This window comes from Osmerus mordax, chromosome 14, assembly GCF_038355195.1.
Source record: "Osmerus mordax isolate fOsmMor3 chromosome 14, fOsmMor3.pri, whole genome shotgun sequence".
In the NCBI taxonomy this organism is placed as follows: domain Eukaryota; kingdom Metazoa; phylum Chordata; class Actinopteri; order Osmeriformes; family Osmeridae; genus Osmerus; species Osmerus mordax.
The window spans coordinates 293,277-354,224 of NC_090063.1; the positions used below are offsets into that span (position 1 = coordinate 293,277).

The 60,948-nt window shown below is 43.0% G+C and overlaps 1 protein-coding gene and 2 long non-coding RNA genes across 6 annotated transcripts; 2 read left to right on the plus strand and 1 right to left on the minus strand.

Moving 5' to 3' along the window:
* The first annotated feature begins 5,993 nt into the window (after positions 1-5,993).
* LOC136956041 (uncharacterized) lies at positions 5,994-33,786 on the plus strand. Its single transcript, XR_010878207.1, has 2 exons — positions 5,994-6,122; positions 33,515-33,786. It is a non-coding gene; the product is annotated as an uncharacterized lncRNA (long non-coding RNA).
* LOC136955908 (uncharacterized) lies at positions 9,121-15,227 on the minus strand. The gene is made up of 3 exons (XR_010878198.1): positions 14,715-15,227; positions 14,487-14,592; positions 9,121-9,564 (listed from the first exon to the last, which is right to left on the minus strand). It is a non-coding gene; the product is annotated as an uncharacterized lncRNA (long non-coding RNA).
* A 1,776-nt stretch (positions 33,787-35,562) lies between the features above and the next one.
* On the plus strand, positions 35,563-52,362 carry naa25 (N-alpha-acetyltransferase 25, NatB auxiliary subunit). 4 transcript variants are annotated; one of them, XR_010878204.1, is made up of 25 exons: positions 35,563-35,629; positions 36,998-37,083; positions 37,248-37,386; positions 37,458-37,576; positions 37,765-37,839; positions 37,935-38,042; positions 38,309-38,387; positions 38,479-38,590; positions 38,712-38,801; positions 38,889-39,061; positions 39,186-39,298; positions 39,387-39,594; positions 39,726-39,815; positions 41,198-41,378; positions 41,526-41,625; positions 41,731-41,882; positions 41,960-42,085; positions 48,887-49,127; positions 49,209-49,332; positions 49,571-49,636; positions 49,744-49,841; positions 49,956-50,066; positions 50,247-50,375; positions 50,461-50,661; positions 51,999-52,362. XR_010878204.1 is itself a non-coding variant. In XM_067249823.1 (24 exons), exons 1-24 carry the CDS (start codon positions 35,572-35,574, stop codon positions 50,581-50,583), a joined length of 2,901 nt encoding a protein of 966 aa, XP_067105924.1. In that variant the 5' UTR covers positions 35,563-35,571; the 3' UTR covers positions 50,584-52,358. The 4 variants fall into 4 exon arrangements, 3 of the variants coding, with proteins under 3 accessions (XP_067105924.1, XP_067105926.1, XP_067105925.1); XM_067249823.1 differs by having other exon boundaries at positions 50,461-52,358; XM_067249825.1 differs by lacking the exons at positions 39,186-39,298; positions 39,387-39,594; positions 39,726-39,815 and having other exon boundaries at positions 50,461-52,357.
* The last annotated feature ends 8,586 nt before the right edge of the window (positions 52,363-60,948 follow it).

Consider the following 60,948-nt stretch of genomic DNA (forward strand, 5'->3'; position numbering starts at 1 on the left):
TGTAATGATGGTATTCAATGACACAAATCTGTGTTCTAGAAAGAGTGCTCTGGAGTTGCAGAGGTCCGATAATATCAGCTTTAATGCAGCAGTTGGAAATCAACAAGTACAGAGCTCTGGAGTTGTCTAAGTTTCCCTACCCGCAACAGAGTTTGGGCTGGTTCACGAAGTCCAACTGGCTATCTTTCCCTCCCCAGCATATAATATACAGTGCAATTAAAACAGAAAGATGAAAAGAGGGTTGAGCTTGTTCTCTCGTGCATCAGGGAGTTGTTCTTGCCTCCGCGTCCCACCTGCTCGGGTGCCATCTCCACCCAGATTCAAGGTTGTTTCTGAAAATGAAAAGATAGAGACACAAAGAACAGCCTGCTTCCCACACTCAGTGTGAGACCCAATGTTTAAGCCTGAGCACACTTCTAAGTTCATAACTTTAATAAGCACAATGCACAACTTTAATAAGCACAATACATAACTTTAAGACATGCCTCCTTCATAAATCCTGTTGTTATATTCACTCGTGCACAGTGCCCGTGATGCATTCAGTGATTAAAATGCCACACATATTAATAACTGGGATCATAGTTAGTGCCGTGCCTGATATGCAGCTGGTGATTACAGTTCTAGAATATGTGTTGTAATGTATTATACATTCTTTACAAGTTTCACAGAAATCTGCAAAAATCGAGGCTCAAGACTGTCATAACTGACCGTCACGAACAGCCAAACCGGGGCTGGGGTAAGTGTTTGCTGCAGCTGGCGTTAATCCTACGAACAAACACTTCGTAACTGGAAAGTTTTTACTTTTAATTGACGATATTGAACACAGATGTTAAGTAACTTGTCTTTACTCAAATAAATTCTCCGTTTTCAATTTGAAGCAGTATCTAGCTTACTATAGGAAATCTCCCAATGCATCCTCTCTCTAGCTTTGCTTCGGCTAAAGTCAGATGGACTACGATGAAGATGCATGCATTGTTCACGCCTACGGTGTTAATACTCCTGGTTTTCCATTGTTATTCTTCTCCCGGTGCTCCCGATGGCCAGTCCGCTACTGCGGGGCTGGGCTGTGCCGCGGTGGTGAATTTTCAAGTCATATCATTGGAAATTCTCGTGCTGTCAGGGGGTGCTACAGCACTCCTAGTTCCCACGGCCATGATAGTGACGTTTTACATTAGCTAACACTATTGACAAGGGCAACGGTCTCATTAAACACATCGGTTTTGTGCGCCCCACCGGCAGCACAAATGCATACTTGTCTGAAATTAGGTATTTTTGGATTTGGATTTTCGCCGGGTTTAGAGCACGCCATGTTTTTCGCTAAGGAAGAAACAGGTTAGCAAATCGATTAGCCTGCGTTGTTGCAAATGACACACACAACCTGACCCACAGAGGTTGCAACCAACTTTCAGTGAGTGAGTTGTCATGGTGATTACAGTTATTAAAGCTCCTGATTGGACCTTTGTATTGGACAAGTAAGATAGAAACCACATTTAGTTGGAACAAAAAGATGTGCCGGTTAAAATGGAAACGTTCGTCAAAATGAATAAATTTCATAATAATATATCCAGGGCTCGAAATTAACTTTTTGGCTTACCAGCCAAAATGGCTGGTAGATGAAAAAAATTACCAGCCAATAATATTTTTTACCGGACAAAATTAAACGTACTCTGAAATTGTTTGACATAAACAACCTTTACCTATGATTTTAATATAATTGTAAATCACTCTCAGAATGGGTTAAACAAAATCAACCAATTTTACTTTTTGAAATAATTTATTATTTCAGGAGGTTCCAGGGGCTTACTACTCCTCTTGCTCAATGTGAGATGGGTTGTCCTTGTCCATGAGGTTTGTTCTTCGCATCGGACTAGCTGGCTAAAAGCAGAATTCCCATATCTGTTGAAATGCCCTGCATGACTTTTTTGGTGTAAAACTTTTGTTGAAGAATTGACCGAACTGTAAAATTATGAACTTTGTGACATAACGCGACCAAGAAAGAGACATGGCTGCCGCCTCGTAAGACTATGCGGTCTATCTGGCGACGCACTCACTCAAATTTCAAGACTTTCGTGACCCAAATCAAAATTCTGATGTGACAGATCAATGGGGAATTGCTTTCTCTCTTAAATGCTACCATCCTCAACCTTTTTTGTCTTTTTAAATCTAACTATTTGTATTATCCATGTCATTCTCTAGCTTTTATAAAGGTTATCTTCACGGTTTTCTGCCACCTAGATGCGCGCACAACTTTTCGTGTTGGCGTTGCAAGCTTTTTTACCATGACGGGCGCGGTAGTCGGGAGCTGTATTCCGCAATTTCACTCGCAAAATGGTAGAGCATCGGACACAATTTAGTCGCCAGCCCAAAAATCTACACGCCATTGGCGCTTGGCGGGTGCCAATTTCGAGCCCTGGTGACAAAGGTACAGACCAGAGCCAAATAGGGTGGAGCCACGAGTTGACATAAACTCGTGTATTTTTTTTAACGTTTGACCATTTTTTTACAGCAGCATTTTCAAATTGTGAGATTTGCATAGGAAAGAGGTGTCAATGTATTTTGAGGTTCACTGTACGTCCATTTTACCAACTGATCTGCCGTTACTCAACTATGACAAGGTAAACTCGGTTTTGCAGTCAATGACCCCTTTAAGGGAATTGCCCTGCATTGGCTAATCGCGCGCGGACATGGATTTCTGCGGGCATAGTTTGTCCATCCATCCATCATCTGCCGCTTTTCCGGGGGTCGGGTCGCGGGGCCAGCAACCTAAGCAGGGAGGCCCAGACTTCCCTCTCCCCGGCCACTTCCACCAGCTCTTCCTGGGGGACCCCAAGGCGTTCCCAGGCCAGCCGAGAGACATAGTCCCTCCAGCGTGTCCTGGGTCTTCCCCGTGGCCTCTTCCCAGTGGGACGTGCCCAGAACACCTCACCAGGGAGGCATCCTTATCATATGCCCGAGCCACCTCAACTGGCCCCTCTCGACGCGGAGGAGCAGTGATTCTACTCTGAGCCCCTCCCGGATGACCGAGATTCTCACCCTATCTCTAAGGGAGAGCCCGGACACCCTGTGGAGAAAATTCATTTCGGACGCTTGTATTCGCAATCTCGTTCTTTCGGTCACTACCCACAGTTCGTGACCATAGGTGAGGGTAGGAACGTAGATCGACTGGTAAATAGAGAGCTTCGGCTTTCAACTCTCCACCACGACGAACCGATGCAGAGCCCGCATCACTGCAGACGCCGCACCTATCCGCCTGTCAATCTCGCGCTCCATCCTTCCCTCACTCGTGAACAAGACCCCGAGATACTTGAACTCCTCCGCTTGGGACAAGATCTTCTCCCCGTGGAGATAGCACTCCATCCTTTTCTGGTCGATAACCACGCATAGTTTGTGTTTTCAGTTAAACTGTGTTGATCTATGGAACCCCGTGTTAGTCACAATTAAAGAAATAAATCGGAAAATAAATAGATAAATACATAAATAAATATGGCTATGAAATAAACCCTGAAATTAAAAAAGATGGCAATAAATATATAAATATAGCATCATATATATATATATATAGCTGAATCCATTTACCTACCTCTATGTACCTCAATGTATTTATTTAAAAATTATGTTTTTGTAAAGACAACATCTATTTATTTCATGGGACTTTTATTTCCTAATGCCACATTTATTTATTTTGGAAACTTTTATTTAACTTTTATTTAACGGCACATATATTTCCGAGCACCACTTTTATTTCTGCGCTGTATTTATTTCCAGTCTCACATGCAACGAGAGGGGCGTGGTTATCTTCAGACCAACGCAGCTGCACAAGATCGAAGGCAGATAGGGACACCTAGATTCGAGAGATGAAGGGAAGACATTAGTCGTGTCAGTATTGGCAGACTGGCCTTAGTAGATCAAATTGATCAGCATGGCTTGTCAGGGGATATCATTTTGGCACACATTCATGGCCGGATTAACCATATGGGCCCAGTTGCCCATATGTGCCTGTGGTGCCTCCTGCGTTGTGTCTGTGCAAGCAGGACACCCAAGTATCCCCCCTCCCCCCACCTGTCCTAATGCTTGCCCCATACCCCCTAGAACAGGGGTCACTAATTGGCGGACCGCGGTCCGGGTCCGGACCCAGACTGTGCCGTAATGCTACGTGATAACGTTTTATACGCCCATTGGCTACGCGCAGTTGAAGTGAAACCGGGCGCGAGAAACCATGGAAACGTCCACCAGAAAACACAAGGAAGAAGTAAAACGAAGCATAGCGGATCATAGGAGGTAATAAGAGCTAGAGTAGTAAAGTAAAGTAAAAAGTTAACTTAATGCGGCAGTGGTTAGGACAAACTTCTGGGGGCGAGAAGAGGAACGAGGCAGGGGATGAGGAATTGATAGCACTAGAGAAACGAAGAAAAGAAAATGTAATGCCAAATGGCCAACGGGTCGGGAATGGCTTGTGTTTGACAATGAAAATGTTGTCGTGTTTTGTAAGGATTGCCGCATGTAGTCTACGCATAAGAAAAATTATGTTGCTTACTGACACAGTCTAGTGTAATGTAAATACTGTTCTTAATAAAGAGTATATTAGGTCAGTTTAATTAATGCCTGCTTAGGACAAAACGTTTCTGTAAATGCATGGGCAGGAGTCAATCTCATGACGCGAATGGATGTTTTAGCCATTTACAATAAATCGTGTCCTTACGTGTTGGTGATTTCACATACCCTTGCATCATACTTCTGTGCTTCATTTTACTTCATTTTCTGTGTTTTTCATGCCAACAATGTTAATAAAATGATCAAATGCATTCAGGGAAACTCATAATTGTTCTTATTTTCACCGGAAAGAATTTGGCTAGTGGAAATTCTGATTGGCTGGTGATCAAAAAAGTTAATTTAGAACCCTGAATATAACAATTCAGAACTGACCAACTACTTTCACAACTAAACCTTGTTTTAATAAAGAGCGAACATCGAACTTGTACGTGCATTGTGATATTCATGCTAGCATCGTAGTACAACGAGTGAAGCTTAAAGATCCTGTAAAGTAAATTCCATGTTTTGCTTCTAAGTACATTATATAGGTGTGAAATGAGTTCCTGAAAGCATGTGCAAAGTGCTAAAACTTTGTCACACTGAAATGTGGAGTTAGACCGAAGAACAGTTTCTCTTCCGTTTTCAGATCTGGTTTTAATGGGCGGAGCCAAAAAATGCCCTATCTACATCATTTCGCCCCATCTACGTCAGATCACTGAATGGCTCCTCCTGCTGTACTGTTATTTTAGCTTACATCAGCTAGCTAGCTAGCTTCACCACCCGCAACTGCATCTTCCCTGGATGCAAGAACTCCAGCTGCGCTGCAACGCCATTTAAGTTGATAATGAAAGGAAAAATAGGTTGATAGATTTTGTGAATAGCCACGCTCATGGAAAGCTTTGGATAAACTCCAACAGCCGCCTCTGCGCCACTGACCATTTCACAGCGGACAGTTTTAACATGGACCAGAGACAAACGGGGTTCACCAACACACGGCTTCTCTTGCAGCGCGGAGCCGTACCAAGCATCGCCCCGCCCCGGCCGTTCATCCTCCGGTCGCACCTGGACCATCCACCGCCGCCAGCAGTTCATCTCTCAGTTCTGTATGCTTGTTATAATTATACTAGATAACTTTTCCAGAGGTATCTCTGCTATAATTAGTGCAAACCGCTAACTTGATATTAGGCTACTCGGTGTAGAATGATGGTATTTTGGTGAAATGGTAGCTAATGTGCTAAAAGTAGTTGGAGAGCTCACTGTCTGCTGTAAATGTTTCCTCCTGTGTTACAGTAAAGAATGTATAATACATTACAACACATATTCTAGAACTGTAATCACCAGCTGCATATCAGGCACGGCACTAACTATGATCCCAGTTATTAATATGTGTGGCATTTTAATCACTGAATGCATCACGGGCACTGTGCACGAGTGAATATAACAACAGGATTTATGAAGGAGGCATGTCTTAAAGTTATGTATTGTGCTTATTAAAGTTATGCATTGTGCTTATTAAAGTTATGAACTTAGAAGTGTGCCCAGGCTTAAACATTGGGTCTCACACTGAGTGTGGGAAGCAGGCTGTTCTTTGTGTCTCTATCTTTTCAGTTTCAGAAACAACCTTGGATCTGGGTGGAGATGGCACCCGAGCAGGTGGGACGCGGAGGCAAGAACAACTCCCTGATGCACGAGAGAACAAGCTCAACCCTCTTTTCATCTTTCTGTTTTAATTGCACTGTATATTATATGCTGGGGCAGGGAAAGATAGCCAGTTGGACTTCGTGAACCAGCCCAAACTCTGTTGCGGGTAGGGAAACGTAGACAACCCCAGAGCTCTGTACTTGTTGATTTCCAACTGCTGCATTAAAGCTGATATTATCGGACCTCTGCGACTCCAGACCACTCTTTCTAGAACACAGATTTGTGTCATAGAATACCATCATTACATATTGGAATAGACACACAAAGATTTAGAATCCTTCAACAGCTCAGGGGAATATTTAATTTATATGCATCTGTATGTTTCACTAATTGAACAAATACATTCTAATTCTATACTGTTTTGTTCGGCTTGACGTAGCGTCCATTATCTGGGTCGTAGGTAGCTTACTTGAGAGAGGCGGCGCCTTCCAGCGAGGGGGCCGAGCTTCAGCTCCTTCAGGCGACATGCCCCCCCAGTCTCGAACAGAGAAGACTGCTGATTTTCTTACGATTTCAAAGCCTAATTGAACATACTTATCGGGGGGTTTTTTCATTCAAATTTGGATGGGTAGTTAATAACACATTATTCTGTGGTGTGGTGAACTTGAAACTCGTTTTTAATTCCACTTTACAGGATCTTTAACAAGACGGTCAAAAGTGTGTGCAACTGGCGTTTCCCAATAACGATGGTTCCAGGCTCTAAAAGATCAGTCTCTAATAATAATATTTTTGTTATTATTACTTAGTTTTAGCACTTTGATTTTCTTTATAATAGTTTTCTCTTTTTCCTTTCACAACATTCAACATACATCAAGCTCTTCGAAGGAAATCTCTGGTTTCACTCCTAGGGTTTTTCCCTGTCATTTAATTGGCCCAAACCCCCGAACCATCTCAATCTGATAGGTTTACTCCACAGTCAGTTTAGACTAACATGGGGTGGCTGAGCGGTTGGAGAATCGGGCTAGTAATCAGAAGGTCGCTGGTTCGAGTCCCGGCCGTGTCAAATGACGTTGTGTGTTGTGTGAAATGCGTGTTGGACGATATACAAATGTAAAACGTGTTCCGCAAATGCCTTGGGCAAGGCATTTCACCCTACTTGCCTCGGGGGAATGTCCCTGTACTTACTGTAAGTCGCTCTGGATAAGAGCGTCTGCTAAATGACTAAATGTAAATGTAACATCCGTTTAAAATCAACCCATTAGTTACCCTGTGTTACATCACACATTAGTTTAGCTGCATGCTTATGGGCTCAAAACAAGGCCAAAAGTATTGCAAATGCGCGTTGGACGATATACAAATGTAAAACGTGTTCCGCAAATGCAAAACGTGTTTGGCAAATGTAAACCGTGTTTCGCAAATGTAAAACTGGTTCCGCAAATGTACATTGCTTTCCACAAATGTAAATCAAGATCCATAAATGTGATTAACTGTCCACAAATAATCACATTTTGATTTGCCTTTGAGTTTTTTTCTAACTACATATTTTCAAGACATTTTCAAGGGGATTCTGTAAAATTGGTGCCATAAAGCTTTGCAAATAGGGCCATAAAAAGCTGAACTTATATCATGTGACTTTTGGCACCGGTTTGACGCACGTGATTTTTGGCACAGATTTGACGCTAGACTCAAAACGGGGGCAAAAGTATTGCCAATGCGTACGATGATCCACAAATGTAAAACGTGATCCACAAATGTAAAAGCAATTCCACAAATGTAGTAAATCGCAGTGTACACCCGTGATGTAGCAATGTAGGTTCTATGTGTTGTACCCAGGACTGTTAAAGAGGTGACACCGGGAGTTGTAGGAGCGTCTTTAGCCAGAAGCGCACCACTGAGTCGGAGTATTTAAATTATTCACTTGCTTCATTAATGTAAAGCATATTTAACACAATTTAAGACAAATTTTAAACACATTTAAGATGTGGTAGCACCACTAAATTTGAAGGATAAGGGTCCGTGTAACTGGTCCAGATGAATGATTCGTTGTCTCGTTTTTCGTAGTACAATGAGGCATATGCTGTTTCAGGTCTATTCCAAAAATGTCTAACGACGAAACATGCAAGTGATTGTAATCCATGCGCTGCAATGTTACACGAACGTTAAGTCTTTCTGGGGTCTCTAGGAAGACAGGAGGTGTGGGTTATGGAATCAGACCAACACAGCTACCAACACTCATCTGCCTCAGCTCTGGCCGTTGCAGAGGCCCCACAAGGTAGGCCAAGGTACGCCCAGTAGACCGCATAGTCGTAGGCGGCAGCCATGTCTTGGTCGTGTCATGTCACAAAGTTCATAATTTTATAGTCTGGTCAATTCTACACCAAAAAGGTGGAGGGCAGCTTTCAATAGAAATTTTTATGTGATTTGTGTAAAACGGGCAATTTGAGTGAGTGTGTCCCCCAGTAGGGTTAGACTCAGATTTTTCCAAGCGAGCCTGTTTCATTCGTCATTTGCATGAGAAAGCAACCTAAGTTACCCTGGGTAGTTTTGCCCGTTTCCCTTGGTCAGGCACCTTTTAAGGAGTGAGTTATTTTTCCAAAACGGAAGCTAGCTAGTTTTAGTTAGCTTCCGTTATGCTACTGCTACTACCTGCTAGTGTTACTTGTTAGCCTCCTAATTGTAAATTTTGAAGCCATACTATAGCGTTTGTCATATAGTTTTTGTCTATCGGAAAATAGTCGGTTGGAATGTTCAGAATCACATATGTGTGACGCTACTCCTTAACGGGTTAAAGGTCTCTGACAGTCAGAATCACTGTTTACAGGCAAAGGTCGAGATCTGTGCATAAAACTGTCGCCAAAAAATAACAAAATGTTGGGCCTTAGCTTGGCATGCCCAACCAAATTTGGCCCTTTTGGAAATCTAATTGGGGAACACTGTGTAACCCAGATATATTTTCAGTCAGCTAATGCTTTTCTGTATTATCACTGTTTTTGGTGTGTGTCTCTTTAAGGGTTACGACCACTTTATGTTGCGGCAGCTTTACGACTGCTGTTTTACGGTGTGTGTTATTGTTACCTTGGAGACTAAGTTTTTCGCGGGTAGATCTCTTCTTCAATGCCTGCAAGCAATGTGTGGTCCAGCTGTGATTCTCCTGCTGTTTAATTTTGGAGTTTAACTTGTTAAAGTATTTTTAAGTGAAATATTTACCGTACAAAGTACTCGGTTTTCTTTGGATAATATCCGAAAGTCCGTCGGTAACGTTTATCCACAAGAAGACCGTTTGCAAGGAACTCCGCCGATTGAATGAACATTAACGAGACGCTGCCGCTGTTTCCTGAGTGCTTTCCTGTGGCTCGTGAGCTCGTGAAGAGCCGTCGTCATCTTCTGAATATCCTGAGGATTGCAGGCAAAACTACTGAACCACCACACACATATAGAGCTCTATAATATTATTGCTGGCCAGCACGTTACTTAATTTTTTGTTGTTGCTAAAGACAATATAAGGACACTTCAAGATTTGTTCTATGTTCTATAAGAAGACCGTTCGGTATTCATTTTGTTTTAATGGACTGAGAAAGAGACATTTAATTAAAGAAGACGAGTAACATTCCTTCAGGTATTTTTGTTCTGAATAACAGGGTGTTGTTCAGACATTTAAGTATTTGGTTAACTGCCTAAAAAAAAAAAAAAGGGAAATATATATATATATATTTTTTTTTCTAATTGCTATAATCACATTTCCATGTGATTTAAGGTTTACTGTTTTATGATGTTCCTGCCCTACATTGTAATCAAGTAAGACGCATTTCAGTTCAGCAAATGTTAAATAAAACTGGATCGATAGTAAACTGCTATCACAACCCGAGGAAATTCTGTTTATTGGTTACAGACGAAAATTGGCGCCCGAACAGGGACTGAAGTGTGTCTACTTGATCTTAAATATAAAAACTCTTTAAAGTATAATCATCTGAAAATTGTAAGGTTGGGTTAATTGAGAAAACAAAATGGAGTTTTGTGACATGTATGGTTTTGACCCAGAGCGCACAGTTATGCTTAAGGGTGTCCCAGATGAGGTTAAACTGGAAGATGTAAAAAGGGTTTTTGCATTACTAGATGATGTTGTTGGAGTGCATCACATTGACAGCCTTCCCAATACCATTCTGTGTCAGTTTAGCGAGTCTTTAACTCCAATGCTTCTAGACCGCGAGCATCCAGCTGATGACTCATATTGGGAGGTTATGCAGATAGATGAATACTGTCCACCTAAGTCAGTCAGTGAGCCACCCACAGATGATGTAGTGCCTCTTGCTCGTGCTATTAATGACATGACAGTCAATTTCAGAGAGCAGGTAAATGATTTAGCTCTAACATATAACATGAGCCCCATTACTTTGAATCAAGTAGCAGTGAATCATATTTCTGGAAAAGGGGATAGTGACAAGGGCCCAGTAACTTCTACCCCAGCATCTGCTCTTGAAGCCCCGGCATTTAAAGCACAGTCTACCCCTAATCCAAGACCGGTTGTCTTCAGTGCTGATAGCTATTCATCCAGTCCAAGACAGGCCCCTAATGACACTCTGCTTGTTGACCCCCTCCCTGCAGATGTTCAGAGAGTAATCGTGGAACATATTGTAAAACACGATTCCCTGGTGTTCATTCCACCTGCAAGAGAACTGCGTCCATTCTCTGGAAATTCTCCTAAACCTTCCACAGAGGTGGATTACAAAGTGTGGCGGCTTAGAGCTAAGCAAGTAATAAACGACTCCAGCCTGTCAGAGGCACAGCAGCGACGTATGCTTCTTGATAGCCTTCATACCCCTGCTTTAAATGTGGCTTTCTCTATTGGAGCCCAAGCCCCACCAAGTGACTATCTCCATGAACTAGACAAGGCTTATGGTAACGTTACAGGAGGTGAGGAGCTGTATATTCAGTTCTTAGAGACCCATCAGGACAGTGGGGAGAAAGCATCCGACTACCTGCGTCGACTCCAAACTCTGTTACAGGAAGTAGTTGAAAATAAAGGTGTGGCTAAACAAAATGGTGATTCTCAACTTTTAAAGCAGTTCCTAAGAGGCTGCTGGGAAGACAGTATGATAACCACATTGCACCTAAAAGAACAACTCAATGACCCCTCCCAGAGCACGCCCACTTTCTCGGAGTTGCTGTTCAAAATAAGAAATTATGAGAAAGAAAGTCAGCTAAAGGAAATGAGGAAAAAGCGACATACTGCTGGGAGCACAACCAAAGTTCATACTAAGACACACCTAACTACTGATGAGTCTGAGCCCCCTAGCAACAAAGTTCTAGCGGTGTGCGATGCTAACACTAGGGAGCAGCTTGAGGAGAGAATCAGACTGTTAGAGGCTGAGCTAAAGCAAAGTGTCACTACTCTAAATGCCAATCCCCCCAGATATGATAGAGCAGGACGAAAGTTCTCACCGAAAGCAAAAGGCAGCAACACAGCTCCACCACTCCAAGCCGTGCCCACAGAGAATCTCATTAAAGCAGGCAGGTTTTGTTACAATTGTGGAGAGGAGTCACATATGATGCCGCAATGCACAAACCAAACTAATGCTGTGCTGGTGCAGAAGAAACTTTGTGAGAGACACCAAACTAGACAAACCCAACGTCCACTAAGCTACCAACAGACAAGCCCCCAGCCAAATCTGTCTTTAAACAGTTAAGGGCTCCTGCTGTGGGACAAGCAGGAGCTCAGTGTCAAACTAGTTCCCCTGTTTTGAGCCGGTGCATGCAGGAACCCCCAAATGCATCAGCAACTATTCAGATTCCAGCAGGACTTGTTGGAGAGCCTTGTGATAGTGAAGCATGGTTAGATGGAGTCCAATGCAATTGCATAATTGACACAGGGTCTCAAGTAACAATCATATCCCAGTCATTTTATTCCCGTTACCTTCCCCACCGACAGTTATTCTCTATCAAAGATGCCCTAAACATTGAAGGTGCAGCGGGACAAAAGGTTCCATATTTGGGCTATGTTGAAGTGGATGTGCAGTTCCCTAAAGATAAATGTGGCACAAACCAATGTTTTCACATCTTAGCTTTAGTAAGCCCAGATCAGTCATACAATGACAAGCATTCTTTGCTTGTAGGTACTAATGTCCTGCGTCCAATGATCCAAGACTGCATTAAGCAAGGCGGAACTAAGTTCCCAGAAACCCTTTCTATCCAGGCCAGCTGGCTAATGGCTTATGCAGAGTGTGACAACCGGACTGACTCCCAAACAAAAGATGCCAAAGTTCTGCGTGTAAGGCTCAGCAGCAAAGTACCCATACGCTTGAAGCGTGGAGAGCTTTGTACTTTAAAGGGCATCTGTCACAATAAACCTGGTGAAGGTGAGTTCCAAGCTCTTGTGGGTGGTACGGAGGAAATACCCATGCCAGGAGGCCTGATTGTCTATGACCAGATAGTGGATGTAAAGCCTCAATCCCACAATAAATTTAAGCTTGCTGTCAAAAATATTTCTCAGCGTGACATCACCTTATACCCAAAAACAGTCATTGCAGAGTGCTCTCCCATTGACTGGGCAGTGCCCGTTTCACACTTTGAACAGAACAAACAGTCAGATGTTGCCTTTCCACAGACACATGCTCTGTCGGTGTCACAAAATGAAAAGATCAATTCAGCAGCTGAAATCTTCTATCCTGATTTCAGCGACAGCCCCATAGCACCAGAACTAAGGGAGCACATACAGGCTAGAATAAACAAAGAAGTGCCAGATGCGTTTTCTAGACATGATCTAGATGTTGGTAACATTGCAGGAGTCACCCATCGCATAGAGCTTGACCCTCATGTACCATTCAAAGAGCGAACTCGACGTGTCTCACCTGCCGACTTCAATGACTTAAAAAGGCATCTCCAAGACCTTTTGGCCATAGGCATCATAGAGGAATCACATAGCCCCTATGCCTCTCCAATTGTTCTTGTCCGGAAAAAGAACGGAGATCTGCGGATGGTGGTGGATTACCGCAGACTGAACAACTTGACTAAAAAAGATGCCTACCCATTACCCCGTATAGAGGAGACATTCTCCCTGCTGTCAGGCTCAAAATGGTTCACTGTACTCGATCTAAAGAGTGGGTACTATCAGATGGAGGTTGAACCCTCTGATCGGCCAAAGACAGCATTCACAACACCCTTTGGAACATGGCAATTTCGGAGAATGCCCCAAGGCCTGACCAACTCTCCAGCAACCTTCCAGCGAACCATGGAGAAGGTGATGCAAGGTATCAACCTCCAAGAGGTTGTTGCTTTCCTCGACGATCTCATAATATTCTCTGGCTCTTTGGAGGAACATGAGGAGAGATTAATGAAGGTTCTCAAACGCGTCTCTGATTTTGGCCTCAAACTGTCCCCTTCCAAATGCAAATTCTTCCAGACCTCTGTGAAATATCTAGGGCATGTGATATCTGCTGAGGGAATCCAACCCGATCCTGACAAAGTTGCTGCTGTAAAAGAATGGCCCCGGCCACAAACAGCCAAAGAGCTTCGGTCGTTTTTAGGTTTCACAGGGTATTACCGAAGATTTGTGAGAGAGTATGCCAGGGTTGTTAGGCCACTAAATGATTTGTTGAAAGGAGATCTAGCGCCCAGGCACAAAGGCCCTAACTCCTGGCCAAGAAAACAGTCACATCCACTTGGTGCATTATGGACCGCTGATTGCCAAGCAGCATTTGAGCTCATTATTGAGAAATTAACATCTGCCCCTGTGCTTGCGTTTTCCAACTGGCAGCTCCCATATGTGCTCCACACTGACGCCAGTATGACCGGTTTAGGTGCAGCCCTGTACCAGGTCCAAGATGGCCAAACCCGAGTGGTAGCATACGCCAGTCGTGGTCTCTCTAAAAGTGAGAAAAACTACCCCGTGCATAAGCTAGAATTTCTCGCCCTTAAATGGGCGGTCAGTGAAAAGTTTCATGACTATTTGTACGGGGCTAACTTCAAAGTGCTAACGGATAATAATCCTCTGACATACGTGTTGACAAGTGCAAAGCTAGATGCCGCGAGCCACAGATGGCTTGCGTCTCTATCATTGTTCAACTTTGACATCCATTACAAATCTGGTGTGCTGAATATCGATGCTGATGGGCTCTCGAGGAGGCCTCATGAACCATCCGAAGATGATGATGAGTCTCGAGAGATGGACCAGAGAATCTCCGGTATGCTAGATCGCGCTAGCCTCTCACTTGAGGAGTTCCAGGTTTTGGATGGGGAGACAGTGAGCACTCTTTGTATGCGCCACGGTGTCAATGTTCATGCAGTTTCACAAGACAATCGGGATCCGGATAGTGTCATACCTGCAGTGGAAACTCTCTTGTGTCATGAAAGTGCGGTCCCTGATGATCTGGAAGATCCAGTCCCTGGGCCAGGACAATCAGCTCTGCCAGAAATGTCTATGGAGGACTGGCATCAGTTGCAGAGGGAAGACGCAGTATTGGCACAAGTTATTTGTATACTGGAAGAGCAGCCTGACACTGAGGTATTTGATAAAACGTCTGTGGAGCCAGAGGTTGCTCAACTCTTACGTGAGAGATCAAAATTACTCTTGAAGGATGGAGTGTTATGCCGCAAGGTTCTCAACCAAAGAGGTGAAGCGTTTCTTCAACTTGTCATACCCAGTAGTCACAGAGAACGAGCCTTCCAAGGTATTCATGATGAGACAGGCCACATGGGTATCGAAAGAACTTTGGAATTAGCTAGAGCAAGGTTCTACTGGCCGAAGATGGCGAAATACATTGAGACAAAGTGCAAAAGCTGTGAAAGATGTGTCAAACGAAAATCTAAGGTGCAAAAGGCATCCAAACTAGTTAACATCAAAGTCAGTGGTCCCCTTGAGTTAGTCTGTATGGATTTTCTGACAATTGAACCTGACTCAAGAGACACTAGAAACATATTGGTCATAACTGATCACTTTACAAAATATGCACAGGCATATACGACTAGAGACCAGACAGCCAAGACTGTTGCCACAGTGTTATGGGAAAACTTCATTTGTCACTATGGTTTTCCACGCAGGCTGCATAGTGATCAAGGAGCCTGTTTTGAGTCAGAAGTTGTAGCTGAACTTTGTAAGCATGCTGGAATCGCCAAGTCTCGCACAACACCCTACCACCCGAGAGGGAATCCGGTAGAACGATTCAACAGGACTCTGCTCGACCTCTTGGGAACGCTGGAGGACAAAAAGAAAGAGGAATGGAGGAAATATGTCAAGCCCCTTGTACATGCATATAATTGTACACGGAACGATGTGACTGGCGAAGCCCCTTTTCTACTCATGTTTGGCAGAGAGCCGCGTCTCCCCATTGACCTCTGTTTTGGCATCAGCCCTCAGGGTCACAACCCCAAAACGCACACACAATATGTGCGAGACCTAAAGAAAAGACTCAGACACGCATATGAGCTAGCGTCAAGAAATGCTGAAAAACGGCAGTTGTTGAACAAAAGGCGCTGGGATGCTAAGGTGACCGCCTTGCCTTTAGAGGTAGGGGATCGAGTCCTTGTGAGGAATCTGAGTCTCAGGAAGAAGCACAAAATCTCTGACAAATGGGAATCCACTGTTTACGTTGTTGCCAAACAGCCGGATGAGAGTATCCCTGTGTATGTTGTCAGGCCCGATAATGGTGAGGGCAGAGAGCGGGTTTTGCATCGAGATATGCTTCTTCCCTGTGGGTTCTTACCTGCAACTTTAGAAGCGGATCCTGTGAGTACTGTTGTGCAGGCAATCCCGACTCAAGTTCCTGAGGTGACTGATGAGGGAGATATTGAGGATGATTTGTCTTCAATGGAAGTGGATCAAGACTTGGAAACTCAGAACACGAGCCTTGAAACCCCTGAACAGAGTACCTCTCAGTCTCAAAATCCCCTAAATCCTGATGCCCCTGAATTTGTGTCAGATCAGCATGGTTTGTCAGACACTGAGACTGTAATTAGTCCAGGCCCGTCCCAGGCTAGGCCTCAGAGAACAAGGGTACCACCAGCTTATCTTAGTGACTACCAAGTTGGTCGCAAAGCCCATTGTAAACATCACACCTTAAGTCCCCCTGCACAGCAGACACTGTTTTATGGTTTCTTATTGTCCTTGCAGCAGCAAATTGCAGGATTAGTTCAGTCTCTAGCCGTAGGTAGTGACGGGGACGTCACATTTTAAGTGGGGGAGGATGTAACCCAGATATATTTTCAGTCAGCTAATGCTTTTCTGTATTATCACTGTTTTTGGTGTGTGTCTCTTTAAGGGTTACGACCACTTTATGTTGCGGCAGCTTTACGACTGCTGTTTTACGGTGTGTGTTATTGTTACCTTGGAGACTAAGTTTTTCGCGGGTAGATCTCTTCTTCAATGCCTGCAAGCAATGTGTGGTCCAGCTGTGATTCTCCTGCTGTTTAATTTTGGAGTTTAACTTGTTAAAGTATTTTTAAGTGAAATATTTACCGTACAAAGTACTCGGTTTTCTTTGGATAATATCCGAAAGTCCGTCGGTAACGTTTATCCACAAGAAGACCGTTTGCAAGGAACTCCGCCGATTGAATGAACATTAACGAGACGCTGCCGCTGTTTCCTGAGTGCTTTCCTGTGGCTCGTGAGCTCGTGAAGAGCCGTCGTCATCTTCTGAATATCCTGAGGATTGCAGGCAAAACTACTGAACCACCACACACATATAGAGCTCTATAATATTATTGCTGGCCAGCACGTTACTTAATTTTTTGTTGTTGCTAAAGACAATATAAGGACACTTCAAGATTTGTTCTATGTTCTATAAGAAGACCGTTCGGTATTCATTTTGTTTTAATGGACTGAGAAAGAGACATTTAATTAAAGAAGACGAGTAACATTCCTTCAGGTATTTTTGTTCTGAATAACAGGGTGTTGTTCAGACATTTAAGTATTTGGTTAACTGCCTAAAAAAAAAAAAAAAAAGGGAAATATATATATATATATTTTTTTTTCTAATTGCTATAATCACATTTCCATGTGATTTAAGGTTTACTGTTTTATGATGTTCCTGCCCTACATTGTAATCAAGTAAGACGCATTTCAGTTCAGCAAATGTTAAATAAAACTGGATCGATAGTAAACTGCTATCACAACCCGAGGAAATTCTGTTTATTGGTTACAACTGCACTAGACTATATGTAGCCTGACGTTGTCATACTCATAATTCTAGTCAGAATATGAGTCTGATACCGCTCCATTGGGCTGTGAGTATGGGGCGTGTTTCAACCGAACCCGGAAAAAAATGCCTCTTTGCTCAATTGGATAGACCTACAACCAATCAGAGCAACATAGTATGTTGTTTGTTGAAAACTAATTCAACCCAAGCGCTCTTTGGTGACGTGGTTGATTACGTTACTGTTGATCATCTGTCCATCATCGTATAAAGCCTGCCCTGACAATTTGATTGGTCCGAACAGCTCTTGTTCGGACATAGTTTTTCCCCAACCAAGCGACCCCAGACCCTGCTTCCCGACCTCAGTTCGGCTGGCACCCAGGCTAGGCTATATGTGCAGACAGACACACGTACCTGGTTTCCCTTTCTGCTGACTGCCATCCAGCAGGCCCCGCATTCACAATCTAATGAAGTCATGTGTGACGGTTCCATTATTGCTGTTACAAAAAGTATCCATATAGAAATAACTTGTTAAAGGCTCTGATTCGTTATTCTTTTCTAAACTGCAAAGCATCAGTGTAGTAGAAACAGTTTGCATGTAATAACATTGGGATCAATGTGTCAGTTCAAAAAATAAAAACATCCAAATACATGTTTGGTTAATCTTTTATTAACAGAGTAGGAGAACATGCCTGTCTCTCACTCAACACTTTTATTTAGTTAAAGGCCATATGGCAGGTTAAACACTACTGTTGATTAATGGGTACATGAAGCACTCAAGATATGTATATCATTTAAAATATCTCCAAATGGTGTCTCCAAATGGTGTTAAAGACCAGTTTTTGTCGTTTTTGGTGTTATCATTAGCATATTAGTGCAATTCGGCGATGACGTCACGTTGGGGAGTCGTGGAGGAGAGTAGCCTCAGCCTAGTACTAGAACTATGGCGACTGACTGGGATGAAGAAGATGTGGCAAAAAACACTAATGTGTATGATGGCCCGCAGCTGTATAATTTTGAACCAAGTAGACATGAGAGGGCAAATGAGGAATTTCCGAGACCTGATGGCCACCAAAGCCAATTAAATGGATGGTCCGAGGAGAATGAGTGGAGAGTTGGTTTAGTGTCCTGGTGAGTTGCTATCATTTAGCAACACAGCAACGAGCTCTGGAGCTTGTCTACGAACAGCAGTGCACATATATAAAGAGCATATGAGAAGTTTGGACCAACATCGAAGTAAAGAGGCAACATAAAAAGGTTGGTATTCATTTTTACATGTGGCCCTCCTCTTTTACAGTTTTTCAAAAGAGCAACTTCGATTTTGGTCCCATTTCCAAAACAAATTTCTCATATGCTATCTCTCTCTCGCTCCGTGGGTCAAAATCAAGCTGTTCTACTTAGCGCTCCCCCTAGAGGCCTGGAGAACTTCCGTTGTGAAAATTGGATGCAGCGTTTTTGGTTTGCGTGCTTTCGTTTTTGCAACGCGTTTATGTATATGCAGGGTGTTTATGTATTTGGTTGTGTTGTGTGTATTTGCTGCGTGTTTTCTGAATGCTGCGCATGTGTTGTCAAATTAATTAAGATGTTTTCTTAATTTGCTTGTGTTTTGTCTTTTTGCATGTGTTTTCTTAATTTGCAGCGCGGTTGCACATGTCGGCCACCGTACGTTAGCCTACATTTACGTTTCACTTTTCCATGCACAAAAGTCATGTCGGGGTAAAGATTGTGTCTTTGACCAACGAAGATGAGCTGTAATATTGTAGCACCCCTAGCCGGGATGCTAATTGAGGAGTCGGGAGTCAACCGGTAAAGTGCTGGGTGCTTATTACACAGACAGTTGTGGGACACTGTCTACGCCTTAACTAATACTCAATAAACAACAATCTGAACAATCTCAATAATGCTGCTTAATCGCTCGGGTTCTGCTGCCCCCCATTGTCTGTCTGCCCCTGTAAGGGGCCAGTCTGTCCCTGTGCACCACTACCTTGCACCTCCTTGGTGGAGTTTGGATCCGGTACACCACCTCCCCCACACGCTCTAACATCAGGCAAGGCCCTAGCCACGCACTGTCTAGCTTAGGGCACCGTCCCTTTTTCCTGGCTGGGTTGTGTAGCCACACCAACTCGCCAGTCTCAAAGTGGCGCCCCCTCGCGTGCACATCATAGTGCCGCTTCTGTCGCATGCCTGCGCTCAGTAGCTGTTCCCTGGCGTAGGCATGGGCAGACTCAAGCCCGTCCTGCAGTCGTCAGGCGTAGTCCAGGCCAGCCAGCACTGGTGTTTCCTCTGGCAGTCGACCGAACACCATTTCCGCTGGTGTGCGAAGCTCCCTACCCAGCATGAGAAGGGCTGTTGAGCAGCTGGTGGAGTCCTGGACAGCTGACCGACAAGTGTGGGACATATTAATCTATCAAGCATTGCACAGTCATTCGGTGAACAAGTTTAAGAAAGCTTTATTGCTTGCGGCCGGCCCACAAAGAGACAAAAACATCACACGCCATTGTGCTACAATTTTGTCTGCTAGCATGTTGCGCTAGCTACCTATTTAAGCAGCCCCGCTCTTTACAGTCATTGGTTAAGACAAAGGCATGCAAATGTCCCACGGCTCTTCTTCATTGGCTCCTTGCATAGACCTGGCGCGCGTGTGTGCGTGCGTGTTTACGTGTGTGCGTGTTTACGACATCAACCCTGATTGAAACACAACAACAGGATCTCCGGTCCTGGGGTCGTAAACTCCTTCACATAGGTGTCCACAAATAGTCACCAGACCTTGCGTCTCCACCTATAGTCTTTGTCACAAAGTGCAAAGTATCTCCTTAAAACAACCAAACCAACCCCCTTCTTCTAAGGGTCCTGTATTTTTACCCAGAGTTCATATTTGGGGGTAGGCCTCTCTTTGCACCCAAGGAATACTGAACACAGAATCATTCTTATACAGGATAAATGTGTTACATCTTCAATTTTTCCAACATATCCCTCCTGTTTATCCTGAATAAAATGTGTTATTCCAAAACCACGCCTACACACAGTCAATAAAATCAAAAATACATAAAATCAAAATAATTCATAAAAATCTAAAAATGTGTAATAATGAATACAGCATTATAGTCTAGTAGTGTGAATGCTTTGACATAACAGGGAAACCCATGGTTTTGGGATTAAAACCCGTCATCACCAGCAGAGTGGTCATTTGACGTCTGATGCATCCACCGGCAGACCTGGACTTCATCTCAGATCTCCTTAACCACCAAAATCAAATAGAAACAAAGATTGCAACAAAGAAATCAATACAGAAATGATGAGGATATGAACATGCCTACTTGTTGTCAATATGGTCATCTCTAAAACCATCAAACATTCAGTAAACTGTCAGTCAGATTTTTCTAAGACAGTCGAAACCAGGCCCTGATTGTGCTCTTCCTCTTCAGGTTAGGTGATAAGCAGTTGTCTCCAGGTCAGGGAGTCATAAACCTCAGTTAACCACACAAAAACCTGTTTAACCCTTAAGTCACCCCAGATTTTGTCTCCAGATGTACTCCCCCTATTTTGACATAATGACTAAAGACCCGTCGCCCTGACCTCTGTGGTAATGAAGTCTTTCGAGCGCCTGGTGCTGGCACACCTTAAATCCATCACTGACCCTCTACTGGACCCCCTGCAGTTTGCCTACAGAGCCAACAAGTCTGTGGACGATGCATTTAACATGGCCCTCCACTTCACCCTACAGCACCTGGACTCCCCAGCATCCTATGCCAGGATCCTGTTTGTGGACTTCAGCTCTGCCTTCAATACCATCATCCCCGCCCTGCTTCAGGACAAACTCTCCCAGCTGAACGTGCCTGATTCCACCTGCAGGTGGATCACTGACTTCCTGTCTGACAGGAAGCAGTGCGTTAAGCTGGGAACACAAGTCTCTGACTCCCGGTCCATCAGCACCGGATCACCTCAGGGCTGCGTCCTTTCTCCTCTGCTCTTCTCCCTGTACACCAACAGTTGCACCTCCAGTCATTCGTCCGTCAAACTCCTGAAGTTTGCGGACGACACCACCCTTATTGGGCTCATCTCTGGTGGAGACGAGTCTGATTATAGGTGGGAAGCGGACAACCTGGTGACCTGGTGCAGCCAGAACAACTTAGAGCTCAATGCTCTTAAGACAGTGGAGATGGTTGTGGACTTCAGGAGGAACACAGCCCCACTCACCCCCATCACCCTGTGTGACTCCCCAGTCAACACTGTGGAGTCCTTCCGCTTCCTGGGCACTATCCTCTCCCAGGACCTCAAGTGGGAACTGAACATCAGCTCCCTCATCAAGAAAGCACAACAGAGGATGTACTTCCTTCGGCAGCTGAAGAAGTTCAACCTGCCAAAGACAATGATGGTGCACTTCTACTCAGCCATCATTGAGTCCATCCTCACCTCCTCCATCACCGTCTGGTACGCTGCTGCCACTCCCAAGGACAAGAGCAGACTGCAGCGTATCATCCGTACTGCTGAGAAGGTGATTGGCTGCAATCTGCCTACCCTCGAGGACCTGCACACCTCGAGGACCCTGAGGCGAGCGAGGAAGATTGTGGCCGACTCCTCCCACCCTGGACACTCCCTGTTTCAGTCACTCCCCTCCGGCAGAAGGCTGCGGTCTATCAGGACCAATACCTCACGCCACAAAAACAGTTTCTTCCCTTCCGCTGTTGGCCTCTTCAACAAGGCCAAGGGACCACACTGACTCAAATGACTTCTTGCTTAAAACACTCTGCTTTTTGCACTGCATTACAACATGGTATCTTGTACATCTGTATTTTTTGTAATATTTGTATTTTTGTATTTTTATATTTTTAAATTGTAATTTACGGCAACTTATATTTTATTGTATATTTAATTCTATTCTAATCACACTTAGTACTGCTAGTTTATGTACCCTTAGTATAGTTAGTCCACTAATTTAAATTTTAGGTATATGTTTATTGTATGCACCTTCCTGCCAAAGCAAATTCCTTGCCTGTGCAAACTTTCATGGCGAATAAATCCCTTTCTGATTCTGATTCAAACTTATCTCCATTTTATAGATGGCAAAAGAAGCTCACCCTCCCCTGAAGGTGATCTCCTACAGCGCGGTCAAGACTTTTAGGTCAGCAGACATTTCTCTCCAGCCTGCTGCTAACTCTTTTACAACCTCTGTATGATAAGAACCATCACTTTGGCACAAATTCTGAAATCTCATTACATGTTCTCAATTTCTGTTTCTTTTCAAATTAATATCAACTTTCTGAAGTACAAACAGGTTTCTCAAAAACAAAACATTAAGCTTTAATGCAAACTCCCAAATAATACTTCATCAAGTCACATAAATGAAACAGTATTGTTATCACCTCTTCCGACAGCCTATAACTGTTCTCAAAACATTAAAACTTTTGCCCTGGAACATGACAAATCAACTGGAACATCTTTACGTAACTGGTAGAACGTATCATGATAGGAGTGTTTGTACCTAAATTTTATTCCACAGAAAATGTCTAACTTATATCAAGATTAAAACTTTACTTCTGAATCTATTTACCACTTGCATTGTTACCAATGAAACAGTTAAATCATTACATCCGTAGTCATAGCACCATTTAGTCCGTACGTATTTCAACATACAGAATAGAACGTCTTCCCAAGACTATTCCCATTGTTATCACAAAGTCCAATTTGCTGAAACAGATGCCATAATTGTGTATGCATGGTGATTGTGTAATCTTCTCATAGGCAATGTAGTCTAGTTGATTAAAACGGCAACCTCAACGCACTGTAATAAAGGCACAGTGCGGAGTTTTCCTTGATTTGATGCAGAACGCGTTTCCTTTGTTTGACGCTATCAAACAAAGTTCACGCTTCCAATGACTCACGTGTACCATGCTATCTCCTCGATTATCACCTCTGAAACTAGCTAGGAATGACCCCGTTCACCTCGGGTCATTTCCAGGACTTTATGTGTCAAATCCGTCACCACAATCCAGTCTCCTTAGCGGACCTCTCACTGGATTAAGACAGCATCTCTCTCCTGTCTGTGAATTTCAGAACAAAGTAGACAACACAGTAATTAAAATTACATTCTCACAGAGGTCAGTTGAAAGCAACTGACTCGTCGTCGCCCATTCCTGAATCTTTACAACATTTCTTCAGCTCAATAAAGTTCATGCATATTATGTCTTCTCTCAAATAGGGTATGCTAAAAAGTTTTTTCTTAAAGTTTTTCTTGAATAGTTTGTAAATCCATATACTGTAAACACTCTTTCATTATCTCCATCCCTCCTGTTTGAAACATGATTCATCCCATGGCTCAAATCAGCACATAACGAAATAGATTCTTTAGTAACATAAGTTCCTCCTGTGAATTTACATAACCCACCATTTTGGTGACACTGCATATCTCTCAATACAGTCTCATCCACATTTCCTAATGTTAAGACATCTTGTATAGCTGCCTCTTTGGCCACATCTGCTTTAGCGTTCCCAGAAAAAAATGAAATCAATGTTATCAGTATGAACTTCTAATAGAGCAAACTAATTCTTTATAATCAATATCTTCCCTTGTAGATCATTCCCTTATTCATCATGCAGGAGCAATTCCCCTTTCAAACCATAGTATAGGGAAGACTTATGAATATTAGCAACAGTAAGCTACATATGGTACCACAGATGTCACAATACTACGGACAAGGAAATAGGTCATCCATCTTTTCTACCTTTCCCTGCTTACTGTCTCCTATCGTTTTAGCCTATTTAGTCTACACCCTATGTCTCTGTTGGCCGTTGATTTCTTCACTGAGGTTGAGACGGGCCTTTCAATTTAAAGAACGACTCCCCTTTGAAGTCAGACTTGTGCCTCAAGACTGTGGTGAGTAACTAATCTGTCCCTGTATCAATGTCCCTTACTTTCTTACAATGTGACAAATGTATCCAAGACTTCCTCTCTGCTATTTTGACCGCAGTGGGTGTGGTGATTAGTACCTGATACGGTCCCTCCCACCTGGACCAGTTCTCTCTTTTGATAACTTTAATCAATACCCAATCTCCTGGTTTGACTCATCCACTCTTTGGTTTATTGCTTCACCTGGAACAGAACTTAGCAGAAGATATCTCTTTTCTAGTTAGCATTTTTTATAAAATCGGTTAACGTTTTGATCCGCCTCTTCATCATGCTATGTGAAAGGTTTAAGTTGTGGTATTACATATGATTTTCCATAAATCATTTCAAATTGTGTTAATACCCCTGCTATAGGACTGGAAAAGACTTCGATCCGCTTAGTATTTTTCCCTTCACATTTCTTTTTGTTGAGCAAACACATGTAACAGTATATGATAAGACAATACATCATCATTTGATATTCAACTCCTATTAGTCATGCCTAGAAATCTGTTTCTTTGTTCCCTTCTTTAGAAAATCAACTGTTAGTCTCATTTCTTTCACTCAAAAAAAACTTTTGAGTCTTTTAAAACAGTTAAGTTTAAGACCTATATTATTTCAGATTCCTCTATTTTACCAAATCACACCTCTTTTTGTCAAAGATATGATAAAACCCATTGTCATTATCCCAAACCAGAATTGAATCTGTATGCCTCTTAAATGAAATATCTAGACCACATGTTCTTAATGTTCCCCAACTATATTTCCCCAACTATATTTTTTTATAATGGTCAGATAGGTAGAACTTCATAACTTGCTTTGGCTGCAGTTCAAAACAAGCTAATTAGCACAAACCATCATGTTCACAATTTCAGACGTAATGAGTCTTCCCAAATTATTTCACAACAAAGGTTATAATAACGCTCTTTATGCACTAATACCATTTATTAATACAACATGATCACAGCCTAACTGTTTATCCCAAACAGTATGCCAGGCTCTTGATAAAACATCCATATAAAACTTAAAATCAAAATGACAATCAAACTCCAAATAAAAGTATATTTTAGTTATTTTCTCTTTCTCATTTTTAACCAAATTGCATCTAATACCTTTAACAAAACTCTTAAAAACCCTAGATTTTACTATTTTGACTTCAAATGTTTGCCCATTCCTTCAAAGTATATGCATACTTCCTTTTTCAAAACATCAGTGTTTAAACCAATCATCTCTTCACATCCACAAAACGTTCTCTTGCTTTATTCCATACATTTTCCATGATCACTCTAAACCAATCTTTTATGTAACTTTATAATCGCTTCCTCATAATATTTCACATTTCCTTAAACCAAAATAAAACATTTGTGAAAAACACAGTTTCAAAATAACACAACTGGAAAAATGCCATCTATTGATTCCATGTCAATGGATATTTGATGTGCACGTGGTTATTAGAAAATAAAGTTACATTTCAAATAAAATCAAACCCTTAAACAAACATTCTTTCGCCAAATAAAAATAACCTTTCTGTCTCAACACAAAAACTTCCCATAAGTTCCCATAATACTCAATGTTGCCATTATTGACTGAATCTCGCAGTTTGATTTCAAAATTAGCCTTCTACTAATTCTCTGACCCATATTTGAATTTGCTTTAGACTATCGTTATCATAACTTTGTTTCATGAAATCCATATTCGGACAGTTAAAACTGCTCCCAGACCTAAGTCACTCATGCCAGTATTACGCTCCGTAATCATGTCAATCAAACAATGCCCTTAAGACAATTCTCCCTTTTTCTTTTTAAACCTTTAAATTCACAATTAAACAAGAGTAATATAAACCCGTAAAACAAAACCGTATTCTTTAACTTCTCAAAAGTCTTATTAAAGCATGTAATACAGAATACTCCTTTGAATATTCCTATATTATTCGCCAGCCATTACTCCCTCAGCATGCGTAATGCACGGACAATCCTTCAAATCTCAAATTTGCGGACCAAATTAACCCAATTAATGGGATCACCTTTGTAAGATTTCAACGTAACGGGACTCTTTTTTAGCCCCCACCTTTCCTCGGAATTTCTGAAACTCATATAAAATATACTCAAACAACCAAAAATGTTGTTAGCAAATGTATCAAAATACTCAACACTTAACATATTTCAAAAGTAACCAAATTAATATGTAAAATTCGCTCCAAATTAATCTATTTCTCTAAATTTGCGTCTTTGTCAATTTTTGTCTGCGCATGCGTCATGCGGTTACTCTTCCTGGATCTGAAATGTCAAGCTGCAATTCCTCTACTAGCCTGTACCCACCGCCATCGCTGTTGAGTCTGTCTGTAAGTTTGTTAGCTACAAATGTCGTTGCCATAGTTGCAAATTCAACTTCCTGGACTCTCCTCGGTCTCAGAACAGAGCAGAATGCACTTCCTCCACGTTTTCACCATTAGCCATTAGCCAACAAAGTCACAGCCTGGATTTTTCCCTCTCAGATCCCAGCTATCGTAGCAATTTGTAAAAGACTTGGTTCAACAGACAGCCTTTGGATTTCTTTCTAGGGACAATTTTACCCTCTTACAACATGTAAAACAATCACCCATTATATATTTACAACATAACCTCGATATTTACAAGTCTATCAACATAAAAATTTGGCTCCGAAATCTACATATGCACCTAACAGGAGTTAGGTGCATATGTTAGGTGTTAGGTTAGGGAGTCGGGCTAGTAATCTGAAGGTTGCCGGTTCGAATCCCGGCCCGCCAAATGACGTTGTGTCCTTGGGCAAGGCACTTCACCCTACTTGCCTCGGGGGGAATGTCCCTGTACTTACTGTAAGTCGCTCTGGATAAGAGCGTCTGCTAAATGACTAAATGTAAATGTAATATCACTCGTCAGAGAATGACAGCTTACACATGTATTAGCATTCTGGTTGGACAAGGCTTCAACTTCAAGTCCGTTTAAATAGGTAAATATGAATACCACCAAACCCAACACATTTCAACAAATCATATCAGCAGCAATAAACACACATATGTAGCACCTTTGCCCTTAACAACAATTGCGATTCAGTCTCTCGAACTAGTTCCCCTTGTATACACTTCAGTCCCTCGGACTGGCTCAATCTTTTACATGCGGCACAGAGGTTTATTACGGTAGTCTTCCTCAAATTGACTCTGAACTGTGCTATGTACTTCACTAGGTCTTTAAGCTGCTCATCAGTTTTTATTTAGTTCACTGATATGTCACAAATCACCAGGGGTCTCATTTATAAAGCTTGCGTACGCACAAAACGGGGCTGAAAATGTGCGTACGCCACTTTCCACGCAAAGGTTGTGATTTATAAAAAACAAACTTGACAGGAGAATGTGCGGTCCTCCACGCAAACTCTGACCCTACCGTAGGCCTACGCACATTTTGGAAACAGTTGGAATTGGCGACGCAGATGACCGTACTGTAGTCAGACTGCAGAAAGTAAATGTGGGAAGAACGATTACTCGTAATATTATATATTTTGTTTTCCTCACACACGTTTTTTTTCACTCGATTTCATTAATATCATGAAGAATAAATCCAGCAGTGTTATTTGCGCTTGTATTGAGTGATAATTGTTCCATAAACACCTTGTACAATCCAACTCAAATTTTAAATCAAAATTCAGCGCTGTATGTCTCACCATCAGATTGTCCACTACGGGAATGCAGGAGGGGGAGATGCCCGAGCCCGACTGCAATCGAATACAGGATAACATCACATATCCTACCTTTAGATAACTGCATAACACATTGTATAACTAAATATATTTCTTTAATACTGTGCATATATCATCATGTCAAAAACTGGAAATACAGTCGTTAAGCTCCCGCGCAATCGCTACACTCTACGTCCTTGTTATCAGTCCAGACTTCAATAGACTACTGTTCAATAACAAAACGCTTTTGTTTTCAAATTGTATCTCGACTCGCGGTATCAGTTGACGCCACTCGCACAGTTTTTTTTTATTAGTGATCCACCGGCCACCAAATAATGTGGTTTTCGGGCCTCCACCAATAGGCTAACAGTGTCTGAGAATTTGTCATGCGCCATGATTCACCGTAAAAAACAATCAAATGCCAGGGTCATTAATATACTGGATTAGCATTCATGAGGTGCTTTGCATTGACCATTTATGGTTAAAAATTGGCGAGTTCAGGGCGGGGTAAAATGCAGATTCACGTACGCACACTTGTGGGTAGTCTGTGATTTATAAAGGGAAAATTGCTTACAGGTGTGCGTACGCACGGTTTTATCAATCGGATTTTTGGGGGGCGTACGCCATTTTAGGCTTTTGGGCGTACGTACACTTTTAGTAAGAATCCTACGCACAGTTTTATAAATGAGACCCCAGGTCTCTGTACATACGACACGGCCTATTTACTTCACCGGGTATTTCTGCTCATCGATCACTGGGTCTTAGTAAAATAGGATACCATATACTCGCTTCACTGGGTCTTTCACCGGGTCTTAGCTAATATACATTTAGTCATTTAGCAGACACTCTTATCCAGAGCGACTTACAGTAAGTAAATATACCTCGCCAAAACAGAACTTATCATCCCGGCTAAACCCTCCATCTCCCACGATCTCTCAATCACCCTGGGATCTGCGACGGTGACCCCTTCATCCTCTGCCAGGAACCTTGGGGTTACCATGGACGACGAGCTCTCCCTCACGGCCCACATTGCTGCGGTCTCCCGGTCGTGTAGATTCACCCTCTACAACATCCGGAAGATCAGGAGATACTTGTCTGAGCACTCCACCCAGCTGCTAGTCCAAGCACTTGTCCTCTCCAAGTTGGATTATTGCAACTCGCTGCTCGCTGGTCTCCCAGCATGTGCAACTCGCCCTCTTCAGAGGATTCAGAACGCAGCGGCCCGCCTGGTCTACAATCTACCCAGACGCTCCCATGTTACCCCGCTCCTCATCTCTCTCCACTGGCTACCTATCATGGCCCGTATCAGATTCAAGACCCTGGTATTGACCTTCCGAGCAGTGAACGGGACTGCACCCGTCTACATCAAGTCTCTCATGCAGCCTTACACCCCCACCCGTCACCTACGGTCTTCTTCAGACAACCGCCTGGTGGTCCCACCGCTCAAGACCGCCCGGTCCCAACACAAGCTCTTCTCCTGTCTGGCCCCCCAGTGGTGGAATCAACTCCCCACCTCCATCAGAGATATTGACTGTCTCTCCACCTTCAAGAAAAGGCTCAAGACGCACTTGCTCCGGGAGTACAACGGTACTTAGGAATGGTTCGCTTGACCCGATGTTAGTTTCCTCAAGGATCACAATGACTCTTGCTTAGAGACTTGTTGCTCTTGTGGTTAGTGGTAACTGTTTTAAATTTTTGTTCTCGCTGTGATATATTGTTTTTATTACTGTTGCTGACAACCAAAGTAAGTGCCAAAGGGAAGAACCATAAGAGCATGTAGTTAAACAAGTTACAATAAAGCATCAACGACCGTCTCCGCCTCCTGGTCAGGGAGGGCGTATGCCTCCGGCCATTTGGTGAAATAATCCATTACCGTCAACACATACTTGTTGCCCCTTTCTGAAACTGGGAAGGGCCCCATTACGTTCACCCCCACCCTTTCTAAAGGTGCCCCTAAGGGAATCTGTTGCAATAGGGCGTGTGACTGTCCAGGTGGACCCTTCCTAGCTGCACAGCTGTCACACTGTCTACAAAAGTCCTCTACATCGCGTCTATGTCGCCCCCAGTAAAACCCTTTCCTGAGTCGTCTAAGCGTCTTAGTCGCCCCAAAGTGTCCCGAACGTAGTCCCCCATGTAGCTGAACTAACACCATCTGCTGTAAAGCCTTTGGAACCACTACCTGCCAGTTAGTGGTTCCAAAGGCCGAGACAAGGCGTCCGCATTGGTATGGCGCACCCCAGCCCTGTGCTCCACTTGGAAGTTGAACGACTGTAGCTCTTCCAGCCAGCGTGCGATCTGCCCCTCAGGCTCTTTAAAGGAAAGCAGCCATTGGAGGGCTGCGTGGTCGGTGCGCACCACAAAAGCTACGCCACAGCAGGGCGCACAGCAGCCCTAACCCTAAGTATGACACTACCTTTTCCCCTCCTGGGCCAGGCTGCGCCAACACCGCTCCCATGCCCACGTTGCTGGCATCTGTGTCCAGGACAAACGGTTGTGACGGGTCAGGGGGGGCGAGGACGGGGGCCTCCATCAAAGCATGTTTCAGGGAGTCAAATGCATGCTGGCACTCCTCAGTCCAAATGAACTCCCTTTCTTTGCCCAGTAGGCTTGTGAGGGGGGAAGCAATGCTGGAGAACCCCCTCACAAACCTGCGGTAATAGGAGGCCAGCCCCAGGAAGCTCTTGACCTGCTGCTTTGCTGTTGGAACAGGCCAGTCTATAACAGCTTCCACCTTCTCCGACATGGTGCTGATGCCCCTCCCCCCTATGCGGTGCCCTAGGAAGGTTACCTCTCGCTGCATGAAGTGACATATATCTAGGTGTAGCTTCAGCCCCGCTCCCGTCACTCTCTCCAGCACCCTCCTCAGCGTTCCCAGTGCCTCTTCAAAAGAGGTCCCATGAGCCAGAATGTCATGTAGATAGACCAGACACTGTTTGCTGGGGATGTCTGAAAGCACACGGTCCATGAGACGTTCAAACGTGGCCAATGCATTGCAGAGTCCAAAACATAGCACCTTGAACTGCCAGTGACCACGATGAGTAGAGAATGCGGTCTTAGCTCGTGCTTCTGGGGCCAGCGGCACCTGCCAATAGCCGCTGCGTAGATCAAGGGAGGAGAACCATGAGGACCCCCTCACCATGTCGAGGCACTCGTCCACACGGGGAAGTGGATAAGAATCCTTCCGCGTCACCGCGTTCAACCCCACACGCAGAAGCGTAGCTTACCCCCTTTCTTAGGGACCATCACCACTGGGGCCTTGTGCTGCATAAGGTGAGTGTAGCCCACATCCTGTTCACTTCTTGCGAAACCGTCCTTGAACTCAGTCAGGAGTTGTCTCAGCCGTTCCCGTTGATCTGGGCTGAGCCCCTCGCTGCTTCTCCGACAGACCTCCTCCACCGCTTCCAGAGTGGGATCCACTCCCTCCACGGGACGTTGGGGCAGAGGTGACAGTTCAGTGGTGTCCCTAGGTGTGAAACTGGGTGCCACTGGAGACAGCAGATGGGTGCGTGTGGCAGAGACCTCTTCCCCCATCCCCCCTCCTGCCTCTACAGAGGATGCTGACTGGCAGCCCCCACCACTAAGCAGTTTTTCAGGTGTGGACATTTTAACATCGGGCCCACCTCCAAAGCTCAAAGTGCCTGTGCCTAGGTTTAATTGGCAGCCAGTGTCTCTGAGAAAGTCTAGGCCCATATACAGGGGTCCTGAACACTTGCCACCCACACTAAGTGTTTCACTGTTCTACCAACCACAGTCAATGTCATAATCTTCTTCCCCAGCATTGGAGCAGTCTCACCTGTAACTGTTCGCAGTTGGACCGCTGTGGGCTCCCATACCAATTTATTAGGAACAATGTCTGGCCGTACAATTCTCACAGTTGACCCAGTGTCCACCAATGCTGTACATGAATGAATGAATAAATGTAAATGTGTACATGCAGTCCCTTCCACCATCACCGGAACGTGGCAAAAGTCCCCAGATGTTGTGCGCCCCACAACCACAATATCAGTAGGTCTAGTATTTACCTGCTGCTGGTCCTTTTGCTGTCCGTTACATGGGGGCGTGTCTAGAGTCCACCCTGCCCCTTCGGCACGGACCCTTTCCCGTTTCCCGAGTTGTGGACAACAGAGCAGTCACGGAGTAGATGGCCAGGCTGGCCGCACCCCCAGCAGACTAGAGGGCCAGAGCGCCGACGGCGGGGTTCGCTGGGCTGTTGTGGAGCATTTACAGAGACTGCACGGATTAGCTCTGTCACTTCGGCTGCCCACCTCTGTCGTTCCTCACTCTCTGTGCATGATCCCGCCGCTCTGACCACCGCTGAGTCCCTTGCTCACTTCCCGACAGTCTCTCCCCAGATAACTTTGTTCCGTCTTGCTACTTCGAACGCCTCCTGCAGCGAACGTGGCCTCGACAGCTGAGTCTGTGCTCGCAGCTCCGGAGGAGCCAAAGCTAGGACGAAGCGGTCGCGTGCTAGCTCGTCCTGCGCGGTCGGTGTCATATGACCACATGCCCGCCGGGTCAAACTTTCGATCTCGTTGGCCAATAATCAAAGCGACTCCCCCGGTAGTCTTTCCCTACGACCCAATGCCGGAAGAATGAGCTCAGGATGTCTGTCCCGCCCATATCTCCTATCGAGTGCCCCGACTAGCGCCCTGTAGTCCTGTCTCTGCTCCGGGATTAGCAACAACAAACAAGCCACAGCCTCCCAAGACAGGCACATAGCTAGCTGCAATGCTCTCTGGTCTACACTCACTCCGAGTCCGCTAAAAGTTTGAATTGTGCCAAGAAAGCCTCGAAGTCGGCATCACCAGAGAACCGTGGTGTCTTCACTCTGTCATTAGCCCCTGGGTGCTGTGCAGCGCCATTTTTGTTTATATTACCCCAGATCTGCACTCCGTCGCATGGTGGCGGCAGCGATGTGTCACTCCGGCCCTGTCGTGGTGGCTCCATTTTGCCGCGCAAACCACCCACAAAGCCGCCGTTTCTCTCCCTCCGATCCACATCCTCAGCAGGGCACCAGGACAAGCCCCATGCACCGTAATCACCCATGTCGATCTTGACCTCCGTCTTCTCCTCCTTTATCCTAGGTCTCGTGCCCTCCATCTTCTCACACAAACTAGGACAAAACTAGCCGGTCCACGACCTCAGTTCGAATCACTTCTGACACCAGTGTAGCACCCCTAGCCGGGATGCTAATTGAGGAGTTGGGAGTCAACCGGTGAAGTGCTGGGTGTTTATTACACAGACAGTTGTGGGCCACTGTCTACGCCTTAACTAATACTCAATAAACAACAGTCTGAACAATCTCAATAATGCTGCTTAATCGCTTGGGTTCTGCTGCTTACTAAAGAATGTATAATACATTACAACACATATTCTAGAACTGTAATCACCAGCTGCATATCAGGCACGGCACTAACTATGATCCCAGTTATTAATATGTGTGGCATTTTAATCACTGAATGCATCACGGGCACTGTGCAGAGTGAATATAACAACAGGATTTATGAAGGAGGCATGTATTAAAGTTATGCATTGTGCTTATTAAAGTTATGAAACTTAGAAGTGTGCTCAGGCTTAAACATTGGGTCTCACACTGGGTGTGGGAAGCAGGCTGTTCTTTGTGTCTCTATCTCTTCATTTTCAGAAACAACCTTGAAACCGGGTGGAGACGGCACCCGAGCAGGTGGGACGCGCGTAGGCAAGAACAACTCCCTGACGCACGAGAGAACAAGCTGAACCCTTTTTTTGATACTTGTGTTTCAATTGCACTGTATAAATATATGCTGGGGAGGGACAGATAGCCAGTTGGACTTCGTGAACCAACCCAAACTCTGTTGCGGGTAGGGAAACGTAGACAACTCCAGAGCTCTGTACTTGTTGATTTCCAACTGCTGCATTAAAGCTGATATTATCGGACCTCTGCGACTCCAGACCACTCTTTCTAGAACACAGATTTGTGTCATTGAATACTATCATTACATATTGGAATAGACACATAGATAAATGAATCCTTCATTACACACTCATTGCTATCCTTAAGCACGAAGGAAACGGAGAGAGAGATACCCGCCTCGTCCCAATCTCTACAGACTGTGCAGCTAATTTAATGCTCAACACTAGAACGGGGGCTTACTTGAAAGAGGAATTATTTACTGCGTCTTCTCAGTTACACTATCAGGGCTTGGAAATACTGTGACTTGCTAAAGTAGGCAAATGGCTAGTAGAACATAACATTTCATAATAATTTCAGTCAATCAAACAGCTGCAAGACCCAGTGACATGTTATACCGCTAGCAAACATTAGCTAGCATCGCTAACGACATTGGCTAACTCAACTTCGGTAGGCTATCCTCAGTATTTGCAAGCTGGCCAGTGCAAGGAACATGGCATTTTATCTTGAGTTTAAATGTGTCCAGTGGGGCCACTTGTCCCGGACAATCATGTCGTTAGCTGTAGTTCAGATAAGTAGACTAGTAAGCTACTACCGGTAAACCTTATCTAAACACAAGTTTGGAAACGTTATTTAGGTCGATTATTCCTCCCCTTCAATAATACCAATTGGTATTGTATTTTATATCGTTGGAATCGTGCGTTCGTGGAATAAGCAACACAGCTAACCGTGGGTAGCGGCCAAAATAAATTGCCAAAATCCCCTGCAATATTCTTCTGTTGGTATTCACTCTCGTTTTGAGTTGCTTGGTGGATTGGATAATTGCACTCTCCCACAGTAATAAGGAAAAAACAACACATATTGGCAATTTTTTACACTTTATTCATTTTACACTGTCAGGGACCTCAGTAGCGTGTGGAAGACCCATACGCAGCCACAACAGCTTGGCACCTCCTCCTCAGCCTGGTCACACACTGCTGTGGGATGGCATCCCATTCCTCAACCAGGATTTGTCGCAAGTCAGGCAACATGTTTGCGTTGGTCACTGACCCGCTACCAAATCTCACGCCAAGGTTTTTGGAAAAGTTGGCAGACTTCGTGGTCAATGTCTATGTTCTGTAGAGCACTTATCCACCCAAGTAGGCCTACCTCTATAAAATCTACAATGTGTGCCAAAATAATATATCCAGACAAGCCATGCTGATCAATTTGATCGAAGGCAGCATGCGATCTCTGACACGACTAATGTCTTCCATCATCTACCGAATCTAGGTGTCCCTATCTGCCTTCGATCTTGTGCAGCTGCGTTGGTCTGAAAATAACCACGCCCCTCTCGTTTGCATGTGAGACTGGAAATAAATACAGCACAGAAATAAATGTGGTGCTCGGAAATATATGTGGCGTTAGGAAATAAAAGTCTCAAAAAATAAATAAATGTGGCATTAGGAAATAAAAAATCCCATGAAATAAATAAAGGTTGTTTTTTCAAAAACGTCATTTTGAAATAAATAAATGTATTTATTTATTGATGACGGTAAATGGATTCAGCTATATAATTATATAATTCTATATTTATTGCCATCTTTTTTTTTTCTTCAGAATTTATTTCATAGCCATATTTATTTATGTATGTATGTATTTGTCTATTTATTTACCTATTTACTATTTGACTAACTCGGCGTTCCATTCCATACGTGCCCCAGTAATAATTAAAAAAATAAATAACGTATTTTATTTGTGTGAAATATTCCTTTATTGTCTTAGCTTGGCTTATTGCGCATGTTCCGACATTTATCCATGTAACCTCCAACATGGCGACGAGAGGCCATGTGCAAGACCCTAACGACAGAAGACTTAGGCCTATTTACGGTAACGATTAACAGGGAATAATTGATAAGTGCTTTGATTAATTACTTGTTTCTAGCAACATATCATAGTGCCCATCTTTGGGAAGGTTTCGTTCGATGCCTGGTGGGGAACACTGCGGCCCCTAAAGTGCTAGCCCCCTATAGTGTTTCAGTTTCCCTTAAGCGCCGAATGACAGTGCACCTTGGCTGTGTGTCAAACAGATAGCTCATAGAAGCAACGCGTTAGCAGCGCCTCTGTTTTCTTATTTACTGGTTAAATTACCTGGTGGTGTAATCCGTAATGATCAAACTGAAACTACAAACTTTCAGCTCGCTAGCACAACACCAAATACTGCCACGGTGTCTCAATCTTGTATCTTCGGTTTATTAGACAACTAGCTTGATGCTGCTAGCTAGCCTACGTGTTAATGAGCTGTTTGTTGCTATTGTTGCTCACAGAAAGGGATAATATATATATTGTCCTGTTATCCGACTGGGGTATCATTGTCGCTAAATGTACCTATGTACCTGTTGATGCAGTAGTTATGTAGCTACATTGTTAACCAGCGAGCGTAGCTAGTTGTATAGCTAGGTAGCTAACATTTTCACATCTGGTGTGTTAAACCCTAGTAGGCTACATTACATCGCTTTTAACTGCAGTGACAAGCTACACCAGCGATTTAAGACTAATCGGGGGAGTCAATTATTAGTAATGAAGTTTAAGGGTAGAGCGTATTTTCATTCGGTCATAGTTATTAAGCTTTTAGTTTTAAAGCTTTAGGCGTTTCACTCCTTTCCCCATCATTTTAGATGAGCAGTTCTCTCTGGCACACTTCTTTTTTATATTCTGGACCCTACTTAATGTGACCTGGGGAAATGGAGTTTGTGCCTTCATTGTGGTCTGATATATTGTGATTACTAAAAGGCCAAAGGCTACTGTTGTGTACAACTCATGGTCTTAAAGGCAGGGTCGGTAGTGTTGTTGAGACACTTTTTGTCATCCTTGCTGACATGAAGTTCCTTCCATTCTTATAGCAACCAATACATCTAAAGGTTTGACAGTAAAATGAAATAAATCCGAAATCTGCAGGCGTCACAGGACTGTAATTAAGTTCAGACCGACTAATGTTCGGACTGCATTTTGGCAGAATGCAGTGATTGGACGGGATACTTTTCTGTCTACCTACCTCCTGGCAGTAGTCAGGCAGTGGTAGAGTGCTTTGAAGGGAGGGGGTGATATATTTTGGTTTGAATCCTTTCAAACTCTAGCTAAAATTGCTAGTTTTGCAAAACTAAACAATCCTTCCTTTGGACACCGTGGGTAACCTAATGTTGCATGTTTTTATGTAGGCTGTGTGCTGGTGGTCTGAATCTGTTTTCTTTTTCTCAGATTACCTTGACAATGGCAATAACAAAATGGCAATCCAGCAAGCTGACAAACTGCTGAAGAAGCATAAGGATCTCCACTGTGCTAAGGTATGTAGTTTTAAGAGCTCTTGTTCTGATTTCCATTATGACCCCTTCATGTTATGTTGGTAGGATCTTACAGATGAAACAACCCACACTAGGACTGGAAGCTTTGCAAAACGTTGCTACCGATGCTGTTTTAATAGCTGTTCTTCTCCGCTATCCTCACCCAGGTCCTAAAGTCCATAGGTCTTCAGCGGACAGGGAAGCAAGATGAGGCCTTCAATCTGGCACAGGAAGTGGCCACTTTGGAGCCCACTGATGACAACTCACTACAGGCTCTTACCATACTCTACAGAGAGATGCAACGCCGTGAGTATGCACACACACACTTATTTTAGCTGTTGAAAATGTGTGGTTATACTCTTTCTCTGTCTGCGTAGCTGAGTTGGTTACAAAGCTGTATGAGGCTGCAGTGAAGAAGGTTCCCCTGAGCGAGGAGTATCACTCTCACTTATTCATGGCCTATGCTCGAGTGGGGGAGTATAAGAAGATGCAACAGGTTAGAGGCTTATGTTTAATACCTTTTAATGAAATCTTGTAAAAAATACAGTGTTTTAACATGGAAATAATGAAATACACATCCATATACTCCATAAAAGAGACTTCAGTTCAGAATTAGTATTGTCTCAGTAAGGTGGAACCATGGGATCTGTGAGGTTTTATACCCATTTACGGTGTTCTCTCTAGGCAGGAATGACACTCTACAAGATTGTTCCGAAGAACCCCTATTACTTCTGGTCTGTAATGAGCCTGGTGATGCAGGTATGGTTGTCCTTCCTAACAAAAACGAACCAGCATTTTGTTAATATGTATTTGTCATCACTCCAAACATGGACGTACTTCTTGTGTTTTTTCAGGCAATCTCAGCACAGGATGAGAAGCTGGCCCAGACCATGTTCCTGCCCCTTGCTGAGCGCATGGTGGAGAAAATGGTCAAGGAGGACAAGATTGAGGCTGAGGCAGAGGTAGAATGGCATGTTTTTGAACCATAGATGCTAAGAACCCTCTCAGAGGTGGATGTTACATGACTTGTCAGTATCCTCCTAAAGCTGGTTTTTATCAACACTGCTTTAGCCAGCTACACCACCAAAAAGCTAGAATTTCATGGCACAGTTGTGGTTTTTATACTGAGGAATGAGTTTTAACAATTTTGATGGATGGACAGCTCTGCTACATGGATTTCAGTGTGTCATTATTTCTTCACATGATTTGTTTGAATGCATGTCTGCAGGTACAACTTTACTTTATGATCCTGGAGCGCCTGGGGAAGTGTGTGGAAGCTCTAGATGTAGTAAGGGGTCCACTGGGAGGTAAGTGTGTGTGCATGTATATGTGCTTTTCTGAATAACAAATTAAAAAGTTACTCACAACCTCTTACCCTGTGCTTGTGTCTTACCGTAGAGAAGCTGACCAGCGAGTTACAGAGCCGAGAGACTAAATCTATGATGCTGTACAAACGACTCCAACAGTGGCCGGAATGCAATGCCCTGTCTTATAAGCTACTACTCAAAAAGTGAGCAGCGCTCCTGATCGATTATCCCCCCTGGCGTAGTTCTTACACATACTGTAGCATGACTAGCTTCTGGCATCTAACATCTCTCTTCCTATACCTACTCTTGTCTGTTGCTATCCAGTCCAGATGATTGGCAGTTTTATCTCTCCTACTTTGACTCTCTCTTCCACCTGATGGACCAGTCATGGAGCCCTCCACAGGAGGGAGACAAGTAAGTTGTTGGTGTCTCTCTCTGTTTTCATAATTGTGATGATCATTGAATTATAGTTTCTTTCTGCTGGTCTCATCCATTTCCCAGTTCTGCGGAGGGTAAAGTGCACTGCTCTATGGCCGAAGCGGTACGGTTCATTCAAGAGAGGATTGCAGTCGAGGACGCTAAACAGTCTCGTCCGCTCAGGGGACCCTATCTCGCCCGTCTGGAACTCATACACAGACTTGGAGCAAGGGGCTGTCGTGAGGAGAGCCAGTTAGGTACACGCGTACATACATCTCGCAAACAGACACACCTTTGTGAATGGTTTTATTTGACCCTTTGCTGTTGCTGACTGAGATGTAATTGGCTGTTTGTGATACAATGCATTGATTGGCTGTGCAGGTGATCCCACAGAGCTAATTGCACAATTCTTTGGGAAGTTTGGAGACAAACCCTGCTGCATCACCGACCTTAAAATATACCTGCATCTAATTCCCCCTGATCTACACATACAGGTAACATCCACATACTCCCAGTGATTGTGTTCCTTAGAGGTAGAATTTGTGATCTGATCAAAACAATAATAATAATAATAATCTTTAGTTTATCAACCGTCTCGGAGAGTTCGTGCCATTGGGGGAAGCTAGGGAGGAGGGATTTGCGTTTCCGGGGGAAACACGGGATCTGCAGAGGCACCAATGTATGTTTCAGCTGACCCGTGCACTGGGTGTGCACCACACACTCGACATACACGGGAAGCTGAGGCTCATCGCTGAGCTCAAAGCCCACTATTACCATGGGCTACAGTTTGGTAGGAGCCACATTTTCTCCCTGTCTCTTTTTCTCGAAGTATTTCTCTTTAATTCTCACTTTATGGTATCTCTCTTTCTCACACCAACACACTCAATTTACGTGTGTATGTGTGTCCGACGGATTGTGTAGGGAAGTCGTGTCTGAAGACGGAGCTGCAGTTCTCTGACATGTATTGCCTCATGGCAGCACATGTGTACATTGACATATGGACTGAAACAGGTGAGTCTCTAATGTGCATGCTAGAGATGAAACATTTTCATTCAATTGTTCCCAATGAGGAGAGAGTGTATGCCTAGAGAAAAAGTGATGCACCTTTTTTATTTATTTTATACATAGCCATCCAACTTCTTTTTTTGTGGCCGCTACTCAGGGCTAAAAGTATTCCGGCACCGTGCCGGATGTCCGTCGTGCGGTCATGAGAACCAAAAAATTGGGAACTTGCATGCGGTTTAATATTTGAGTCAATTGATTTTCCCTACAATCATATGAGAGGAACGCAACTATAACTAACGTTACATTTTACATTTACATTACATTTAGTCATTTAGCAGACGCTCTTATCCAGAGCGACTTACAGTAAGTACAGGGACATTCCCCCGAAGCAAGTAGGGTGAAGTGTCTTGCCCAAGGACACAACGTCAGTTGGCATGACCGGGAATCGAACTGGCAACCTTCGGATTACTAGCCCGACTCCCTCACCGCTCAGCCACCTGACTCCCTGTCCGACATCAGACGTTACACGCCTATCAGAAGAAGAGCGGGTGGTTGTGCACATTTATTGCGGAACATGACTTGTCATTCACAATTTCTTAGCCACTGGTCACCCTGTGTAGAAAACTAGCGGAAGACAAAAAAGCGTTCTCTCCCCCCCCCCCCCCCCCCCCTCAAAAAAAGTTCCAGCTCAGGATTTGTTTTCACTTTAACCCCTGCACTACTTGGAAATCTGGGAACTTTTCAGAAAGGCGCTCGTGTCATCCCTCAAGCTTTTTCTCAGCTAGATAGCCACTGAAGTCAGAGAGTTTAAAACATCCTTTATAATCTGTTATAAAATAAGCAAAGAGAAAACTAAAATATTGTATAAGCTACTAATCTAGCCAGCGGCCAAGAGCTGATAAAAATTGCCAGTGCTCTTCTGCCAGAGCAAAATGCTATGCGGACACATACCCTTAAAAGGCTGAAAAGTCTCCCGAGTGCCGTCACTACCTTCCTCGATGTTATCACACAAAACAAAACCCATGTTGCATCTTGTGCCTGTGTCAGACTGCTAACTTCGGTTGATGCTGGACAGTATTTAATGTGAATTTGTAAAACCGCGCTAATCAAAATGGTTTAAATTATTATTTAAATTTTAAATGGTAACACTAACCGTGTGGGAATTTTCCCACAATTTATTGTGAAACTTTTATCCCTAGTGCACACACACAACGCTTGCTCGCTCACACTCTCTTGTTCACTTTCTCTCCCCTTTCTCGGTTGTTCTTTTTCTTTCTCAGGTGTATGTTAACTTATGCTGAGTTATTGTCAAAGTTTTTACATGTCTACAATCAAACCCGCAAATTGCGTTTTTTAGGGTGATGTGTGTGTGTGTGTGTGTGTTGCAGGCGATGAGAACATGGTATGGCAGTGCCTGGGGCTCTTAGACGATGGTCTATCCCACAGCCCCGCAAACGCCCAGTTCAAGCTGCTGCAACTGCTCCTGTTCTGTCGTCTTGGGGCCTTTGAACCCGTGGTAGACCTGTACTCCAGCCTCGACGCCAAGCATGTGCAGCATGACACCATAGGGTCAGTACACAAACACACACCCCAAGTGCATTCGCAATTTGTGTATACATTTATTCTGTGATTTCGTTCCACATCTCGCTTGCTGGCTTGCTCACACTCTTGTTGGCTTTCTCTCTTGTTCTTTTTCTCTTTTGTTTTTTCTTTCAGGTATCTGTTAACTCGTTATGCTGAGTCGTTGGGTCAATTTGCCGCTGCCTCCCAGTCCTGTAATTTCTCCCTCAGGTTTTTCCACTCCAATCAGAAAGATGTGCGTGTTTTTATTTGGCTATTAGCGTGTTACTCTTCTGACTCATGCAGTGGAATGCTGTTGAACCTCCTCTCCTATTCCATCCTTCTCCCTTTCTTCTTCCAGACCTCAGAGTACATTATCCAGGCGTACAAATATGGAGCCTTCGAGAAGATCCCAGAGTTCATCGCTTTCCGAAGTCGGCTGAACCAATCGTTGCACTTCGCTCAGGTCCGCACCGAGAGGATGCTTCTCGACCTCTACCTAGAGGCTGATATGTGAGTGTCCACACACGCACATGTGCACACAAGCTTGTTTGTTTACCACGGCTAAAAGTCCTCGTGTGTCTCCTCAGCTCATTGAGTCTGGAGGATAGTGTGAAGGTCATGGGCATGTCACCAGAGGAGGATGACATTCCTTGGGACAACATGAGGGACAACAGAGACCTGACTGTGTTCACCAGCTGGGAACCAAAGGACAGGTATGATCAAACAGACACAAACATACTTAGTCATGTGTATACAGTTGTGCACAATGGAAAGAGTTGTTGAAAGGTGTTGGAGTTGGTTTTCCTACATCAGTGTTTCCTTTAGGATTTTTTAGCAGATTAATGTAGTAGTCTACTGTCTAATAGCTAATGTAATATTGCACATATTTTCGTCCTGTTTCCTTTAAAGCAATGAGGTTAGCCTACTTAAAGACACCCCTTCCACTCATAAAGTATGTTGTAAATGGCATAAATGCTGCCGATTCATAATTGATGTAACAACTTACTGTAAATGGTCAGTAGCCTAGCCTATCGATTAAGGTAGGCCACTCTAAAGCATGTGTACACTGTCTGCTTAATTTGATCTTGACGTATAGTCTAAGCATTCAGTCGCGGTGTGAAGTGCGTGTCTGTGCTATTCTCCGACATGCACTCTAACAATCACTGCTGATAGACTGCTTTTGTACAGCCCTATTTCTGATACCGTGGCGGCTGAAATTTTGCTGTGGTGGGTTGCCACGCCAAAATCAACATAGAGGAAACACTGGCATTTTAATTCTACCATGCCATGGCTAACCAACAGAGAGCAGTACAACCAAATGTCTCCATGTGTTTGTTAGGAAGCTTGTTAACGGCCTATTAACGTTTGCAAAATCCCTGGCCATCTTGGTTACTTTTGCCTGCCTGTGCAACGTCCGTCATCGTACAAGGTATGATATGACGTCCGCTTTACCCTACTAGTTGAGCTACCAACACGGGCAGGCGTGAAACAGAAGCCTAAAATGAATGGTCGTTATCCAAGCCTGATAACGACCATTCATTTGAATCAGGTGTGTTGGAGCAGGGAAACATCTAAAACATGCAGGGCAGGGGGTCCCGAGGACCAGGATTGAGAACCACCGTCTGAAAGGATACTTTCTTGTAGGAGATGACTGGCTCAGAATCTCTCGTCTTCTTCATCAGATGACACCACCCGCTCAAGTGCCTTCTCGTCTGCTTAATCAGATGACGACCCACGCTCAGCCTCTGCCGTTTCTCTACTCTCCACCTTTAGTTCTTTACGGTCTTCATCACCCTCATTTGGACACTCGTCTTTCTCACCACCTTGCTCCTGTTCTGTCAACTGCTAGTGGCTGGAATTCCTCTACTTCTGCTCCCAGCTGGCTTCTGACCTGGTCGAATAGTTCTTCTGGTTGCGTGGTGATGAATCTCCAGTTATCTTCATCCTCGGAACGACTGTGTCTTTTTTTCTGCTTCGCCTGTCTTTTACTCCTCCCATTTGTGTTATCCTTCCTCTTTTCAGTTCCTCTTTTCTCCTGCTTGCCTTCTTTCATGGGTCGCAAGGCAGTAACAGGTTCCTCTGCAGGACACTGGTTTTTCCTGGGCCGCTCTCAGGACTTTCTTCGTGCTTCCTCTCAGTTACAATGTAGACATGCTCCTCCCAATAAGACCCGAGCTTCCCGGGACCTCCCATGTCCCTGAAGTTCCGTACTAATACCCTACACCTCGGTTCTAGTTCTACTCCATAAGTCTTTCAGTCATACTGCTTCTTTGCTCTACTTTGCTCCCTCTGCGCCGTTTTTGATGCCAGCCTGTATGCCTCTTGCATCCGCCTTCTACTTACTGGCATATTCACTGTGAGTGGTGCTCTGGTCACTTGGCGTCAGGCCAAACATTGTCTACAGGGGTTCCTACCATAGAGCAGGTAATATGGAGCATATCCTGAGCTCTTCCAATCAAACTTGGCTTCCTCCGTCAGGCTTCTAAGCATGGAAAGGAGAGTTCGATTACATTACTCTGTCTGGCCATTTCCTGCTGGATGGTAAGGTGTTGTGCGTGCCTTGTATGCCACAGTATTCTTCCAGTTTGGAAAAAAGCTCATTCTCCAACTCCCTGCCCTGATCATGATGCAACTTGGAAGGAAATCCAAACTTCAGCACAAAGTCTCCAAAGATCTTGGCAGCTGCGGCTTCAGTGCCTGTTGGTGGCTTACAAGATCCATGGCGCCATTGTTTAGTGCAATTCAATATGGTGGTGAAGGCCACTGAGGCATGCTAGTGCAGTACCATTTGGTGGCTTGTGAGATCAATGGCTCAATCGCTCGGTGCAACTCAACATGGTGGCAAATGCATTCATATAGTTAATTGTTGTGATCCGTGTATCCAAACAACTTCACATGTGACACTGCATGGTCCTTGTTTTCTAAGTATTACACTTTCTGATTTTCAACTTAACACAGTACATAGTTCACCAGACACAGCTTCTTCCCTAAATAGTTCTTGCATAGTTTGGAGCTGTGCTTTTGGTCATTGTCCTGTTTGGCTTTGTTTAAGAGCAAATTGCCTCCAGTCAAGGTCAATGGAGTGATAACATTCCTTCTTCTTGATACCCTTTACCCTGTACAAATCTCCCACTTAACCACCCCTGAATGACCACCATACCATCACATTGCCTCCACCATGCTTGACAGATGGTGTCAAGCACTCCTCCAATATCTGTTCATTCGCTTTGCATCTCATAAATGTTCTTCATTGTGAACATTTCAAACTTTGATTTGTTTGTCCATAGCAAATCTTCCTCTATTACCTGTGTCACCTGCATCGTTTGTTCATATGTATGTAACTCTGTGATTTAACGCTGTATTTTACCCCGTATACATCCCTGTGTATTTTTTATATTGGATATTGTATTTTATATACAGTTAGGTCCATAAGTATTTGGACATTGACACCATTTTCAGCATTTTGGCTCTGTATACCACCACAATGGATTTGAAATGAAACAATCAAGATGTGCTTTAAGTGCAGACTCAGCTTTAATTTCAGGGTATTTACATCCAAATCAGGTGAACGGTGTAGGAATTACAACACATTTTATATGTGGCCCCCCCCCTTTTTAAGGGACCAAAAATAATTGGACAAACTAACATAATCATAAATCTAATTGTCACTTTTAATACTTGGTTGCAAATCCTTTGCAGTCAATGACAGCCTGAAGTCTGGAACCCATAGACATCACCAGACGCTGGGTTTCGTCCCTGGTGATGCTCTGCCAGGCCTCTACTGCAACTGTCTTCAGTTCCTGTTTGTTCTTGGGGCATTTTCCCTTCAGTTTTGTCTTTAGCAAGTGAAATGCATGCTCAATTGGATTTAGGTCAGGTGATTGACTTGGCCATTGCAGAACATTCCACTTCTTTGCCTTAAAAAAGTATTTGGTTGCTTTCGCAGTATGCTTCGGGTCATTGTCCATCTGCCGTCTTATGAGTTCTGAAGCATTTGGCTGAATCTGAGCAGATAATATTGCCCGAAACACTTCAGAATTCATCCTACTGCTTTTGTCAGCAGTCACATCATCGATAAATACAAGGGAACCAGTTCCACTGGCAGCCATACATGCCCACGCCATAACACTACCTCCACCATGCTTCACTGATGAGGTGGTATGCTTTGGATCATGAGCAGTTCCTTCCCTTCTCCATACTCTTCTCTTCCCATCATTCTGGTACAAGTTGATCTTGGTCTCATCTGTCCATAGGATGTTGTTCCAGAACTGTACAGGCTCTTTTAGATGTTTTTTGGCAAACTCTAATCTGGTCTTCCTGTTTTTGAGACTCACCAATGGTTTACATGTTGTGGTGAACCCTCTGTATTTACTCTGGTGAAGTCTTCTCTTAATTGTTGACTTTGACACAGATACGCCTACCTCCTGGAGAGTGTTCTTGATCTGGCCAACTGTTGTGAAGGGGTTTTTCTTCACCAGGGAAAGAATTCTTCTGTCATCCACCACAGTTGTTTTCCGTGGTCTTCCGGGTCTTTTGGTGTTGCTGAGCTCACCAGTGCGTTCTTTCTTTTTAAGAATGTACCAAACAGTTGATTTGGCCACACCTAATGTTTTTGCTATCTCTGATAGGTTTGTTTTGATTTTTCAGCCTAACGATGGCTTGCTTCACTGATGGTGACAGCTCTTTGGACTTCATATTGAGAGTTGACAGCAACAGATTCCAAACACAAATACCATACTTGAAATGAACTCTAGACCTTTTATCTGCTCCTTGTCAATGAAATAACGAACTCCCTTTATGAGAGAATAACATACACCTGGCCATGGAACAGCTGAGCAGCCAATTGTCCAATTACTTTTGGTCCCTTAAAAAGGGGGGGGCCACATATACAATTTATTGTAATTCCTATTCCGTTCACCTGATTTGGATGTAAATACCCTGAAATTAAAGCTGAAAGTCTGCACTTAAAGCACATCTTGATTGTTTAATTTCAAATCCATTGTGGTGGTATACAGAGCCAAAATGATGAAAATTGTGTCAATGTCCAAATACTTATGGACCTAACTGTATTTATGCTATTTCCTCTTCTTGCCTGCTGCAACCCCACCATTTCCCCATGGGGATCGATAAATGACCTACCGTATTTTACGGAAAATGTTCTATAAGCCGCATCCCACCAGAATGGGAACTTTGTGTTTGTAAATCGGAGTCTAGGCCCCTGTGGAATATAAGCCGACTTTACTTATCCAGGAACATTCGTCAGTGGACAACTAGACAACATTCACAATCAGGGTGAACACTCAAATGATCTAAACTACAGACCATAGAATTACACATATCAAAACAGAACGAACACAACAACAGAACTCGGAACAATGCTTATCTAACTAAGCTAATGCCCTTAAATTTGTAGCTTTTCAGCTTGCCGCTGGTCATTCTGGGTACCAAGAGCATTGTCGCTACAATACCAAGCAATGCACGAGTATAGGCGATCTTGCAGAGTTGTGTAACACACTTCGGTTGTGGATAGTATGTCCAGAAATAAAGCCAAGTCACTAATTTAGTGGCAAAATCCATTGTTATGTCTACAAAATTATTCTGTTACACTACCGAAGTTGAATGTCGTTAGCGATGCTAGTGTTAGTTTGCTAGCTGTATATAATATTTCACTGGGTCTTGCTGCTTTTTGATTTACTTAAATTATTATGAAATGTTATGTTCTACTAGCCATTTGCCTACTTTAGCAAGTCACTGTATTTCCAAGCCCTGATAGTGTAACTGAGACGACACAGTAAAAATAATTCCTCTTTCAAGTAATAAGCCCCCGTTCAAGTGTTGAGCATTAAATTAACTGCACGGTCTGTAGAGATCTTGGGACGAAGCAACTTTTTTGTTCTAAAACCGGGCTATAAGTCACTTTGAAATATAAGCCATACAACCACTAAACTGTAAAATTGGGGTACAGGCTGTGGATTTATTTCCGAAAAATACGGTACTACTGTTACTACCAGTGTCTGTGCTCTTCTGCCTATCTAAACAATTTGTTTTGTTGGCTGGTTGGCTGGAGAGATGGCTTTTTCTTTGCAAGACTGCCTAGAATGCCAGGATCTCGGAGTGGCCTCTTCACTTGAATTTGAGACTGGTGTCTTGCGAGTACGATTTAATGAAACTGCTAATTGAGAACCTGTGAGACAGCTTTCTCAAACTAGACTGACTAATGTATTTGTGGTCTTGTTCAGTTGTGCACCGGGGCCTCCCACTCCTCTTTCTATTCTGGTTAGAGCACTGTTCTGTGAAAGGAGTAGTACACAGCGTTCTTCAGTTTCTTGGCAATTTCTCACATGGAATAGCCTTTTTTTCCTCAAAAGAAGAATAGAATGACTAGTTTAAGTCATTTGTTTCTTGTAATTTTGAGCTTGTAATCGAACCCAAAATTCCTTATGCTTCCGAAACTAAATTTGTCTAAAGGTCCGTTTTAATGGTGGTCAAGCAGAAAAGCTGTGTAGGCAACCTATTGTATTTCTACCTTTTTCTTATGCATCCTCTTCTTCTGCCAGTGGAGTCTATTGGACAGCCCCTGGAACCGTATGGTATAAAGTTGGGAAATTTGGCACACTCATTGGGGACAGTCCCCTTATCCTTTTCACCAAGTTTTGTCTCCCATTGGAGCACTCTTGCGCCACAAATAGGTCAAAGTTGAAGGTGTGTTCACATACAACTTTTTTAAGTGTTTGCCCGATTTTCAAAAATGAAGTACCATTGGATTGCCTGGACCAAGTTGACTTCAACACAGTCCATGCCGCTATTTCCGGTTTTATTTTTAAAAAAATGACCATGGGAGGGGCAGCAGGAAGCAAAAATGTGTTGTCTTGTGACATCGTGGTAGATCCAAAGTCTGACAGTTTTTTCGTTCACCAAATTGTGCACAGATAATCTTCAGACGAAGCCTCGCAAAAGTTGTCTAACAGACTGTTTTAAACGTTTGTTTGGTATAGCCAATCGAAATCGCAGGTCAGCCGCCAAACAGGAAGTTGGGTCTTTTCTCAGCAAATCTTTGAGGGATTCACACCAAATGTGCTATATGTACTCGGAACCCTGTTCTGAGGATGTTTTTTTTGTAATTTGATCTGCATGGCCCCCTCATTGCTGCTTGCAGCTATAGTTGGTTCTTGAATCAGTTTTTTGCTGTGCTAACAAAATTGCTGAAGGGTTTTCTAATGATCAATGAGCCTTTTAAAATGATAAAATTTGGATTAGGAAACTGAACATGCCACTGAAAAACAGTACTTATGTTTTCTGATAAAGGGCCTCTGTACGGCTATGTGTATATTCTCTGAAAAATCAGCTGTTTCCAGTTAAAATAGTAATTAACCACTTAAACAATGTTTACACTGTACTTCATATTTTATTGGACAAAAGATTGTCTTTTTATTTAGGTAAAAAAATGACATTTCTAAGTGACTCAACTTAATGGTAGTGTGTATGCTCATGTTTTTCTCGTGTGCACCTCCTAGACAATTGACTGAAGAGCACAAGCGTCTGTCTGTGGAGGAAGAGTCCATCTGGCTGAGAATACGATCTCTCACACTCCGCCTCATTGCTTCCTTGGCCTTACTTATACATGCCCCCTCGCCGAGGATCTCTGACAAGACCAACGAGAATGGTGTGATGGACAAAACCATGGGCCTCAACCTCTTGTCCCAGCTGGAACAGACTCTACAGGCTGCAGCCCAGATGGCTGAGAAACCAACACAGGTGAGAATACCCACACACCAGGGTAGACCAGTATACATTTGTGAAATGTCCTTTATCTCTGAGTCATTTGTGCTGTTCCAGTACCCATTCCTGGGCCCTCCCTCAACTCGCCTGGTGCAGGCACTGTCCAGCGGGAGCTGCCATTGCCAAGCGGCTGCCCTGCAGCTTTCCGTCAAACTACAGGAGCTGGAGACAGCTGGACTCGGTAAGGAGGAGCTTGGGAGGGTAGGAAAGATTAGTCAATTGTAGCTAGACTTGTCTTATCAGCCTTACACAGATGTCTGGCGGTACGAAGGTACAGTTAGACAGACATGGAAGGTGGAGGGTAAGACTAAGGAGAGAATGAGGGACTTGTAGACTTGTCATCAACCTTATAGTTCTCTGCTTGATTTTAGCCTGACTATTTGTTTTATATGTGCTCTTTATTCCTCTTTTTTCCTCAGACGACTCCTCAGAACTGCAGACCCAGATCTGTAACAGTTTCAAATCATTAGTTGTACAGCTCCAAGGTAAGAGACCACTGGTGTTCCCCTGTCAGCAGCCAGAGACACGGTTGTTAATGGGGATTAATATACATCCCCCCCCTCCCCTCCCCGTGCTTCTCGTGTCTCTACAGAAATCTTAAATAAGAGCAAAGGAGATTTATTGGAAATGAAGGACAATCGGTTAAAAACCAAGCCCTCCTTACTAGAAAACCTTGTCTTCTTTGTTGAGGTGAGTCTTTCACAACACATGACAGATGCATCTAATTTGCAATTCTAAAGTATTTTTTTTTCCAAAACCTTGGAGTTAGGCCTAATCTCCTATGGTTGCATCCTGGTCTTTCAGACAATGTGCTTGACCCTTTGGGTAGCCAGTTACTGTGCCAACATCCTTCGACCACTGAAATCCAACCTTCAAAAGAAAAAAAAGAAGAAAAAGGACACAAACACAGCCCTGGTGCATTGTCTCATCTCTTCTATTTATACTTTAATCCAATTACACAATTTGTTTTGGTTTACTTTTCTATAACCCTCATGCATTGCTCCAGTAAACTATACTTAGCAGAAAACTAGGTGGGCATAATGTGGTGTCAAGTAGGAAACTTCTAGTCCAACCTGTGTTATCTGTCCCCTCCAGCCTGCAGTGGTATGTGGGTTCCAGGAGTTGTCAGGAAGTTTGCAGAGCCTCCTTATCCAAGCCCTGGAGTACATCAGAGGGCAGGAGACCAACCTGACGTCCCTCAAACTGGCCGGTCTAACTGTAGAGGTAAGAGTGTGTGTGTTTGTTTGGGGAGGGCGACGACTAGAAATCTATCCATCTATCCTCATTCTTTGACTTTGATGTTGTCCAGGACGATGGGACATTCATTAAAGCTGCTATGGACAAGGTGCTGAGCAGTTACTTGCGCTCGCTGCAAGAGCTGGGAGATCTACTAAAGAAGAGAGCAGAAACTATAAAAAGCCTCAAGATCTGAAAGCTATTGACCACCATCCTCCCTAAAAATGACGACATCAGAAAGACTCACAACCATCATACTGTAAATCAAAAAAACGTAGGCACCCATTTTTCCTGATTCTTGTCCCTTCAAACACCCTGTTATTCTTTCCCCTCTATTCCCACCCATATATCCCTGCTGGGATACTGATTCTGTTGTCTGGATTTTCTCTCACAAGTATATGTACAAACACCCACCCTGACACTATCACCGCTCTCCCAACACAAAAACATTGGAACTACATGGGATAACGAATAATTCAATTATGAGTGGGAAAAAAGATCATAGCTGCTCAACAAAGTTAAAGCGCTGAAATCCATAGGAAAAATAAGTCAACTATTAATAAATTATTGTACATAGAAGATGCAGATGAAATACAACAATTACTTGACTGAATAAGAATAAAAGGACAAGCCACTATATCCTCTTAGTCGGTTAGTTTTTAATTTTGGCCTCTGTTGCTTCCCCCCTGCCTTCCATTGTTGTGAATAGAATGGCTATCAACCTCACAAAAGACCTGCAGCAAAGGTGGAAACGTTTGTCTGTCCAACTTCTGCTGACCTGGGCAGGGTGTTGCATTTTTATTTTATTTTTACTGAGGCTTCCATACCAACTGTATTGACCTGAGGGTTGGACCGTGTAGACTTACAGCACCTGCACACATTTTAGACCCATCACTTCCACCTGGTGGCTGTGAAATTTGTCTTCAGATTTTTTCTTTTGTTTGTTTCTTTTTTATACTGTTAGAATCCCCTTAAAGTGATGTGTTTCAAATGACAACTATTTTCATAATTTCTACAGACAAATGCTGGCAATGGTGTTTGTACCCCCCATAGACACGATTTTGATAGTGAGCAATCAGGTTGGCCAGTTACCCAGCACAGATATGTTAAGAACCTTTTTATACAGGATCAGCTTCAATGGATGGATTTTATCAGCGATTAAATGCTAATATTACTTTTCACTTGAATTAGGCTGCAAATTTATTTTTATTTTTTCGGTAAGAAGTGTGCTGCATTGATGTCCATCAACAGTGGATTTCTCTGTATGTAGAACACTGGTCAGTACTCGCTTGTGCTATTTTACCAGGTGTGTTAGTTGCCACAAGCCAAACCTGTGTATATATATATATATATAAAAAAATTGTACACCAAAAACTTACTGTTGTTGCTATGACATTTTTAACCTAATTAGGGTATTTATAGACACACGAATTGGGAAAGTTATACAGATTATGGATCCTGACAGGAAACTTGAGATGGGAGAGTAGCAATGTTCACACTTTCTCCAGGGCGCACTGAACATGGCCCATTATGTATGCATTTTACCTTTTAATGAAGTAACTGTATACTGATTTGTTTCATTTAATTTTTTTAATTTGACATGGAAAAAAGAGAAATGGGGAATTCCTACTTACCTGCATAGAGACACACACATGCCTGTGCTCATATTTGAAGAAGCCAAGGGATTGAAGAAAGCCCCATCTAGAGGACGAATGGACTGACAGTAGGTCATAGTGTGGAGAATTTGTTGACAATCTGTAGTGATATCTCACCCTGTATACCTTTTCTTTCTTTTATTAGAAAATGGAAAACAAAAACACTGGAATATTGAGGAGTTAAAAAATAAAAAAATAAGTAAATTAATATGTATTAAGTTTTGTGACTGTTTTGATTAGATAGGAATTTCAGAGCTGTGGTCAGAAGATCATTGGTGTTTGTCGTATTGCAAACCTAAGAAGGTGAAGGAAGCTGTCAAGCTGAAGGGAGGCTTTTGAGGCTTGGTTGCCCCAGGGGTCCGGAAGGCCAGAAGGGCTGCAGTGTCTCTGAAGCAAAAACCTGTGTGTGAGGAGTTCGGGGAGGCCATGGAGTAGTACTTTTACATGGCCTCAAGTAGTGCTGGGCGATTTGGGTAAAAAATTAAATAGATATTTATATTTCCATTCGATAACGATAAATAAGACATTTGACTACAGATCGGTAGTAGTAGCAAAATAAGTCACATCTCGAGCTCTTCCTCAACTTTTTCCCTACACTCGGCATAAAGTTTAGGCAAGGCGGTGTGTGAGAAATGTTTTCGGCCAGGGAGCATGAACCTGGTGTCTAGTAACTTTAGCTTTTTAAAACCTTGCTTTTTACCAATACCTTGGCGCAAACTCGCACTTTCTGCATGTTCCAACGAGTGATTTTTCTTCAGGTGGTAAAAAGGTTTTGTCGTATTACCAGGCTCGGTAGCCACCTGTTTACGACACAATTTGCACCGAACATTGCTCAGCTCTTTGTTGGATTTTGAAAGATTTAATTTTGTTTGTGTCTATTCCAATATGTAATGATGGTATTCAATGACACAAGTCTGTGTTCTAGAAAGAGTGGTCTGGAGTCGCAGAGGTCCGATAATATCAGCTTTAATGCAGCAGTTGGAAATCAACAAGTTGTCTACGTTTTCCTACCTACAACAGAGTTTGGGCTGGTTCACGAAGTCCAACTGGCTATCTTTTCCTCCCCAGCATATATTATACAGTGCAATTAAAACACAAAGATGAAAAGAGGGTTGAGCTTGTTCTCTCGTGCATCAGGGAGTTGTTCTTGCCTACGCGTCCCACCTGCTCGGGTGCCATCTCCACCCGGTTTCAAGGTTGTTTCTGAAATGGAGAGATTAACCCTCGTGCTGCCTTCGGGTCACATGACCCAAAGGTTCATAACGCACCATCGTTGTATTTACCCAATTTTACCCAATACAAAAACAAATAAAAATAATTTTCTTTTAACCATTCCAATGTGGGGGGTCTGAGACAGCCCGACAGTTAAAAGAAAATGCTTCACTTTGTTTTTGTATGAGGTAAATTTGTCGCAATACGAAGGTGGGTCACAATGACTGATGGGTCAGAAAGACCCGAAGTTAACACAAGGGTTAAGACACAAAGAACAGCCTGCTTCCCACACCCTGTGTGAGACACCATGTTTAAGCCTGAGCACACTTCTAAATTTCATAAGACATAACTTTAATAAGCACAATACATAACTTTAAGACATGCATCCTTCATAAAGTCGTACGAACATTGTTCCTTTTATATTCACTCGTGCACAGTGCCTGTGATGCATTCGGTGATTAAAATGCCACAAATATTAATAACTGGGATTATAGATAGTGCCGTGCCCGTGATGCAGCTGGTGATTGCAGTACTAGAATTGTACTGTAATGTATTATACATTCTTTAATTTCAAAGAGCCAAACCACTTCCACATAACTGAAGACAAACCCTTATTATCAATCATTTCTTCATTGTAAGTTGCTCCCTCGCCATGGCCATCGCTGCCACTGTTTTCGGCAACAAGACTCATTTTCCACGGTTAATATTAGCTACTCCACTCGAGGTGCTCAGTGTATTTTAGTGGGAGTATTTCTCCGCAACTTCCTGCTGCATCACAGAAATTAAATGGACTCCTGTTCCTAATTATTCTTATCGACATTATTGAAAATGAATCAATGTTATGATATCTTTATTGAGGGAAGTCATTACTTCGATAATATTTTTTAATCAATTTATCACCCAGCCTTAGCCTCAAGGAAGTTTTGCAACTCAGGAAGGGAAAGGATAACTGCTGACAGGTTGTTGAGTGGTGGAAAGAGCAGTTTGAAGAGCTCCTGAACCTTGGAACATTTGGGAGAAGCCTTCAGCTGTATCCCTGGCAGATGTCGCCAAGGTAGTTAAAAAGCTTTGCAGCAGGGCACTGGGTGTGGATGAGATTTGCCCTGAGATGATGAAGGCTCTGGACATTGTTGGGCTATCTTGACTGACATGCTTCTTCGGTGTTGCTTAGAGGTAGGGGACAGTCCCTGTGGAATGGCAGACCGGGGTGGTGGTGGTTCTCATCTTCAAAAATTGTGACAATAGGGTCTGATTATTAGGGTCTCCCAGCTCAGTCTCCCTGGGAAGGTTTATACCAGGGTGCTGGAACAATGCAAATTCCACCCTGGCCGTGGAACTGTAGACCAGTTCTTTACCATCGCAGAGTTGTTGAGAGGGTCATGGGAGTTCTACATGTGTTTTGTGGACTTGGGAGAAAATGACCGTGTCCCCTGGGAAATCCTGTGGGGGGCACTCTTCCCTGTATATCCCAAAGTCAAACACGTTTCCAGTGGGTGTTGGACTGTAAATGAGCAGCAACAGATATATGCTTTGTAATCTATGCAATCTTCATAAACTCATACTCAAAAACTTCATCAAGTATGCATACTTTATTAAAATGTACAGAAATATCAGTTGTAAAATTAAAGTACGCTGGTAAGCAGTACGGTAGTAAATACAACAAAAGAAAACTGCCACACACAACATCAAAAATGTAGCCTAGTGTTTTTTCTATTTCAGTTTCTTCTTTTTTTTGCTGGCTTTTTTTTATTATTAATATCCGTATATGTTTATTGTATGCACCTTCCTGCCACAGTAAATTCTGTGTTTGTGAAAACTTACATGGCAATAAAGACAAATTCTGATTCAGCCGAACTCATTTTGCCCTGCTAGTCGACTGCCCAGTTCAAGCTGTGAATGTTCAATGCTAGGCACGCATGACGCAGGTGCAAGCGGTTGCGTGTAGGTAGCTCAACCAATAGGATAAAACGGCAACAACAAAAAAATCGCAATGACTCTACAATGCTCTTACATTGTTGCACCGCAATGTATTGTACCATGAAATATTGTTACACCCTTAGTATACGTATGTAGTTAAAAAAAAAAACCGTTTTTGTTCATACTTCTGGTGACGTTACCGATGACATTTTTTTTTTACTATGGTTGACCACATCTATACTGTTCATCAGATTTTCTGGCAAGTAGGGTGAAGTGCCTTGCCCAAGCACACAATGTCATTTCGCATGACCAGGAATTGAACCGTCAACCTTCTGATTAATATCCTGATTCCCTAACTGCTCATCAACTTACCCCCTTCACTTCTACAATTTAAATTCTCTGTCATCTCTGAAGTACGTGTTCAAGGTAGCCTACAGTCATGCAAATGATTACGTAGCCTTCATCTGTCTGCTGTTTCCTACATTATAAATTGCTTATGTTATGTTGATCAAAATGTACTATATTTGTTCTCTGTTAAATTGTCTTACCACTACAAACATCTAAACATTCAGTTCATAACAGAAGTCATTACATGCACAATGGCTGAGAGAGTTGTCATAATTATAGGCATAATTCACCATACAGCGCTTGTACGTTTGCTACTGAAAGTATTGCCATTTTATATTGTCGTTCAGTTCGCTAGCCAGCCCCTTTGAAAGCAGCTGAAAAAAAAAGAAGAAGCTGATTATCAGTTGTAAAAGCAAATTCCCTTCTAAATAACTAATCTGAATTTCCTTATTTTCCTTACTACGCTTAGTTTCATTTCATTGCAAATGCCTTTATTAATCACATGTTCAATCGTTATAATTGGGTTATAAAGAGGACACCTGCCAGATATGAATCGTGGGAAACTAAACCCATTCGTACACGCACACAGATTCCTGGAATTAATAGAGAGATAAAGAAAAAGTTTTTTAGATTTTACTGAAATTATTTCAAAGAAAATATTCTATATGATGTTCAATATATTTCTAGACCCAGTTTGGTTTTGTGCATGTCTGTTATATTCTGAAATACCAATCCAAGATTACTTGTCCTCTTTTTCTATAATTACACTTAGCCTATCCTTTCTGCCACGTGACTCTTATTGCATACTTAGAGTGACGTAGTTCTTTCTAGACATCCAAGTACATTTCTCTATCACATTTCGGAAGACATTATTTGACACATTTTACTTCTCTTTTTAATTTACAGTTTTTCAATCAATAATTAACTTTTGCAACAGTTTTATACCGATTTTGTAAACTTTATCTTAATTTATTGCTTATTTTTAACTTATCTGCCACAACTTAATCTTCATAGACGCACGCATTTGTTCGGACACGGATGATTTTTCCCTTAGTCATCCGTTTTACACGTAAATTGGCGCACAGCATTTTTAAGAGCACTCATACCCAAAACAACTTTTATATGCGGCTCAATTCATTCATTCATACTGGTTTAATTCAATCTTTCTCACAGTTTGTAATTTGACAAGGTACAGACACAGGCCTTCATGCTTAGATTCTTTCAATCGTTCATGAATACAGCTTTTTATCTTTCTACATCATGCTCTGATCAACATAGCGGAAATATCAGGGAGAGGAGAGATTTCAGAGGGAAAAAAATGCCTTATTTAGCCTACACAGCTGTTCAAAACATGATTAAGTCTGCCGCACGGTCCTGATGACAAATTTACCTGAAATTACCTTTTCATTTACTTATTAAACTGCCCAATTCCAGCATATATTTACAGGTTCATAATTCTACTTATTTATTATTTAATTCTGACCAACTTTGAGTTCCAACATATACTTGACTCAACCAGTTGCATTTTCCCAGAATGCACCACATCTTTTGCTTTCTATACGGGATGAACCTCAATTGGCTCACCTTGTTTCAGACATGTAGCCACATATTGTTTTTAAATGCTTTTAGCAGGTATTTACACTTAAGCTCATTACTATGCATATTTACAGCATCATTTTGTTGATTCAAAAGACTCCACAGCGTCCTTCATCTGTGTTATAGCCTTTGGACACATCAATTGTGGTGTCATTTGGGTTGTTACTTACCCAAGTAGTTGATATTTTTGAGTCGGTCGAAGGCACTCACTGTCGGGGTCAACATTTTGTGGTGGAGTCTGCGGTCTCTCAGAAGGTTTTCAAACAGGATGCTGATGATCAAGGTCTTTTGAATCAACAACATGGTCTATATTGAAGCTTCAAGCATAACTCGAGGGTACAATTTCTGGGGAAATTGTAGGGTGTGCTTGCATGCGTCGGTTGCAGATGGGTCCGTCCCCTTAAGTTTTTCCCTTCTCGTGATATTTTCAAGCATTTAGCCGACTCATATTGCATAATTCATTAAGAACCCCTTTTGAAACAAGCTATTGTAACGTTGTCATCGGTAGTATTTCAGATGGAATCGCGATTCAAACAGTACCATCTACTAACTGAAAATATGCCCCCAAAAACGTAAATAAGCTTGACATTTATGGGGAAATGGCTAAAGCGCCGGAAATGAGAACGTTTCTTTTGACATAAAGTTTAGGCTGTGGCATTGAAGACAGCGACGCACCACACTAGCTTGAGTTTGAATACATCCTTTAATGTGACATTACTTACTGTAGTTACATGCAAGTCTTGATTTGCTTAAATGTACATGTATGTGCTGCTAGTACACCACGGCACAATATGATACTCGCTGTGCAACAGCACATCTATGCAAGTTGTATCCATGCGTCGTTGCTAACGTGTGCTGACATTGTGACGTAGGCTAGCACTGAGTTCCCTTTGTTGACACAAGGCACTTTGCCATAAAACGTAATTTCAGCCTAAACCGCGCAACGGAATGTAAATAATACAAGCAACTCAATCGCTACCAAGACGAAACTTTTGACACCAACGTTGTCTATGTATTCCAACTATTGACGGATCCTTAGGGGTGGGAAAAGAAATAAATATATATACGTGAGAGAACAAAGGTTGTGCTCGCCGAAGGCGTGAGCACACCCAATAAGGAAGCCACAAGAGCACAGAAGTATCATTTCATATGATTTCATTTCATATTACATTTAGTCATTTAGCAGACGCTCTTATCCAGAGCGACTTACAGTAAGTACAGGGACATTCCCCCCGAGGCAAGTAGGGTGAAGTGCCTTGCCCAAGGACACAACGTCATTTGGCACGGCCGGGAATCGAACTGGCAACCTCCTGATTACTAGCCCGACTCCCTCACCGCTCAGCCACCTGACACCTATTCATATATGTTTTCAAACTGGTGTTTTTTCCCCTCCCACAACCACTCAGGACAGTTGCTGAATAACTCCAGAACAACCCAATGGGTCATGCTGAAATACAACAAACTTTGGGTTGCCTAAATCTTTTGGCCACAATTTGGTCGCCTGAGACAAATTTTGACAATCCTAAAAGATTCCTATAATCCTTAACCCAAAATCTGTAGTCTTCGATCACTAGTTTGACATGCTCCCCGACAGCCTAAAAATGGCCGTAGTGAACAAACTTTTCCTCCAATAAAATTCTTAGTGTCATAAGATTTCAGGAACAGTCTTGTGGTCTGGCTTCTACAATGATTGTGTCTTTAATTAATGTCGATTGAGTCTTCTTGTGTGTGTCCCCTTTTTGCATCTTGGCTGTCGTACAGTCTGACATTAATGACAACTGAGATCCTAAAGTGTGACATGGCTTACAGCAGGGATCGTGTTCGTACAGTCTGACAAGCAACAGGAATATAAAAAAATGCACAGTGCAACAGGCTTGTTATTTTCCTCTTTGCTTAACCCACACTGTAAAAAAAGTCACGTAAAAAAAACTGAGAAAGCACTAGCAGCAAAGTTTCCAGACCGATTCTGTAAAATTACAGTAAATGACTATACCACAAAATTACATGTAATAAGCTGTAAAAATACAGAGCACGGTCTACAGTCAAAATTAATTAAATTACAGTTTATTACTGTTACTTAAATGTTAATTAAAACGCAGAAAAACATACATATTATGTTAAAATACATTTAAAAAACAACTACCTTCTCTCTGTAATTTTAGGGCATTTGTTTGTTACTACATGAAACATTCCAGTCTATTTACAGTAATTTCTTATTAAATTATTGTTTTTTTTAAGTATAATGACTAAGAAAATGTATAAAAACGCAAGAAATACATAAACCCCAAGACAAATGTCTGTAAATTTACGGTACTACTCATTCAATTTAAAGAATTAGTAGATATTTCAAAAATTATTGGACAGTGGAAAAACAATCATAGTACATAAAGATAGCTACATTTACGGCCAATCAATGTAAATGTAGGCTATCTAGTAGTTTATTTATGAAAATGCCCCGTGTACCTACAGTGATTTCCTGTAGAATTGAGGTTGTTCCAAGTTTAAAAAAAAACTACAACAACGTATAAATACTAAATATCAGAATCAGAATTCGGTTTATTCGACAAGTATGTTATACAAACAGAATTTACTGTGGCAGGGAGGTGCAAACACTAAATATATACGAATCTTAAATTAAGTAAAGGTACAGAAGTTTAACTATTCCTAAGAACTAAACAATCTAAGAATAAAATAAAATATATATAAAAATAAGAATAAGAATGGTCAACATAGTGCAATCAGATACTGGGTTAAATAATGAATGAATGTGAATGGGAGTACTTGGCCTTGTTGAAGAGGCCAGTAGCAGATGGAAAGAAACTGTTCTTATGGCGTGACGTTTTGGTCCTGATTGACCGCAGCATTCTGCCGGAGGGGAGTAGCTGGAACAGGGAGTGGCCAGGGTGGGAGGGGTCGGCCACAATCTTCTTCGCTGGCCTCAGGGTCCTCGAGGTGTGCAGGTCCTCGAGGGTAGGCAGATTGCAGCCAATCACCTTCTCAGTAGTGCGGATGATACGCTGCAGTCTGCTCTTGTCCTTAGCAGTGGCAGCAGCGTACCAGATGGTGATGGAAGAGGTGAGGATGGACTCAATGCTGGCTGTGTAGAAGTGCACCATCATTGTCTTTGGCAGGTTGAATTTCTTCAGCTGCTGTGGGAAGTACATTCTCTGTTGTGCTTTCTTGGTGAGGGAACTGATGTTCAGTTCCCACTTGAGGTCCTGGGAGAGGATGGTGCCCAGGAAGCGGAAGGACTCCACAGTGTTGACTGGGGAGTCGCACAGGGTGATGGGGGTGAGTGGGGCTGTATTCTTCCTGAAGTCCACAACCATCTCCACTGTCTTAAGAGCATTGAGCTCTAAGTTGTTCTGGCTGCACCAGGTCACCAGGTTGTCAGCTTCCCACCTATAATCAGACTCGTCCCCGTCAGAGATGAGCCCAATGAGGGTGGTGTCGTCCGCAAACTTCAGAAGTTTGACAGACGGATGACTGGAGGTGCAACTGTTGGTGTACAGGGAGAAGAGCAGAAGGGAAAGGACGCAGCCCTGAAGAGATCCGGTGCTGATGGACCGGGAGTCAGAGACTTGTGTTCCCATCTTAACGCACTGCTTCCTGTCAGACAGGAAGTCTGTGCCACCTGCAGGTGGAGTCGGGCACGTTCAGCTGAGAGAGCTTGTCCTGAAGCAGGGCGGGGATGATGGTGTTGGCAGGGCGGGGATGATGGTGTACTTTTAATCAAAAAGGAATGTCTGCACATTTACAGTATTAATCAGTCAATTTAAAGAATTTATAGATATACACATTTTAATTGAACAATGGAAAAACAAGCATAGTTC

What these genes read in the sequence shown, in the direction of transcription:
- naa25 (XM_067249823.1), top strand. Translation starts at nt 35,572, where the DNA reads ATGGCGACGAGAGGCCATGTGCAAGACCCTAACGACAGAAGACTTAGG. An exon ending in AGATTGAGGCTGAGGCAGAG is followed by an intron (nt 38,043 to 38,308) that starts GTAGAATGGCAT and finishes GCATGTCTGCAG; the next exon opens with GTACAACTTTACTTTATGAT. An exon ending in ATTAGTTGTACAGCTCCAAG is followed by an intron (nt 49,637 to 49,743) that starts GTAAGAGACCAC and finishes GTGTCTCTACAG; the next exon opens with AAATCTTAAATAAGAGCAAA.